This window comes from Primulina tabacum, chromosome 17, assembly GCF_025594145.1.
Source record: "Primulina tabacum isolate GXHZ01 chromosome 17, ASM2559414v2, whole genome shotgun sequence".
NCBI lineage: Eukaryota > Viridiplantae > Streptophyta > Magnoliopsida > Lamiales > Gesneriaceae > Primulina > Primulina tabacum.
This window is the reverse complement of record NC_134566.1, coordinates 15516993-15570463: the sequence shown is the minus strand read 5'-3', so window position 1 is coordinate 15570463 and position 53471 is coordinate 15516993. Positions and strand designations below refer to the sequence as shown.

Sequence of the window (53471 nt, the reverse complement as noted above, 5' to 3'; positions counted from 1 at the left end):
GGAAGACGAAAGGAGATGAGACGGATGGAATAAAAATAAATTATTAATAAATATTAAGTTCATATAAAACTTATTTCTCCCATTTAGAATAGAGATATTTTCAGACTCTATATGTGTCAAAAAAATAAAATAGATGTTAGTAATATTAGCAAATTTTTTAATTGTATAACATTATGATAAATTTATAAGTAAAATCAAAAAAATAATTAATTTGATTGAGTTAAATACAATATTAATTATCATATTAAACTAACATAAAAAATGACTTAAAGAACCCCGTGAATATGACAAAATATAAAATAAATGAAAGGGTAAAAAAAAATCACAAATGAAAGTTAAGTACACTATTAATTAACATATTAAACTAACATAGAAAATTACTTAAAGAACCAAATGAACATGATAAAATATGAATTTTTTAAATGTATAACATTATGATAAATTTATAAGTAAAATCAATTTAAAAATTATTATTTTACAATTTCATTTATTTTACAATTTGTTATGTTAATGAGGTTTTTTAAGTCATTTTCTATATTGATTTAATATGATCATTAATAGTTTATGTTGAGGATCGAAGTTGAGTTTAGAGGGGGGTGAATAAACTCTACTCGTTTTTCCTTTCTTTTGATGAGGTACTAAAATCCTGTTAGAAATAGTAGTTTATCTTGTTGCGTATACCTTCACCTAGATTACAATTATAGGTGCGGAAACAATCTGATGAAGTAAGTGAAAGACAATAATAACAGTAGGCAGTAGTTGTTTATGGAAGTTCGAAGATGAAATCTTCTACGTCTCCCCTTCTCCTGTTTCCAGAAGGTATAACTAAAAGACTTTGGATATTACAGTACAACTCTTGTACACACCCACTTCAGAAGGACTTACACATTTGCCTACTGAAACTCTTAGTTACTCGACTCAAAAAGAACGTGATACAAAAGGTTCTGAAAAGACTCTTTTCAGATTACAAGCTCTTCCTGATAAAGTATAAGTGTTGTAAAAGATTGTGAAGAGTGTAAGAATCAGTAGCACAAGATGATCTTCAAAAGATCAGATATTTGCTATGAAGCGTGTGCTACTTTTCTTTGTGTTGAACTCAAAGTTATCAAGGAATTTCGAGGTTGTCTCGTTGAGTGAAATAGCGTTGATCCTTGAAAAGATATTATGCGTAGAGTTCTCTTTTTCTGTAAGGGTTTGTTCCATGTATATATAAGCGACTGAGTTCAACGTTTATGATCAGAAGATGTCTTCAGATTTCTGATAGAGTCAGCTTTATTACCAAAAAAAGGTTCCTGCAGAAAAGCTATAAAACAATCAGTCCTGTTTTATACTAAACTCGGTAAAGTGAATTAAATGACTCCGTATAGTATTTAATGCTGCAATTAATACTAGTACTTGGTAACTTTAACGGTAACATTTAAAGTAGTCACGTTAGGCAACATCTTCTACTGATTTTGTTTTTCTATCCTTTCTACTGCTTTTGTTTTACTAGACCAGTAGCTTCTGATTTTCTTTTTGTCTACTGTTTTCTTAAAGAGTGCTGCTGGTCTGCTGGTTTTTATTTTCATCGCCACAATTAATTCATGTCTATCAATTTCCCCCTTTGTGGTGATGCCAAAACCTAAACAGTAGGAAAGCGTTAAATAACAGATAATCAGTTAGCAAAAGGATAATATCAATGAAATTAACACAGTAAATTGTCAATCAGTTCCAATGTCCCTGTAAATGACTTCTTCATCTTGAGGATCCTGAAATCTTCTATCTGAAGGTTCAGCTTCTGATTGCCTTAGTTCTGCTTCAGATGGATCTCTTCGTTTTTCTTCCCCCTTTTTGGCATCAGCGGCAATCACATGGGCCATAAGATCATTCATTCTTCCAGACAAGTTTTGAATGCCATTGGTTAACATCTCCAGATACGGAGCTTGAGTAGAGATACGATCATTGAGAGTAGTGAGAGATTGAGTTTGAGAATCAATCTTGGCATCCATTACTTCCATGGAGGTGGAAAATGATCGAATGAGATCATCATTCTCGGTGAGTCGATTTAGTATATCAGTTTGAGCAAGCACGATGTGACTATAATTTCTCGATACAGCTTGTCTGAAAACAATGGTTTCAGCATGCATTTTCTCCACGGATTCCGCCGATTTGTTTGCTCATTCGTTCTCTGAAGATCTGAGTACCACTAAATTCTGATATGCTTTCACAGGACATCCGCTTGACTAAATCAGACAGGTTATTGAGTTCCCTTTGCAGAACGTCAATCTGAAACTCCAAATTGAATGATTCTGATTCAGGTGAGGGGGTTCGCGCAAGCATGCGTTGCCTCATTTCAGCAGCGCGAGTGTTCGTGAGAGTTTGAACAGGATCAGTGACAATCAGTGCAGTAGAGACTTGATTGGTGGTGAGGGAAGTGGTGTCCATCATAGCAGTAGAAGGACCAGGGTCAGCAGAGGTTTCATCTGGAATAGCAGAGACATTTGGTTCGGCAGCAATTATGGTAGGAACAATCTCTTCATCAGGAGCAACCAAGTTGGAGACCAAGTTCTCTTCTAGTTGGAGCAACGGCAGTAGGTGAAGCTGATTGTTCTGCAGTTATGGGTTCAGATTGCTGGTTCAGAAGAACTTTCATTTCAGCTTGATGAGCAGCAGAAAATTTCTCTAGATTTGGCAAAAGAGATACAGCATCTGATTCTGCCATATGTTGTTCTGCGGTTGGAGAGGGTGATTGTGGCAATGAAGTAGCTGGAACTGCTTCCTGAGTAGTAGGGGACGTGGGAACAATTGACTCAATGACTTCTTCAACGGAAGCCAGTTCATGCACAGACAAAAGAGATGATGACTGAAGAGGCCTTGTTGGTGATGCAGGAGTACTGAGAACAGAAGCTTTTGGTGAAGCTGTAGTCCGTTCCTCAACTGTCTGGATCTGTGGAAAGTCTGGAACAAGGCCGACTTGATATTCAATTGGCTCGCCAAAGCTCTTTTCTTGATCAAGAAGTTGCTCACTCATCTGTTTCAATTTGTCAGTTAGAATCAGAATGACGTTTTGATCCTGAACAGCAGTAGGAATTGTAGGATCAAAATTTGATTTAAGAATTTTCAGAACCGATTCCAACTTCTGACATTTCAGCTGTTCGAGGATGTAGCTTCTTCTACGCAAGGCGTCGATTACATTTTCTGTTTTGGCAAGCTGAAAGACCCTCTTCTCAGCGTTCATTATTTTCCCATAGGATCCTTTCTTCTTGAAGTAAGCAAAAGAATGAAAAATTCGGACCTTGTGCCACTCGTCAAAGAAATTCATGTCATCATTGGCAGAGCTTTCTATTTCTGCCAAATGAAGATCAACACCTGTGGTCACAGTTGTTCTGAGTCCAAAAAGTTGTGGTTCTTCAATCATCTTTCCTTTGCCTTTGTCGGTTGATGAAATAGGCAAAATGGGTCGAAATGCAGAAGACCCCCTTGTTGGTTCTCTAATCACTATTCCAGCCATTGGTCTGAAAGTAGAAGCAGTAGATGTTGCTGGAACAGATGCAGCAGCTTGCACTGAAGTAGGAGCAGTGGATCGTGCAGATGGAACCACTTCTGGAAACACCTGTCTGATTGGCACTTTCTCAATTTCAGAAATTGCTGCTGTCTTCTTGATTTTAAGAACAGTCCGTGCTTTCTTTTTGATTGGAGTTGGTATGGATGGTTGAACATCAGCAGCAGACTCTTTTGATACTGTTTTATCAGAATCAGTAGAGACGATCACTCTTTTCCTTTTAATCTTTCATTGAGGTTTCTGAGTCTCAGAAAGAGTCTCTCCAATCTCCTTTTTCAAGGCAACAATTTCAGCCACGGTTGGCTTGGGCCTTAAAGCGAGTACATTCTCAGCATCAATCATTGTTACCGAAACAGCATCCTGTTCACTTGTAAAAGCGAAACCAGCATCCTTGAGCATTTTGCTGATCTGAACAGCAAATCCAGAACTTTTCTTGATGACCATGTCTTTCATGATTCTGAATATGAAATGACTCCAATCCACTTTAGTTCCCTTAGTGATGGCAGCCATCACTTGAACTTTCTCCTTTGTTAGCTTGTCGAACGTGCCAGCTTTGACTAATATAGCCTTCGCCACAATATCAGCCAGAATTTGATATTCCATTTTGAGTAACTTTTTGTAGCAAGAAGGAGACAATTCTTCTCCAGTGGCTGAGAAAGTGCTAAGAGCAATAGACATTTCTAGCTTGGAAATATCAGATAGTTCAGAAGTACCTGAAAGTGGGAGGAGAAAAGTTGCGCCCAATAGTGCGGCATCAATGGAGATGGATGCATCTCCTTGAGAGTGGACGATCTTTCCTTCATGCACAGTTGCCTTAGCGTAGAAATCCAGAAGAGCATTTTTGTATATCACAGCTGGTGCTTCCAAGAAGTTTCGAAGTCCTGATTTCTCAAGGTCTTGAAACATTTTAACAAGATTCTTATCTTTGACATTGAGAACTGAAGCAAAGTTGACTTGATATGCATTAAGAGTGTATGCTCCGGCCATTTCTCTATGATGAAAGGATCAGATAAAATTTGCAGTAGATAGAAGATGATTAAGAGAAAGCAGTAGCTGAGTAGCAACAGTTTTGAAACGGTAAAAGTGAAAAATGAGAAGGTGATATTTTAAAATGAATGTACAGCCATAAAGTAAACATAAGGACACGTGTCAGTATGTTTATGGTTGAATGTTTGAAAAAACTTGCAAAGTTTGTCAGAGACGCGAATGATTTAAAAATTTGAAATAGGCAGGCTGTCCAGACGGTTACTAAAAATAATCAGAAGAAGATTTGTCGTTTTATGATAACGTCTGCTGGAAGTTTCAGAGTGCTGAAATATTTGAGCACTGTGACAAAACCAGCAGACTTGTTGTTTTATCGAAAAGACAAATACTCTATCTGTTTTCTGAAAAAGGTATAAAAATCTTAGTCTGACTAAGATACTGTTCCCCCTCGGTAAATGCAACTAATAAGTGGATATTAAACACCAAACGACTTTTGGCAATCTTTAGTAGCAGTAGCAGTAGCAGCAAGAGCCTTGGTAGGTAGACTTGAGGGCTCTTCTCCACTTCTTACCTCCAGTTCGAACTCGTATGCTTTCAGGTCTGCAAACAAGTCGTGCAGTTCCAACTTGTTTAGATCTTTGGACACTCTCATAGCCATTGTTTTTACATCCCATTCTCTGGGTAAGGCTCTCATCACCTTGAGAGCTATTTCTCTGTTGCTATGCTCTTTACCCAGAGCTGTTAGCTCATTTACCAAGCTACTGAATCTTTCATCGAACTCATTTAGAGTTTCACCAGCTTTCATTTTTAGATTTTCGAACTTCTGCATTGCTACAGACAGTTTGTTTTCTTTCGTTTGCTCATTTCCCTCACATATCTGGATGAGCTTTTCCCAAATATCTTTTGCAGTAGAACACATTTTAATCTTGCTAAAGGTATTCTTGTCGAGAGTTTTATATAATATATCCTTTGCAACATTATCAAGGTTGGCCTTCTTCTTATCTTCGCTGGTCCATTCACTTCTTGATTTTTCAACCATCTGCGGTGCACCCTAAGTAACAGCAAAAGCTGTGTTAGGCTTTAATATTTTCAATGGACCATCTGTGATGACATACCACAAGTCAACATACCACAAGTCATCATCTTGTGCTGCAAGATGAGCTTGCATTCTAATCTTCCAATCATCAAAATCTTCCTTAGAGAACATAGGGATCTTGCTAAAGTGTGCCAACTGTTGTAGTTTTTCACGAACAAGAATAACCTGCTCTGATACCAATTGTTGAGGATCGAAGTTGAGTTTAGAGGGGGGGTGAATAAACTCTACTCGTTTTTCCTTTCTTTTGATGAGGTACTAAAATCCTGTTAGAGATAGTAGTTTATCTTGTTGCGTATACCTTCACCTAGATTACAATTATAGGTGCGGAAACAATCTGATGAAGTAAGTGAAAGACAATAATAACAGTAGGCAGTACTGTTTATGGAAGTTCGAATATGAAATCTTCTACGTCTCCCCTTCTCCTGTTTCCAGAAGGTATAACTAAAAGTCGTTGGATATTACAGTACAACTCTTGTACACACCCACTTCAGAAGGACTTACACCTTTGCCTACTGAAACTCTTAGTTACTCGACTCAAAAAGAACGTGATACAAAAGGTTCTGAAAAGACTCTTTTCAGATTACAAGCTCTTCCTGATAAAGTATAAGTGTTGTAAAAGATTGTGAAGAGTGTAAGAATCAGTAGCACAAGATGATCTTCAAAAGATCAGATATTTGCTATGAAGCGTGTGCTACTTTTCTTTGTGTTGAACTTAAAGTTATCAAGGAATTTCGAGGTTGTCTCGTTGAGTGAAATAGCGTTGATCCTTGAAAAGATATTATGCGTAGAGTTCTCTTTTTCTGTAAGGGTTTGTTCCATGTATATATAAGCGACTGAGTTCAACGTTTATGATCAGAAGATGTCTTCAGATTTCTGATAGAGTCAGCTTTATTACCAAAAAAAGGTTCCTGCAGAAAAGCTATAAAACAATCAGTCCTGTTTTATACTAAACTCGGTAAAGTGAATTAAATGACTTCGTATAGTATTTAATGCTGCAATTAATACTAGTACTTGGTAACTTTAACGGTAACATTTAAAGTAGTCACGTTAGGCAACATCTTCTACTGATTTTGTTTTTCTATCCTTTCTACTGCTTTTGTTTTACTAGACCAGTAGCTTCTGATTTTCTTTTTGTTTACTGTTTTCTTAAAGAGTGCTGCTGGTCTGCTGGTTTTTATTTTCATCGCCACAATTAATTCATGTCTATCAGAAGCATATTATTTAGTAATACTTATTTAGCAGCATATATAAAAAAATTGATCAAATAACTTAAAAACAGTGTTTGAAATCAGTTACATACAAACATTTATCTCAATCACGTATCTCAGTTGACACATAAATAGTCTGAAAATATCTTTATTCTAAATGGGAGAAATAAGTTTTATATAAACTTAATATTTATTAATAATTTATTTTTATTCCATCTGTCTCATCTCCCTATTCAAGATGTCTGGAATTACTGCATATGGATCTATTTGGTCCAATCCCTATCATGAGCTTAGGGGGAATGAAATATACTCGTGTTGTTATTGATGATTTTTCTAGATTCACTTGGGTAATATTTCTCGCAGGAAAAGATCAAACCAGTAGCCTCCTGATCAAGCTTCTGAAAAGGATTCAAAATGAAAAATCTTCTTCCATCATTAAAATCAGAAGTGATCAGGGTACTGAGTTCACTAACAAAAATCTTGAGTTATATTTGGATGAACAGGGGATTCATCATGAATATTCAGCTGTCAGAACACCTCAACAAAACGGAGTAGCTGAGAGGAGAAATAGAACTATAAAAAAAGCAGCTAGAACAATGCTAGCAGATGCAGACATCTCTCAGCGCTTCTGGGCTGAAGCAATTAACACTGCTTGTTACACGCAAAACAGAACTATGGTCAACAAAAGGCACAATCAAACTCCTTATGAAATATGGAAAGGGAATAAACCCAACGTATCTTATTTTCATGTGTTTGGTTGCAAATGTTTTGTACTAAATAATGGCAAAAATCACTTAACTGCATTTGACTCAAAATCAGATGTTGGACTATTTCTTGGTTACTCTGCTGTAAGCAAAGCCTTTAGAATTTTCAACAATAGAACTCTTAATGTTGAAGAGTCGATTCATGTTGTCTTCGATGAAGACAGCAGTGCTCCTGAAATATCTAACACATCATATTTAAGTAACAGGTTAGACAGGATCCACTTGGAATTGGACAGTGAAGATGATGTAGAAGCAAACATCAAGGATCTTCAAAATCCAGAACCAGACATTCCGATAGTGGAACCAGAAGTACAGACATTAGATCTGCCAATACAAGCAGAAGACACTCAAGAACCTACTACTGGTTCCGTCGAGAACAATCTCAACATATCAAATCAGGAAGATATCCTTTTAAATCCTTTTATTTGGAGAAAATCTCATCCTCTATCATTGGTTATTGGTAATCCAGCAGCGCCTTTGAGAACTAGAAGGCAAATGATTAATGAATACATGCATGCTGCTTTTATCTCTCAGGACGAACCAAAGAAAATTGAAGAAGCTCTTCTGGATCCTAATTGGATTGAAGCTATGCAAGAAGAGCTGAATCAATTCAAACGAAAAGAAGTTTGGTTTCTAGTACCTAGACCATCTCACCAAGCTGTCATTGGAACTCGGTGGGTATTCAGAAACAAACTCAATGAAGAAGGCACAGTGATCAGAAATAAAGCAAGACTTGTAGCTCAAGGTTTCAGACAAGAAGAAGGAATAGACTATGATGAGACCTACACACCAGTAGCAAGGCTCAAAGCTATCAGAATAATTTTGGCCTTTGCTGCTTTCAAGAATTTCAAAGTATATCAAATGGATGTGAAGAGTGCTTTTCTGAAAGGTCTTTTACAAGAAGAAGTCTACGTCGAACAACCTCCAGGTTTTATCGATCATTTCTCACCTCACCAAGTATTCAAATTACACAAAGCATTATATGGTCTAAAACAGGCACCTAGAGCGTGGTATGACACCTTATCGCAATTTCTTATTAATCATGACTTTACAATTGGAGCAGTAGACAAAACTCTGTTTACTTTAGTCAAGAATAAGCATATACTTTTAGTACAGATCTATGTTGATGATATTATTTTTGGGTCAACTAACCCCAAATTGTGTGCAAAGTTTGGAAAATTGATGCAGGATAAATTCGAAATGAGCTTGATGGGAGAATTAACATTCTTCTTAGGATTACAGATTAAACAACTTGATACTGGAATTTTTATAAATCAAGCCAAGTACACCAAGGAGCTTCTGAAAAAGTTCGGTATGGAAGCATGCTCTGCTGCTTCTACTCCAATGAGCTCATCTACTAAACTTGATAAAGATGTAGGGGGAATTCCAGTAGAGGTAACTCAGTATCACGGTTTGATTGGTTCACTGTTATACCTTACTGCTAGTAGACCAGATATCATGTTTGTTGTTTGCATTTGTGCTAGATTTCAATCAAACCCTAAACAATCACATTACATTGCTGGTAAAAGGATTTTAAAATATCTTAAGGGTACTCAAAATGTAGGCCTCTGGTATCCCAAGGACTCGTCGTTTAATCTTATTGGATACTTAGATGCTGATTATGCAGGATGTAAACTGGATAGGAAAAGCACAAGTGGTTTTTGTCAATTTCTTGGTGATAGGTTGATATCCTGGTTTAGCAAAAAGCATACTTCCATAGCCACGTCTACTGCAGAAGCTGAATATCTTGCTGCTGGAAGCTGCTGTTCTCAAATACTTTGGATACAACAACAACTCAAAGACTATGGAGTTCAAGCCTCGGAATCACCTATATTTTGTGACAATACCAGTGCAATTGCTATATCACATAATCCAGTACTTCATTCCATAACAAAGCACATTGATATCAGACATCATTTTATCAGAGATCATGTGCAAAAGAAGAACATTCGTCTGGAATACATTCCTACTGATCAACAAGCAGCAGACATTTTCACAAAACCTCTGCCTGAGAATAAGTTTTCTTACTTTTGAAATACACTTGGATTGATCGATTTAACTTGATTATTTATCACCATCTGATATTTTGGCTTAACTTTTTCTCTGTGATTATTCAGTTTTTAATTTTGCAGAAAGTAAAAGCTGAACGATAGAGACAATCAGTAGACATAATATTTCATTAAAGATAATAGAAGCGGGGGCGTACATTTCTCACTTCTGTTTTAACGTAAACTCTCCAGGATGCCAACCAAGTGGTCAGCTCTCCAGTAGAGGTACGTAGAAACTCATCTGAAAAAGCAATCTTTTTCAGAGTCTTTAGCTCTTTTAAGAGCATGAGAAGGTAAACTCCATCATCAGAGACAACGTCTGCACTATCAGCACTATGGAGACATCGATAATACTTCGACATCATTATCAACTCCTTGGTGGAAGATGTTCGCCCACTCTCAAAGGAAGACTTAAGCTCCTGGATTTTAGTCCAAGTAGCAAGTGTCTTCTTCAGCACCTTTTCCTCTATTGCCTTCTTTCTTGCAGCGGTCACCTCCCTCATGAACTCATCAGCCAAATCAGGACTATTATCTCTTGCCATTTCTCTTAAATGATTATCTGGTTTACCCCATGATCATATTTATAGATGAAAACCAGGGACCAAATCTCGAGAAATTCTTGACTACAGTAGATATATGAAACATCCCATATCAAGCTCTCATCGGTTTGGTTACCAAATATTGCACTAACTTAGGGAGAACTTTATTCTGATCTTCTGTGATTTTGTGTCAGAAGAAAAAGGTATTTTGTCTCATTAACAAAACTAGGCTCTCTTTAGTTTTCAGTAGAAGCTATCTTAAGACGACTCACATCCTTCTGAATTTATTCATTTATTCATTTTATTATTCTAACATTAAGTTGTTTGCAGAAAGGAATAAAGGAACATCAAATACTTCAACTGAAACTTTATTAGAAATTTTCCAATACATTAAACAAAGCAAAAGTTACAGAAATCTCAAGACAATTGAAACGTCTTCTGGAATTCTAGACTAATCAAGCTTATGTCTTCAGTAATATCAGCAGCTTGTAGTATTTTTACAAAGTACTTCAGCAGAAGAAGGAAAGTCTTTTTCGAAAAGAATCTAGCAAGCTTGGGTCTTGTTAGCACTAATGTATGATCAGATACTTTACAGGACATCAGCATCATCGATCAACCAGCACTCTCTTATTGCATTAGAAAGCCTCTGGAAAAGATCGATGCTACATCTCAGACTAAATGGAAGCAATAAATCTTTTTGATTGTCGACATTACAACTCCAGGAGTTTGATCCAAGGACCATTACGTAAAGAATGACATCTTCAAACTTCCTTCTGAACATTTTTGCTTCGGCTCCTGGATCAGATTCTAACTCTTCTTTAACTTGAGCTTTCATTTTAGATTATGAATGTTTAACTTTGTTTAAGTTGTGCAAGCATTTACAGTAATCCTCGGAAGAAACAAAGACTCTTGCGACTGTTCATTTTCAACGGTCCAGATTGAGAGATTGCCAAGAGTCGCTTGGTGTTTAATATCCACTTATTAGTTGCATTTACCGAGGGGGAACAGTATCTTAGTCAGACTAAGATTTTTATACCTTTTTCAGAAAACAGATAGAGTATTTGTCTTTTCGATAAAACAACGAGTCTGCTGGTTTTGTCACAGTGCTCAAATATTTCAGCACTCTGAAACTTCCAGCAGACGTTATCATAAAACGACAAATCTTCTTCTGATTATTCTTAGTAACCGTCTGGACAGCCCGCCTATTTCAAATTTTTAAAATCATTCGCGTCTCTGACAAACTCTTCAAGTCTTTTCAAACATTCAACCATAAACATACTGACACGTGTCCTTATGTTTACTTGACGGCTGTACATTCATTTTAAAATATCACCTTCTCACTTTTCACTTTTACCGTTTCAAAACTGTTGTTACTCAGCTACTGCTTTCTCTTAATCATTTTCTATCTACTACAAATTTTATCTGACCCTTTCATCGTACAGAAATGGCCGGAGCATACACTCTTAATGCATATCAAGTCAACTTTGCTTCAGTTCTCAATGTCAAAGATAAGAACCTTGTTAAAATGTTTCAAGTCCTTGAGAAATCAGGACTTCGAAAATTCTTGGAAGCACCAGCTGTGATATACAAAAATGCTCTTCTGGATTTCTACGCTAAGGCAACTGTGCATGAAGGAAAGATCGTTCACTCTCAAGGAGATGCATCCATCTCCATTGATGCCGCACTATTGGGAGCAACCTTCCTCCTCCCACTTTCAGGTACTTCTGAACTATCTGATATTTCCAAGCTAGAAATGTCTATTGCTCTCAGCACTTTCTCAGCCACTGGAGAAGAATTGTCTCCTTCTTGCCACAAAAAGTTACTCAAAATGGAATATCAAATTCTGGCTGATATTGTGGCGAAAGCTATATTAGTCAAAGCTGGCACGTTCGACAAGTTAACAAAGGAGAAAGTTCAAGTGATGGCTGCCATCACTAAGGGAACTAAAGTGGATTGGAGTCATTTCATATTCAGAATCATGGAAGACATGGTCACCAAGAAAAGTTCTGTATTTGCTGTTCAGATCAGCACAATGCTAAAGGATGCTGGTTTCGCTTTTACAAGTGAACAGGATGCTGTTTCGGTAACAATGATTGATGCTGAGAATGCACTCGCTTTGAGGCCCAAGCCAACCGTGGCTGAATTTGTTGCCTTGAAAAAGGAGATTGGAGAGACTCTTTCTGAGGCTCAGAAACCTCAACGAAAGATTAAAAGGAAAAGAGTGATCGTCTCTACTGATTCTGATAAAACAGTACCAGAAGAGTCTGCTGCTGATGTTCAACCATCCCTACCAACTCCAATCAAAAAGAAAGCAGGGACTGTTCTTAAAATCAAGAAGACAGCAGCAATTTTTTGAAATTGAGAAAGTGTCAATCAGACAGGTGTTTCCAGAAGTGGTTCCATCTGCACGATCCACTGCTCCTACTTCAGTGCAAGCTGCTGCATCTGTTCCAGCAACATCTACTGCTTCTACTTTCAGACCCATGTCTGGAATAGTGATTCGAGAACCAACAAGGGGGTCTTCTGCATTTCGACCCATTTTGCCTATTTCATCAACCGATAAAGGCAAAGGAAGGATGATTGAAGAACCACAACTTTTTGGACTCAGAACAACTGTGACCACAGGTGTTGATCTTCATTTGGCAGAAATAGAAAGCTCTGCCAATGATGACATGAATTTCTTTGACGAGTGGCACAAGGTCCGAATTTTTCATTCTTTTGCTTACTTCAAGAAGAAAAGATCCTATGGGAAAATAATGAACGCTGAGAAGAGGGTCTTTCAGCTTGCCAAAACAGAAAATGTAATCGAGGCCTTGCGTAGAAGAAGCTACATCCTCGAACAGCTGAAATGTCAGAAGTTGGAATCGGTTCTGAAAATTCTTTAATCAAATTTTGATCCTACAAATCCTACTGCTGTTCAGGATCAAAACTTCATTCTGATTCTAACTGAAAAATTGAAACAGATGAGTGAGCAATTTCTTGATCAAGAAAAGGGCTTTGGCGAGCCAATTGAATATCAAGTCGGCCTTGTTCCAGACTTTCCACAGATCCAGACAGTTGAGGAACGGACTACAGCTTCACCAAAAGCTTCTGTTCTCAGTACTCCTGCATCACCAACAAGGCCTATTCAGTCATCATCTCTTTTATCTGTGCATGAACTGGCTTCAGTTGAAGAAGTCATTGAGTCAATTGTTCCCACGTCCCCTACTGCTCAGGAAGCAGTTCCAGCTACTTCATTGCCACCATCACCCTCTCCAACCGCAGAACAACATATGGCAGAATCAGATGCTATATCTCTTTTGCCAAATCTAGAGAACTTTTCTGCTGCTCATCAAGCAGAAATGAAAGTTCTTTTGGATCAGCAATCTGAACCCATAACTGCAGAACAATCAGCTTCACCTACTGCCATTGTTCCAACAGAAGAGAACTTGGTCTCCAACTTGGTTGCTCCTGATGAAGAGATTGTTCCCACAATAATTGCTGCCGAACCAACTGTCTCTGTTATTCCAGATGAAAGCTCTGCTGACCCTGGTCCTTCTATTGCTGTGATGGATACCATTTCCCTCAACACCAATCAAGTCTCTACTGCGCTGATTGTCACTGATCCTGTTCAAACTCACACGAACACTCGCGTTGCTGAAATGAGGCAACGCTTGCTTGAGCGAACACCCTCACCTGAATCAGAAACATTCAATTTGGAGTTTCAGATTGACGTTCTGCAAAGGGAACTCAATAACCTGTCTGATTTAGTCAAGCGGATGTCCTGTGAGAGCATATCAGAATTTAGTGGTGCTCAGTTCTTCAGAGAACGAATGAGCAAAGAAATATATAAAACGGCGGAATCCATGGAGAGAATGCATGCTGAAACCATTGTTTTCAGACAAGCTGTATCGAGAAATTATAGTCACATCGTGCTTGCTCAAGCTGATATACTAAATCGACTCACCGAGCATGATGATCTCATTCGATCATTTTCCACCTCCATGGAAGTAATGGATGCCAAGATTGATTCTCAAACTCAATCTCTCACTACTCTCAATGATCGTATCTCTACTCAAGCTCCGTATCTGGAGATGTTAACCAATGGCATTCAAAACTTGTCTGGAAGAATGAATGATCTTATGGCCCATGTGATTGCCGCTGATGCCAAAAAAGGGGAAGAAAAACGAAGACATCCATCTGAAGCAGAACTAAGGCAATCAGAAGCTGAACCTTCAGATAGAAGATTTCAGGATCCTCAAGATGAAGAAGTCATTTACAGGGACATTAGAACTGATTGACAATTTACTGTGTTAATTTCATTGATATTATCCTTTTGCTAACTGATTATCTGTTATTTAACGCTTTCCTACATCACCACAAAGGGGGAAATTGATAGACATGAATTAATTGTGGCGATGAAAATAAAAACCAGCAGACCAGCAGCACTCTTTAAGAAAACTGTAGACAACAAGAAAATCAGAAGCTACTGGTCTAGTAAAACAAAAGCAGTAGAAAGGATAGAAAAACAGAATCAGTAGAAGATGTTGCCTAACGTGACTACTTTAAATGTTACCGTTAAAGTTACCAAGTACTAGTATTAATTGCAGCATTAAATACTATACGAAGTCATTTAATTCACTTTACTGAGTTTAGTATAAAACAGGACTGATTGTTTTATAGTTTTTCTGCAGGAACCTTTTTTGGTTATAAAGCTGACTCTATCAGAAATCTGAAGACATCTTCTGATCATAAACGTTGAACTCAGTCGCTTATATATACATGGAACAAACCCTTACAAAAAAGAACTCTACGCATAATATCTTTTCAAGGATCAACGCTATTTCACTCAACGAGACAACCTCGAAATTCCTTGATAACTTTGAGTTCAACACAAAGAAAAGTAGCACACGCTTCATAGCAAATATCTGATCTTTTGAAGATCATCTTGTGCTACTGATTCTTACACTCTTCACAATCTTTTACAACACTTATACTTTATCAGGAAGAGCTTGTAATCTGAAAAGAGTCTTTTCAGAACTTTTTGTATCACATTCTTTTTGAGTCGAGTAACTAAGAGTTTCAGTAGGCAAAGGTGTAAGTCCTTCTGAAGTGGGTGTGTACAAGAGTTGTACTGTAATATCCAAAGTCTTTTAGTTATACTTTCTGGAAACAGGAGAAGGGGAGACGTAGAAGATTTCATCTTCGAACTTCCATAAACAACTACTGCCTACTGTTATTATTGTCTTTCACTTACTTCATCAGATTGTTTCCGCACCTATAATTGTAATCTAGGTGAAGGTATACGCAACAAGATAAACTACTATCTCTAACATGATTTTAGTACCTCATCAAAACAAAGGAAAAACGAGTAGAGTTTATTCACCCCCCTCCCCCCTCTAAACTCAACTTCGATCCTCAACAGCTTCATTTGATCATTTAGTGTTCTTGTACTGAGATGAGTTTTTTACTCTAGCGTTAACATGTTTTATTGTTATATGTCATTTGTGTTGATTATGTTGTATGGATGTCATATAAAATGTCAATATTTTTAAAAGAATAAAATCGTTTTTTCGAAAATAAAAAAACTCTTCATCCAGAAAAATAATTACATGAAAAACAAAGTGTACACAATTCTCATTCTATTTATAATGGTATGAGAAAAATTCTAAAGTTTTGAGGACACAATAGATCAATTTTGTGATTTTTTAGTAAATTGAGATATTGAGCCAATTGCACTTTATTTCCTATAATATCATCTCGATATATTTCGAGGTGGCTAAGAGGTTGTTTTTGTTTTTTGTTTTAGTCGAAGTGGTTAATCAGCTAATTCATAAAATAGATTCACTTAGCCAAATAATGAAATACAAATATAATTCTACAATATTTCATCAAATTAATTTTTACTATCATAAAATGCTCATGAAATCTAAACAATTGTATTATTAGATGAGATATTGAATAAAACAAAAACTTTTATATATATTTGAATGATATCTCATATGCATAACTTAATTACATTATTCGTGTCTCTTCTAAAAACTTTTAAAATGCAATAATTAATTTTGTATATCGTTCCACAAGATATATAAAAATATTATAAACAAAATGTAAACTCGATAAAAGAAAATTTGTTTTGTTTCAATGGATAATATAATATTATGTTATAGACACAACAAATGAGATTGAAATTATATTATCCTCATGATATGTTGAACGCAATCATTGTTCCAAAACTTCTAAAAAAATGACTAACGAGATGAGTTTCGTGAATTGCGTCAAATTAAACGAGGACACAGTTCTAATATATAGTAATTTGAATAGATTTTCAAGTATTATTTCTCACAATGATTGAGAAATATTGAGAAATAATTGTTAAAGTTTTTTAACCTTATAGCTATATGTTAATAATATTGATACTAAATATATAAAATTGATATTACAAATATCACGATGTTTGAAAAAATTACAACACCATTCATTGGTTATGTTGTTGAAGGATATATAGGTTACTCACAAGTAAAAACATATCACGACTAAATTAAAGAATTTTTTCTTAGGAGTTACAGTTGATGATTGTCATAAACTAAAAAATCATTCAACAAAAAAAAAATAGTCGAAATACAAGATTACCGGATAAAAACAATGTAGAAAACCGAAAAAATGTTGTGATAGGAAAGCAAACTACAAGCATATCAGATCTCAGATGAGGATTCTAAATAAGATAATAAACATTAAAGATTATCATATACTTGTTGAGTATACCAAATGATTATACGCATATTATAAAAACTACGACAAAAAGTTGTTGAGTTGACAAAACCAACATATTGAAAAATGTGCCATGTGGATTAGATAACTTTTTCGATTCATACAACGTCTATGGTCATGATTTTTATTTTTTGTGGTTTGATTTATTTCAATTGATAAATGATACTAGCCATATTTTAATTCATTTAAATATTATCAAAATTTCATTCATATATTTTCAGCAGTTTCGTTGCTCACGTGCAACGCACGTACACTTTTCTAGTATATATATAAACTCTTGTGAAAGAGTTTTATGGGTTAATTTTATTAGAGAAATCTTTTATTTGAGCCACCTATGAATAAAGATTGCTTTTATTGCCAAAAATATTACTTTTAGGTAGGCAGAGTTGATGTGTATCATGAATAAAGATTCGTGAGACCGGATCACAAGACATCTACTTTATATGTATATGTTGGGATATCTATGAAAACAAACTGCTCCACTCCTTAGTTAATCAATTGATCACAACGACTCTATCTGAACAAAAGATTGTAAACAAAAACTAAAAATTGAATAGAAAGAGTGAAAAATAGAGCAAAAATGGCTTGTTGGGCGAGTGAAATGACCACAATTTTGTCATCTTGGAAGAAGTTTGGAGATGGTGAGCAGAGGAAACTCATTGAAACGCACTTTTCTTGATCTTCACCTTTGAATACGGTCCTTCCTATTACATGTTTATATTGTCCTCTACTCCAAGCCTATAACCTTGAATATATTAAAAAAAATTAAATCAAAAAATCAAAACAGATCATTTATTAATAATGATGGCAAAAATAAAATAAATTCTCAGTTTTGATCACCTCGATTTTAATAATGGGATAAAAAAATTCGCTAAAACATTTTAATGAAAAAAATTATAGTTCATTAAAATGAAAAATAACAATTTTTGTCGGGTACGTTTATCTTGTTTCAGATTTGGTCATCCTTGTTACCAAATATAAATTATGGTCTCGTTTCTTTAAAATTTTGATAATTTTAATCATTTTTCGTCGTGAGTATCAAGGTAACACTGCACGTATGAAAATCATATTAGTATAAAATCAACATCCCGTTAGAAAAAAGATACACATGTCGCACTCATTGCTATTCTAAATAAACTTACACAAAATAAGTATAAATATAATATCGTTTTTATGTAGCAATAAGTCGCCGGATTAGACTCAGTAACTCGTGGGAAGAGGGATATAATATTAATTGCCCCTATAATACACTAATTGCATTTTTTTCCTAATATAATTAATCCAATCTCTATAATAAAAGTATTTATAAATATCAATATGTCTAATTTTTTCAATTTTCTAAAATGCTATTCTTGTTAATACTTTTAGCAATACAATGTATTAAATTTTGATATTAAAAATATGAGTAGGTCTATTGTGAGACCGGTCAATCCTATCGATACTCACAATAAAAAGTAATACTCTTAACATAAAAAGTAATACATTTTCATGAATGACCCAAATAAGAGATCTATCTCACAAAATATGACTCATGAGACCGTCTTACACAAGTTTTTGCGTAAAAATATTAAGTACTACTCTAACATATTAATTTAATTTAGATATGCATAAAGCATGCGCAATACTATAACACGTATAAATGAATTACAAGTTTCAATCCAACATTTTTATTTTTTATTTTATCTATAAGATGTTTTTCTCAAAAAAATTTTATAAACAGCAATAAAAATTCCCAATTTTTTCCATATTATAGCCAGAAACGAAGTCAGAAAAATGAAGTTAGTAGGCAAAAAAATATATTAAAATTCTTAGGGGAGTTCAAATTTTAAGGAGAGGAAAGCGAAGTAATATAATTATATTTAACACTCTATTCTATAAAAATAAAAAATAACGGGAGATCGCACCGCTCTGGATATAGCAAAAAAACTAAAATACATGGATAAATGAAAAAAAAACTAAAAAACATGGATAAATAAATAAAAAAAAGTGTACCTGTAATTTGTCACCAACGGTGATTACAAAGAAATCTTTATTTGGGCTGAAGGAGACCCATCCTTTCTTGGAATATACATGAAAATCAGTGGATCCATTGCATAAGTGCAAACACAATGCATTAGGCGATTCCGATCCCGTTATCGACATTCTTATCACATCGTATCTCAACGACTGCTCCGACTCCTCACACGAGCCCGTTTTCCGGCTGTGTTTATGTATGTAACAACCCTTTTTGGGGATTGTTTCTTGCTCATTTTTATGGCAAATGTTTTTTAAAGTGTTATGTCGAAGAAATCGTAGGATTTTGGTAGCTACCTCTTCAATTTGGCCCGACAAATTTTCCATATGTTTCCTGTAAAAGACGAGCAAGTCTCTTTTAAGACCATTTTGTAGGTCTATATACGTGAGACGAATCAAGTCGACCCATGTCAGTCCTATAAGTTAATATTTTTTTGCATAAAAATTTATATTTTTTATGAATTGAATTGAATCGAAGATATGTCTCATAAAATTAATCTGTAAGACAATCTCACTAAAGTTGTTCATTCTGTCACAAATAATATATGACCATAAATAATATTTCAATGATATATTTCATATATATTGTATGCATCAATAAAAAATAATAATTATCATTTGCCTATTTATGGTAAAAATAAATAATATTAAATGTACCTGAAATTTGAATCTTTGTTAGGCCAGATTCCCTCCATTTCCGAGCTCAACGTCTCCTCTCCTCACTACAAACCCATCAAACGACGATGGAAACGATAGCAGTAAAATTTCCGTAGACAGTTCGTTTGGAATAACGAGTTATAGGCCCACTAGCTTCTCGATGAGCCCAATCATCTTTACAATGTTCATTGGACTGAGGTCCGTTCTCTAATGTCATGAGCTTTTTGATAGTAGCATGCCATAGTGGATGTTGTTGGGATATTATAAGTTTCAGAGTTTGACAAATTAATCAAGAAGAGAACTGAAGAATCTAACTGATCGAACAGTCGTGTAATCGTAACTGAAGACATCGTTCTAGTTAAACTGAAAAAATCTTATCAACTAAAGTATTCGTAACTGATAGGACATCAGTTACAACTGATAATGCCCAGCTGAACTGATTGGCTGATCAATTGATTTCTAATCAGTTGGCCACATTATCAATTGAAGTATCAGCAGTGTGGTAACTCGGACGCTAATCATCTTCTTAATCATCTTTGGGATTTAATTATCAATTAAGATAAACAGGGTCTAAAAATTTTTCTTTTTAAAATATAAGTGCGGAACGTAATGGAATTTAACTAATATACATCTCAGTATAAAAGTACAATAATGTACAACAATTATTCAAACTAGTCTAAGGTTCAACTACTAATTTCCAGTATTAAACCAAGTCTACATCCAAGTCCGGAATCACCACTCTAATCTCGATCTCTCATCATCCTCTTGACCCTGCTCCTGCCCCACCTGTTGTCATGCACACATACAAACAAGACAACAGCCGGATACTCCGGTGAGAATAAATCCCAGTATAAATAATGTATACATGCAGTTAACTGAATTAACATAAAAGCATGAGTTATATCTTATCACATGTAGTATAATCAAACAACATGTATCAATACCAATCTGTAAATCATATCTGAATCGTAATCTACGAAACATAAATCAATACAAATCTGTAAATCAAGTTCTAGTCTCGATATCTAAGACTCGACTCATCTCTCATTCTAATCTAGAGATCCTGATCTAATTTAGACTTGGGTATGCTGTATCGAATGTCTACAATAGACGTCGATCTACATCTAAGCTCATCGATACACCGTAAGTCTAGAGTCTACGCGGTTCTGACAAAGACTCGGCGGTTCTGCCCTAGCTAGGCTGATCTGCCCTAGACTCAAACTCTGGCTCTGCTATAATTCACTAGACTAAACATATCAATCTGATAATCTGCAAATATCAATGCAATAAAGTAAAGTATGTGATTTTGGGAAACTCAAGTCAAACCTAACTCGAGTTGTGCAATCCCGAATCAACATTTATTTATACATTTATCTTCTCGGTCCGACGACGACGAAGTATTGAAGTCAACTCTGTCCATATCCAATCTGATAATGACAATCGAATAGATACAATATCAGTACATGACTCAGTTCAAAACCTGTTCTGATTAATACTCAAATCAAAACATAATCGGATCAATGCCACTCGACATATGATACTACAATACCATCTCAACCAATACCGAGTCTGATCAATATTAATCCACTGATGTTTCGACGGCATACCAATACAGTCTCGATAACCCCGTCAGTCCCAACATCACAGATATAATACCAGAACACATAATCACTATCGATATAACTCATAATTTCAACGATAATATAAATCTGATATCGAATCTCAATTAATCAATTCCAAAAATCATAACAATTACATAACCAGTCTGTTCTTTAATCTGACTTCGATTATACGATGTCCACTGTATCAGAAACACCATATATGATTCCTATTCAATTCTGATAACATCATAATTTCAAACGACATCAAAACGTAACAAAACTTACGCCCAATTGTAGCTGTCGTCGCTAGGAACTCGGTGCTGTACTTAGATTCAAAATCAGAAGGACGGATCACTCGTAAATCTCAAATCTCACGTCGAAGGAAAATTTCACTCTTTCTCCCTCGAAGCTTGCTCGATTGCTGAATGAAGAATCACTTCATTTATATATATATATATATATATCATCCACGTTGCATATAGATACCAAATGTCAATTTTTCGTGATGCATGCCTGGCGCATATGCGCGCCCAAGTCCCGCGCATATGCGCCGAACGTTCTGTCCGAACTTACAGCAAGTCGCGCATATGCGCGACGTCCTTCCGCGCATGTGCGCGACATTCTCTAAACTCGAGTCTTACCGATACACCTCCTCGCGCATATGCGCGCCCTATCTCGCGCATATGCGCAAGGTCCTCTGCCTTCGCCATGAGCTGCTCGCGCATATGCGCGTCTTTCTTCGCGCATGTGCGCGCAAGGTTCTGTCTACCTCGCGCATGTGCGCCCATCACGTCGCGCATGTGCGCGAGGACTCTTTCTTGCTTCTCATTTTGATTTTCTTTCGTCTTTCCCGGTCTGATCCATTCCGTTTATAATCATATCAATTATCACCAATAGATTATAACAATTATTGCCAAATCCTTTTAGATTAACCGGATAAATTTCTCGGGCCTTACAAGCAGACTGACTGACAAGTCGTACCAAAGCAGAACCGTTGAATCAGAATAGAACAGTCTGAACTAAAGTATCAGTTGCATGATGGATGAAATCGAGGCTAACTATGGCCTTGATGCTAGTCAGTTGTCATATTTTACTCCTACATCACTCTGAAAAATATTTACCTCTCATTTTTAATTGAAACACACCAAAATCTACAAAACCTCCTTCACATTTTCGAACTTGTGTTAACAAAAAAATTTATGAGAAATATTATGTTCATTTTTTGAGGGAACTTTCAAGCCAAAATTCTTTATGAATTTAATCTACATAGTTGAAAATATACCAACCCACATTTTTGACATATCCAAAATTCAGTCAAATCCAGTGTTCATTTTTCATATAATGCATGTGCAAGAAAACTGCTCAGATTTTAGAATAGAATACAATAATTACTATTTTTCATCCAGAATCTACTTCAAACAATATCCAGACCCGATCTCCACTATTCATAGTTTAGTTCAATCCGGTGGGAACATGTTGGACAAATTAGAGCTCGATCCAAGGCTTTTCACAACAAAAAATCCCTCAAAGCGAAGGTGAAGAATAGGACCGGCTAACAAGTAAACGAGAGACGTAAATGAACAAAGTTGACATCTTCGAGCTAAGCAAGCAAATAAACTACTTCTCTATGTTGCGAAGTGAGCTAGCTAAAATCACTTATTTTGGCTTTTTTTACCCCTTCGTTGCAAACATTTATGCAAGTTTACTACATGACAATTATGGACACACCAACATTGCATTATATTGCATGTTTACTTTTAGTAGACAATTCTTTACTTCACATGCCGTCCACATTGTTGTCGTTTTACACTCATCAATTTTGTGGCTATTATCTTGTTTTGTTTGTGAGGTCATATTATAGTTCTTAACTATATGATTATCCTTTAATCTTTATAAAAATGCTCATGCCTTAAAAATTTAGATTAACAACCAACACACATGCATTACGTGAACATAATATTTATAAGACAAGTGTTGTCATGTAATTTTAAAATAAATAATTATAAAAAATGTTTCTTATTAATATGGATAATTGGATCTATTATATCTATATATTTGTATGTGTACCTATAAATATTAGTAAAATAGTTCTAATATTTCTCGAAACTCATTCTTCTCTACAAAAACTTGTGTAATACGGTCTCACATGTCATATTTGTGAGACATATATCTTATTTGAGTTATCCATGAAAAAAGTATTACTTTTTATACTAAAAATATTATTTTTTATTGTGAATATCGGTTGAGTTGACCCTTAATCCGTGAGACGGTATCACGTATGCCCACTTTTATTGAATTTGTACAATTTGGTCAATATTGGATTAAAAATAATATCAAGATCTTCGGCCGATCCAACGAATTTAGATAAGCTGTTTGGGACCCACAATGTGCAGCTTGTCATTTCCCATCTTACCATCTCTGCTCCTTTTCTCTCTGGTTCTCTCTGTAGACGAGGATCGTGGATATTTTGCTTTCCAATCTATCACCGATCGAATACGAGGAGGAATAAATCTGAAAGATGAGATAGATAATTAGCATACACTCGGCCAAGCGGGGATTCAAGTTGGGAATTAATGCTGGGAGCTCTATTGCCTTGAACACGGCATTCATCCTGATTGGATGATGCCCAGGTTCTTTTCTTTTTTGCTTTTTACATTTGGGTCTTTCGCGATTTACATAATTTCGTGTTGAGTCGTGATTTTTGATGTTTTATTCCGGAAAGGCAAACGTTCACCTTTTTTTTTTATCTTGTTCTTCGACCATATGATTTCCCTTCTTTTGTATGATTTGATATGAGTGGTCTCTCGTTGAGTCTGAAGTGGGCTGGAAAAGGGATGAATTTAACTTATTTATCCTCTGTCCCCAAGTGAAAATCAACCACAAAGCTAGCTAACCATTTTTCTGACATTTTTGTTTTATTTGCTATCAAATGTTTTTCAAGTTAAAATTTTTTGAAATAAATTATTTGTGGATTTGCAGCGACGCTTTTGTTGGTGTGGCACGTGATACTTTCAACACCTTCTTCAGCTAGACTAGCTCCGGAAAGCATCCCCCAAGAGCAATTTTTGTTGATCTTGAACCCACAGTTATGGATGAAGTTTGGACAGGGACTTATCGCCAGCTCTTCCACCCAGAACAGCTCATCTCCGGAATAGAAGATGCAGCCAACAACTGTACTCGGGGCCATCATACAGGTAAAGTAGCAATAGCGTTGTTATTTGCATAGCTAATAATTCCTGTTTTCACTGACATATCAACGATGACGTCTTTCTCACATGATTGATAGCTTTAGTTTAGGTAATTTATACGTATCTAATATCCAGGCTTAATATGGTGAATTTGATTGGCAATACACAATTTAACTACAAGCCAGTGCTAATGTGATTTTGTAATAATGGTGTATTTGCAGTAGGAAAAGAGGTGATTGTTCTTTGTCTGGCTAGAGTGAGGAAGTTGGCTGAACTGCAAAGGTTTGCAAGGTTTTTTTTTTTATTTTTAATGCCGTAGGTGGTGGTACTGGTTCAGGATTGGGTTCTCTGCTCTTGGAACGTTTTTCAGCGGACTATGGAAAGAAGTCAAAGCTTGGATTCACTGTTTACCCATCACCTCAGATGCCTTGAAGCAGTTCTTGATTCATTTCATCTGGGGTTCCTTCAGTGGACTTCTCTTCTTGAAATTATGTATAGAGCAATATCTCACTTCTCTAGAGATAATTTTTTTTATTCGTTAGCTTTTACAATCTGAACTCCTTGTATCGGTATTACCGTATCATCACGCTTTAAGTCCGATAACTCTGAGCATGGACTTTCAGACAGATGAATAAAATTGTAAATTCGGGTTTCATTCCAATTGCAGGTCTACATTGCTGTTGTGGAGCCTTACAACAGTGTTCTCTCAACACATTCCCTTTTTTAGCATACAGATGTGGTTGTGCTCCTGGACAATGAAGCCATTTATGATATATGCCGAAGGTCATCAGACATAGAAAGGCCTACACATACCAATTTGAACCAATTGATTTCCCAAATCATGTAATCCTTGACTACTACTTTACGATTTGATGGTGACGTTAATGTTGATATTACTGAGTTCCAGACCACCCTTGTGCTAAATCCTCGGATCCATTTCATGCTATCATCTTATGATCCCGTTATCTCCTCTGAGAAAGCATATCATGAACAGCTTTCGGTCCCTGGGATCATGAATGCAGTTTTTGAGCCATCGAGTATGATGGCAAAATGTGATCAAGACACAGGAAATACATGGCATGTTGCTTGATGTACCATGGAGATGTTTTTCCCAATGATGTCAAAGCTGCTATTGCTGCCATTAAAACCAAACATACTGTTCAGTTTGTTGACTGGTAAGTAAATTTCTTGTAGCTTTTGGACAATGGTAGCTGATGATGGCACTTAATTATCAATTTGCGTTTGTTGAACCGTCTCACTTCTAAATTTATGATGTTGCAATGTCCACGAATGATTACAATATGAGTTGTTACATAAGATTACCCGTTCTGAAATCGGTTGGCCCGAGGACTCAACAGGTACCCAACTGGCTTTAAGTGTGGAATCAGCCTGGAGGTGATCTTGTTAAAGTGCAACGAGTAGTGTGCATGATCAGCGACAACACAGCGGTCGCCGAAGTTTTTTCACGCATTGACTACAAATTTGATCTCCTGTATGCCAAAAGGGCATTTGTTCATTGGTATGCAGGTGAAGGAATGAAGGAGGGGCAGTTCAACGAAGCCCGTGAAGATTTAGCTGCTCTCGAAAAAGACTATGAAGAAGTCGGTGCCGAAGGTGCAGATGACGAAGAGGAAGGCGAAGAATAGTAACAATGATGCATTGACATCTTTGAGGTACAAGTTTGTTGAATTAGTAAGGTTGGTTACTCTCCCACCATTTGTGTAATTATATCTATGAATATCATGTTGTGTATTGCTGTTTACCAACTTCTGTGTGAAAATTTCATGGAACTTTAAAAAATATTTGATGTATGGTTACTTGGTGCTGGAACATCATATTCTATGGTTAAATGCAATCTAAATTCATAGAACAAGGAAGTAAACAGGGTTCGGCTACTGATCCAGCTGAACTTTTAAAAATTGTACAAACTTAGCTTTTAACAAATCGAAAATTTTTATGAACTAGCCAAATTACTAAAAGTTTATAAAATGATTGATTCCAAATTTAACGAAACCAAACTAGCCAAACTGAAATAGCCTAAATAGTCAAGATAAACTGAATTAACGAATCAAATTTGTATAAAACGTAGTATTTCTGAGTGCGGCTGTCATTATAGTTTCGGCTTTTGGGGAAAAAAATAGCCAAGAAGAAATAAATTTTGCTGAATCAACCATTCTGAATTGCTTAATCAATTTTGTTTGACAGGTTTAGTTGAAGATTTGTGCACTAAGAAAGTAGGCATAAATTGAAGGAACTAGCTTTAGGGCTGCGGAAATTTTGATGTAATTGAGTTTTACTCCAAAATGAATGATATCGCAATTTTCCTGCTATGATTATTGTTGTTTGGTTAGTATGATAGAGAATACGACTGCTCAATAAATATTAACATAAAGGTAATGGTATAATAATGTGTAAAGGACGAGACTTTAGTTGATTACAGATGTTTGTTTCATTCCTTGTTTGACTCATTTTCTATGAATAATTTGAGTTATAAATCATCTTATTATTCATATATATTGATTTGTGATCCTTATTTCTTACATCTTTCATCTCATCCCATTTCATGAGCCAAATGGTAAGTTATTTTTCAAATTGTTATCCCATCATAACAACCAACTGATGCTCGCTATATGAGCAGACATAGTTTAAAAATACCACTTTACCGCACTAATAATCAAGTGCTTTATCTCCAAATGTGAAAGAAAGATTTCTCATTTATCACAGATGATGATTTTGCTACCACCAAGTTAGGTGAAAACAGATCCTGGCACAAAATGTAGCCGAACTAGGTAAAGTCCTAGAAACCACAGAGGTATCGGAAAACTTTGCACAAAAAGAAACAGAGAGAAGAACCACATTGTTGTTTGACACATATAAAAAGATATACCAGTCGTCACCAGGGCGAAGCTATCTCATACTTCTAGACTCCCAAGTTCATGATACAAACCGTGGTTATTCCTGATGAAGAAAATGATTAAAAAACAATTAGTGTCAATGATCTCACACACCAAATATATCTGCAATAAAGTAGACAAGTACACTTAAAACTAACTCACCAGTATGTGTCTTCTAGACAAAAAGGAGTAGATGCTAGTGATCACGTTAGCAGAGGCATTGTTAGACCATTATAGTTGGATATTTATCCCAAATGTAGGAAATGTGAAATGAAAAGGCATTACCTTCCAAGTATAGGTTATTTTGTTTTGTTGGTGTAGACGTGATGGATGTACAGTTGCTGCTTAAAGCAGTGATGGATGCATCATCACCTGTTAGAGGAGACAAGTCCTCAAAATATCCGTATGGAGCAGGATTGCAAGCCAGATTGCCATCATAACCAGCTTCTCCAGTGATAACACTTTCAGTTTTAGTCATCATGGCATCTCGGTTTTGAGGATCGACTAAGTTTTGAGGACTTCCAAAGTTTACATCATAACCGGACATAGAAACATTTTCTTGAAAATACCCTGGGTTTGACGGTCCAGCACCAAAAGATATGGGATATTGTGGAGCAGCAGGATTGGAAACATAACCGGTTCTTAGAGTCGGTGATGACAGGATTGATGGTCCAAACTCGGGTCGCTGCTGCATATTCACTGTTCTCAAAGGTACTATGTTTTGTGGAGCAGCAGAGGGTACATCATCAAAGCGTACAGAATGCATTTTGATATTTTGTCCATCACAAAACGGCGTATTAACAAATCCTTTTGGAGATGGCTGGATTGACGATACAAAGTTGTGACACACATGTGGTTTCTGCATATCCTCAGCTTTCAATGGAGGTGCACTTGGGGATTCTTGCTGCCCTATACACCGAGTAATGCTTAAAACAGGAGATATTATTCATTATATATATATATATATTTGTGTGTGTGTGTGTGTGGAGTTACTTACTGAATAGATTTACATATTTTAGCCATATTATATTATGTGCATCCGCAATATAATCCTCAAATAGATAAATATTTTTTGGTTAATATTAATAGATTCTTTATATAATTGGAAAACATGATAAAAGATATCTTTCCAAGATATGTTTGAAAATAACACATTTTTGTCATGATATTATTAAATAACTTGCAATCAATTGAATTTAAACAATCACAGGGCAAAAGTACTTTCATCACATCATTTCACTCTCTCTTTATTTTCTATACAAGATATAATAGTCCTTTTGCTGACTTTAATATAATCTTTCAAGTGTTAACATCAAAGGGACGTCTCTAAATATAGTATTAATATATTGTATCGATACTTATAATAGAACTAGTAAATAAAAGATTTACATGGAAAATGGAAAAGTTTGGAGGTATATAAATAGAAAAGTATCTTACTATTTAAAGCGGGAGATGGATCGGATGTGTGCATCGTGGATAACCTTCTCACATCCATCCAGCTCGCCTGTTTTGCAAGAAACATGTTGAATTTCCTCATTTGTTTTATCAGCACCAATCTACCATAATAAGCCCGGAAAAATTCTTCGTTTTCTTTCTCAAGCCGGCTCCAAACTGCAGCAACACAAACCATAAATCAAATCAAATCAAACAAATAAAAATGAACTAGTGAATAATGAGAATTTTCATCTAAGTTTGACAATATCAGAATGTATATCAATAATATTTCATCTCCAGTACAATTTCACTATTTAAAGTTTTTGGGAAGCTACATGTAGGCTAGATGAGATTAATTCTTATCGAAAAATATCATCTAGGACGTATAGAACATCGTCATGACCTCATGGGCCGAAATATGATTTATTTGATTCCAATATCTCAATTTAATTAAGTTCAAATTGCAGAAAAACGATCAGAGAAGCTACTTATTTCGGTTATATGCGGATGGATCTTGTGATGAAACTCGAGAGCAAGCTTGCACTCTGATTTGTTCATGCTACGCTGGATACACCCCTCTATAAGATTCTGCACCTGAAATTAGTACATACATGCAAGGACGAATCAAATGTTAGTATAACTCTTGACATTCGAACAAAATTTCATTTTCTTGAACAAGGAATATAGATATGATCTTTCAGAAGTTAAAAAAGAGATATGATTTTTATATAACCATTAATTATGTAGTATATTACAACCAGAAGAAAATATATATACACACTCTCCGAAACCTTATACTTACTTGTTTTATCGATCGAATCAAGTCGGCATCAGACATCTTTCCTAAATTCAACCAGAATTCAAGTATCTAAGTATCCACCCAAAGAAAATAATTAACAGTTGCAAAAAGTATCGCAGCAGAAATATTCAAGAACCACATGTATATATATATATATAACAACGCTTTTCAATCAAGAATTCCATATCGATCCGAATTAATACCTAAAAAAAGAAAACGAGAACGAACAAAGAAGATAATCCGTCATGAACATGTAATGCACACGTAAAAATATATTCAAAAAAAGAAAAGAAAAAGACAGCGACAAATGAAAGAACGGGAACTCATAAACATATTTATCTTGCCGAATCTGTCAAAACCTTTTATTTCTGAAAGTTAGGGTTCAATAGATGGGGAAAAAAGAGTTCTTTTGACAAATTTGTATATATCTGTACTATTATAAATCTGGTGTAAAGAATTTCGGACACAATCTTTTGTTTCTCAAATTGCTCTTGCACAAACATATTTTCTCAAAATTGCCACAGCTTATTTTCAATATTGCCTCTTTCAAATTACATTATTACCCCTCACTAATTTCTATCAATTATTATTAAATTAAACATGAAATTACACATTTAATAAAATAAAATAATTTTTTTTATATAAATTATGATTATAATTTTACACACAAAATATGCATATGTGCATAATTTGCTAGATATCGAGATATAGTTTAACGGAGTTTGAATTTAGTATGAATCTATTTGAATTTGGATGGAAGAATTAAATTTTGGAGGGATTCTAAGTACAGTTCGTGTTTATATATTCTTAAATAATTAATTAATAAAATTAAAAACTAATAATTTCGGTCTATTTATAAATTCAATTATAGATTATAAATTTAATGAATAATATTATTATGTTCACATATCCAAATTGTGAGTTAATATTAAAAATCGATTGGACTACCACTGGTGTATCTTTGCATGTATTTATAACTAAAAAAAATCTTTCTTATATTTTAAAAATTTAGATTTATATTTTGATTTAATTATAGAAATTAAAATTGTTATTATTGAAATCGCTCTGCATGAGTACAAAATGGCTAAATAAAAAAAGTATTAAATATTACTTGTCTGCAAATGGATAAATTTAGTGGTATAAATAGACTTCAAACTTTATTTGTAAATCATCCCATGTTTTTAAAGTTATAAATGTAAAGTCGAAACTGAAACGTCTGCTATTCGTTTCGCTTAAAAAGTACTAGAAATTTTTTTTTCTAACTTCTCACAATTCGGCCGTTTGGAAAATGACTGTTTTATCCATAGACGTAACATTTTTCGTTTTTGACATTTTCTTAATTTCGTCGACTCTAGACCATCCCAAATAATTATTTAAGCTTACCTGAATTTTCACGTATTTTTATTTGAATTAAATCGATGACTTTTAAATTAATATTTAAATATAACATATTAATGCATTTTAATCCCGAATTAAACCAGACCTTAATATAAAATTTCCAAATTAAAAACTTAGAATTTTAATAATTATTTGAGTTTAAATCTAATTTTTCATAATTTTATTACGCTTAAAACTAGGCGTTTCAATTAATTCTTTAATTAACGTTTCGTGTGGGGATTAAATCACTGATAAATCCAAAACTCATTATTTTGATCTCAAATTTTAAACATAACATTTTTATCATTTATTCAACCCTTGGAAGCCATGAACCACACCCGTGGACCCATGGTTCCAATTTTAGTTCCTTAATTTTCGTTTTTGACCCTTAACCGATCAACCCGAGCCATCTCCCGATTTACTCGAGCCACGCCCGAGCCACCTCGAGCCAAACCCTAGTTAACCCACCTAGGAAACCTACTGATCAAGCCCAGCCCGAAAACCAGCCCTGGCCCGCTCAAAAACCTTCTGGACCTGACCCCCAAACCTGCGCACAAGGAGATTCTCGCCCCAAAGACTCCTAGTGGCACAAGGACTCTCCCAGCCGAGCCACCACCGAGCCCACCTGACCTTAACCATCCCTGGACCACGCCCAGACCCAGCCCAGACCAGCCCACGCCCTAGAACCCAAGCTGCGAACCCCTCGAACCAAGGACATTAATCTGCGCGTACACCTTGCTGCCATCCTCACGTTTTTCATGAGCCAGGACCCAAACGGGCCACCTCCTGAGCCCAGCCCTTCCTACCCTCACTGGACCTTCCTAAGGCACCCTCTAGACCACCTAGCCCGCGCCCCTACCGAGCCGCAGCCCCCTTGCACAGCAGCTGATCGGGAGTTGCTTGGGGAGAGCCCTAGCTTTCGTGGACTCCTCCCCAGCCTGAACCACGAGTCCTAGCCATGCTAGGACTCTTCCTAGGACCACGACCCTTAGGACCCAAACCCCAGACCTGGTCGAGACCCAAGCCCCCGTGCAACACAACCGAACCCTTGCATCTTGCACAACCAACACAAACTCACGCTCTCTCTTTTTCTTTTCCACGGTGGTTCCAGCTTGTTTCTATTTCGTTTGCAGCGTTTTTTGTGTGTTCTAAGACCCCTAAACTTGTGTAAAACTTTCCCCTTAACATCCTAATTCATGGCTGCCCCTTTAGATACATATAAAACATGTTTTTGGCACAAAAATCAAGCTTTAAAAATACCATTTGATGCATAAACGAAAATATAACAAAGTGTCCCTTGTTTTTCATGCAAAACATGTTTAAAAAAATTACTATGATATGATGGATGATTGAAAGAAAGAATATCACGTACTTTTGCGTATTTAACGCACGAATAATCGTTGCCGATTGAAGAACTACGACGAGGAGGGCATTGGCTTGATTATCCTTTGAAAGCTTCGAAATTTCCTTTCAAAATTACTGTGTTTGCCGTATATTTGTGATGGAGAGAATTTGTGATTCAACAGGAGAGTGGGCGTGGGGTTGTAGGGTAGGTTATGGGGTGAGTTTTGAATATTATATTAATAACTAAACAAGCTTAGGCCCATTAGTCGAGTTAATTAGGCCCATCAGTGTTTAATTGAAATATAAAAATTATTTTATTTAATAAAGTTTGTGAATTTATTACCCGGATTGCCAAAACGTTCGCGTTTTCGTTTTAAAATCCAACACTGATAAAAATTACGTCCCGACATATAAAATCACCTCGAAACCCCATATTTCAAAAATAAGAAAAAGCACAACCCTTAATTTAAATAATTAAAAATAATTAGTTAATAAAAACATTTTCTATTTTTCAGCCCCCGGTCTCAGTTCTTCGACGTAACTCGAATAACCTTTAAAAATATATTTTAATGCAACCATGTAGAAAAGTATATTTTAAACATGTCAATATACACAACATATATAATCCATGAAATTAAAACATTTAATTGAAATACACAAGGAATTTAATAACTTGCGCATGTGGTTCACGTGGACCTTAAATTTTCGAGACGTTATAAAAACAATACAATATTTTAAATTAAATTAATTTTTAATAATATATACGCTTTTTATTCTCAAAATAATATTCATACTTTTGTAATTTAAATTTTATTTATGATAATTTATACATTTCTATGGTCTTAAGTTTCGAAAATTACGTTTTATATTCACTTAAATTAAATATAAATATTTACACATATTCATCCCTTTTTCCCCTCATTGAACTCGAACAATAATAGAAATTTTAATTTAAATAATGTATAGTTTAAGTTCTATAGAATTGAAATTATGATCCAATATAGAGATCGCATATTATAAAAAAAGATGTTCCAAAATAAAGATATGTCCCCTTGAATTGAAGATAAATTACAACCTAAATAGCCTAAGACCAAGAAAAATTAAAATTTATACAATTATATATAGAATTTGTCATCTAGAGGACATCATCTTTTATTTTTCAAATTGCCCTTACACCAAAAATTTTCTCAAAATTGCCACAACTTCTTTTCAATATTACCCTTCTCAAATCGCAGTATGACTCACTCATAGATTTCTGTCAGTTAATATTAAATTAAACATGAAACTAAGCATTTAATAAAATTAAAAAAATCTTATATGAATTAGGATTATAATTTTACACACACAACGTTTGTGCATAATTTACTAGTATATATAGTAGCTAAGTTTCTGAGTCAAGAGAGAGAAGAATCTCATTATATTCTTATTGAGCGAGAATCAAACTTCAGAGATCACAACTCACACGTCACAAAAAATTTAGAATTTTATTGTTTTTTAAATTGTCATACGTCAATAAATTAGAATTTCAATTTTTAATTTTATTTCTTCATCCATTTTTTTCATGTAAAATAAGAATAAATATTTTAGGCAGTATATTTATTTATATTTTAAAAATCTTTTCATTGTTACAACACAAAAATTGTTGTAAGACGTTCTCACGAGTTAATTTTTTGAGAAAAATATGCTATTTGGGTCACTCACGAAAAAATATTAATTTTTATATCAAAAATATTAATTTTTAGTGTAAATATGAGCAATCTTTTGTTTTCCAAATTGCCTTAACACCAACATTTTTTTTCAAAATTGCCACAACTTATTTTCAATATTACCCTTCTCAAATTGCTCTAAAACTCCCTCACTGTTTTCTATCACTTATTATTAAATTACACATGAAATTAAGCATTTAATGAATAAAAAAAATCTTACATAAATTATTATTATATTTTACACACACAACGTTTGTGCATAATTTACTAGTATATATAATAGCTAAGTGTTTGAGTTGAGAAAGAATCTCACTATATTCTTGTTGAGCGAGAATCAAGCTTCAGAAATCAAAGCTCACACGTCACAAAAAAATAGAATTTTATATATTTTTTTTAATTGTCATACATCAATAAATTAATCTCAATTTTTAAAATTTATTTCATTATCCAATTTTTTCATGTAACATAAGAATAAATATTTTAGGGGGTGTATTTATTTATATTCACTACAACAAAATATGCATTCAACCACACTCAAAAGACAACAGTTTTTTTTTGCTTTTTTGACCCCAAAAACACGCTAAAAGACAACGATTTTCTAAAAACCATTGTAAAAATTGCGAGGGTTTTACTAAACCGTCGCAATTTTTATTTGTGACGTTTAACAATAACCGTCGACTTTGCGACGATTTTTAAACCGTCGCTATGTTAAAATATCGACGGTTTTATGAAAACCGTCGCAAATTTTAAAATAACGACGGTTTAAACTAACACCATCGCCAATAGCAACGATCGTTTACTAACCGTCGCTATTAGCGACGGTTTCTGATTAAATCGTTGCTATTGCCGGTGATTTAGTATATATCCGTCGCTGGTAGTGACGGTTTTACCAAAAATCGTTGCCAATTTTTCTATTAATAATCGCATTTTCGGTCCATTTTCTCCACACCTTCCCCATCTACCATACATTTTCCTATCTTTTACGATTTCAGTTTCGATTTATGTAAGTTTTTTCGCTTCAGTTCTTTTTAAATTTCTAAGTGTTAGTTATGATTATGAATTTTATTAGCTTAAAAAGATATCAAGTTTTTTTTGTTAGATTTATTAAATTAAAAAAGTATTTTTTTTATTTTACTTAAAACATTAGATTTAGTGACAGTTTACAAGAAAACCGTCGCTAAGTGGTTTAGACATAATCCGTCGCTAATTAGCGACGGTTTGTACTGTCGCTAATTTCAAAAATCGTCGCTAATTTGTAGAATACACTTTCAACAACACTGCCAATGACAACGGAAAAAATACGTTGTCGTTTAGCATTTTTCTTGTAGTGATTTTCAAAATGTATTCATTGTTATAACATAAAATCTTTTGTAAGACGGTTTCACGAATAAATTTTGTGAGACAGATCTTCTATTTGGGTCACCCACGAAAAATTATTACTTTTTATTGTAAATATGAGCACTCTTTTGTTTCCCAAATTGCCATTACATCAATATTTTTTCTCAAAATTTTCACAATGTATTTTCAATATCACCCTTTTCAAATTGCATTATGACTCCCTCACTAATTTCTATAATTTATTATTAAATTAAACATGAAATTAAGCATTTAATAAAAAAATCTTATATAAATTATGATTATAATTTTACTTATTAAATTAAACATGAAATTAAGCATTTAATAAAAAAATCTTATATAAATTATGATTATAATTTTTACATGCACAACATTTGTGCATAATTTACTAGTATATATAATAGCCAAATATTTGAGTTGAGAGTGAGATGAATCTCACTATATTCTTGTTGAGCGAGAACCAAGCTTCAAAAATCACAACTCATACGTCACAAAAAATTAGAATTTTTTTTTTTAATTTTCATACGTCAATAAATTTTCAATTTTTAATTTTATTTCTTCATCTATTTTTTCATATAACATAAGAATAAATATTTTAAACGGCGGATTAACTTATGATATCATCGGTTAAGGTAGTTGAAGTGCTTAGAAATGGGGGTTGAATAAACACTTCGGACTTTTGTATTCTTTTCAAAAGTGTGAATAAGTTCTTTGAGGAACTGATTCTAAAATCTTGTTTGTCGATATAAATCAGTCAACTGATAATAGTGCGAAATAAGATTGAAATATAGATAGAATACTTAGGGTTGATATAGTGTAAAACTGAAATGGTAACTGAAACGAACACACATATTTTTATGGATGTTTGGAGACTTCAAATGCTCCTACGTCACCCCCTTCTATCACGAGGATAGGATTTCACTAAAGGACTTGATATATTACAACAGATTGTAATAATCCACTTCAGATGGTCTTACACACTGCCAAACTGAAACTCTTAGTTTAACAACACTTATACAGTGATTAACTGAAAAGCTCTTAATTGGTATCCTGAATACTACGAATAAATACAATGGATGTAGAGCTTGAGTGTGCTATCTGTAAAATGCTAAAATACTTGAGAGATGTATCGCAACTGATTGAAGATTGTAGCTTGATTGTTTCATGTGTTTTCACTCACTTCCAATAACCTACTACAACTGATTCAATCAGCTATATATAATCTTCAATCTCAACGGTCGTATTGAATGTATTAAATGACAAATATCCGTTGAATCGTCGTCTAGTTACTTTATCTGACAGTATTATGAGGTATTCATATTGTTCTGTTCTGATTCATCTATTATGCTTCGATACGACCTATCAGTCTGTCTGCTGATACTTAAATTGATGATGTGGCCAACTGATCATCCGATTAGTTCAGCTGGATATTATCAGTTCTAACTGATGTCATGTCAGTTACGAATTCTTCATTTGATAATGTTTTTGCAGTTCAACTCAAATGAAGTCTTCAGTTATGATTAATCGATTGTTCGATCAGTTAGATTCTTCAGTTCTCTTATGGATTAATTTGTAAAACTCTGAAACCTATAATATTCCAAAAATTTCCCCCTTTTCGGTGTTTGACAATACTTAGATTTCTTGAAGTGATGATAGTGAATAAAACTAATTGTAGATAAAATAATATACAAATTCGTACATATTTAGGAATAATGATTTAATTGATTTCGAAAGAGATAAGTACAGATTCGTACAAACATTTCGAAAACAGAAAATAAGATAATCACTCTTCAGACTAATCAAATGACTTAGGACACTTAGATTATTTCGTGGACTTTTTGTCAGTTGGTCCTTTATCAGTTGGTTTGTCTGGTTCAGTTTTCTTCTTGATGCTTGCTCCTGCTGCCTCTGTCTTCTGTTTTTCCCTTTTTTGTCAACACGTGCCACTCTTGTGAAGAGGACGAATGTTGAACTAACTTGACCTGTGACGTCCCGAAAATTTGAAAGTCCATGTAGACCACATGTAAGAAAATTATTAAATCGCTAAAATAGTTTATTTAAATGATTTTTTTTAAAAAAGTTTATATGTTTATTTTAAGCAAATTAAAATGTCTTCTCGAGTTTTACTAAACAACGAGTGGATATGAGGGGTTGTACCTGTTTGGGTGGCAGTGATTCAAGATGTTAGACCATGAGCACGGGGATGGACACACCTTACTACTGATGTTGTCTTATATCACCTTAAATACTAGTTTATCATTTATTTTCCGTCACCAGTGATCTCAGCAGAGATCAGTCTTACACATTAAGATCAATTGTCCAACTTTTACATCTCATCCAGCCAATCATATTATACTGTGTAACGTCAATAACTTAACACACGAGAGTTTTTCAAGAGGGCACTCATCCTAATATTTCTTTTACTTATGCACACTTAAGCCAACAATTGAAAATGTTAATTTTTTGTAATTGGCACTAAGAATTTTTTGTTTGAAAATAATAATTAAATGGATTATTGCATATCACAAAGAACACAACACGTAAATACAGAAATAGAAGTATGCTTATTCCAAATAATATGTGCTATCAACTTAATGCACAAAATATGACGTGCTAAAAAACGTGAAGTATATTAAACACAACGTGAAGTATACCTACCTATTAGGTTTCATTCATTTTTTTATTTTTCACCAACGAGTAAATTAAACACGTGAAGTATATTGTACACTTAATATAAAAGATAAATGATATTGAAATATTTGTGGTATAATCCACGAATAAGGCTAAAAAACTAAATAATAATTTAAATAGTATTTGTCTTGCCATTTTGACACACAAGAAAATTAGAAACGAAGAATTGTTAGATGTCTCGCATCGTCTAAATTAAGTTTTTGAGAATTCTATATATGGATTTGGACAATCAAACATTCGAACTAGCTTTTGGGATTAAATTATATACAAGTCTCAACATCTATATCTATATATATATATAAAAGCAGAGTTTTTGCCAAAAATAGTAAGTTCCCGCCAAAATGAAAATTTTAAAAAAAGAAAGATATAAATATAATGAATCTCGAAATAGGTGTACTGCAATAAATGATAACTTCAATTATTATTTGCATTGATTAAATCAATTCTTTTATTAATTCAAATTTGAATTTTATTATTTTTATATCAATTTAAATGTAATTTATAAATTATATGTTTTTTTTCTTTATTTAAAAAATATATATATATATATCTATATTAAAGCAGATTTTTTGCCAAAAATAGTAAGTTTCCGCCAAAATGACAATTCTAAAAAAAGAAAGATATAAATATAATGAATCTCGAAATAAGTGTACTGCAATAAATGATAACTTCAATTATTGTTTGCATTGATTAAATCAATTCTTTTATTAATTCAAATTTGAATTTTATTATTTTTATATCAATTTAAATGTAATTTATAAATTATATGTTTTTTTTCTTTATTTAAATATAAATATAAATATATATATATTTATATAAATATAAATATATATATAAAGCAGAGTTGTCCGCTATATTTAGTAAGTTCCCGTCAATTTTTTTACTAAATATGGAAATAAAAAAATTTATTTCCTAATATATTGAATAATATTACAATTTTCAATTGAAAATAACAATAAAATGAGTTGTCTTTTCAAAATTTCTTTTCGAAGTTCCTACGCCTATTTGATAACACTATTTAAAATATTTGATAATTGATCAAAGTATGAAAATTAATAAAATTGTAGTAATACATATCAAATTCTTTTTAAAATCTAAGTTTTAAAATTTAATTTCTTGAAAATATAAATTTCACTTAAAATTTCAAATTTAAATCTAAATATCTTGAAAAAATAAATAGCATTCAAAAATTTGAAATCGGTTTCATCACATTATTTAATATCTTGGTTCTATCATACGATTCATATCAACGAGGTTGTGCTGAATATAATTTGAATTCAAAAATATATATAAGGTGAGTTTTTGCCTAAAGTACTAAGTTCCCGTCAAAATGATAATTCTCAAAAAAGAAAGATATATCGTTAATCTCGAAATAGGTGAACTGCAATAAATGATTGAAATTTTTTAATTTTATGCGATTTTTATTAATATGTTTGTAATAAAGAATTATACATTTTCTTTAAAAAAAATTCAAATATGAATATTGAAGAAATTTGAAAATATAAACTTCAATTATTACTTTAATTGATTATATCAGTTCTTTTATTAGTTTAAATTTGAATTTCATTCATTTTTATATCAATTTAAATGTAATATATGAATTATGTGTTTTTAATATTCTTTATTCAAATTGAAACTGAACTCAATTGAAAACATAAACAGTTTTAAATAATTCAAAAATACATTTAGCGCTTAAACTCTGATTAGTTCGTTGATGCGATCTATCAGCATATAGAAACAACAGAAATTCAAGTGTAAAATGTTTTTTTTATTATCAAAATTTTATTATTATTTTTTCTATGCATTTTATTTTTTGATTTAAGGATATTATTTATATTTATTTTATTTATATGATTCACACGCACATACACACACACACACACACATATATATACACAAAATTTTTTGTCAAAAATAATATGTTATAAAAAAATTATCATTATTAATGTATTCACATATCACATTAATATTTGAAATAAATAAGAAATAAATACGTGATTAAATGTGACTTGTTTTCAACTCATTTTTTACAATTCAAATTTAAATTTGATGTTTTTTGAAATTATAAAATATATTTAAGTATATGTATTGATTATATTATTCTATTTAATTTCACTTGTGATTTTAAGTTGTGTGTTACTTTTATAGAATTTATGTTTATTATTCTCTATCATACTAAATAAAATATAAAAGCTTTTATATAATATTATGTTTTTCATTTTTTTTAAAAGAATGTCTGTAAATTGTTGTTATTATTGTTATGTATCTTAATAGAATTTTAAAAAAGGTATTTTAATAGAAATTTAATATAAATATTGTTAACATGTCCAAAAAATAAATATTTTTTAATCAAAATTTATTCATATAATAAATGACAAAAATTTGAATTTATAAAAAATGTTTATTTATTCGTTAAAATTTTGATAAACAAAATAATATAAGATTTTTTAAATTTTTTTCTATTCTTTTTATTTATAGTCTATTTAAACAAGATAATAAGTCAATTTAACGACAAAATATTGTTATCATCATTTGAACGTTATTTCAAATGATATTAATATTTTGATATAATAATTTTTGATAATTATATTTAAAATTTAAATATATTCATTATATTATATCAATAATTTTAAATAATTATTCAAACACTGATACTTACTAATTTTTATCATTAATTACATAAAATAACATTCCGTGCATCGCACGGGTGAAATACTAATTAACATGATATCAGAGTCCAGACCCACCTTTATGTGTTAGATAGCTCTATTGGTTATCCGATAATATCTTGCAAACTTCATGCTTCAGTTGTTCATTCCTGAGCATAAGATGAGTGTGCTAGATGTCCCACATCATCTGGATTAAGTTAGCAAGAATTGTATATATGAAATTAGACAATCATCTTTCTTGAGCTTGCTTTTGAGGTTTAGTTTAATTCAAGACTCAATCTTTAACATGAAAACTGAATGAAATATCTTTCAATTTTTTTAGAAATTTTTTCCAATTTTTCAGGGATTATCTTGATTCTATTTAAAAAATTTCTAAATTAATTAGGAATGATTAAAACAAATTTAGAAGAACTTATTTTCATTATTTCAGTAGCCCGTAATTATAATCGTTTTATGGCCTGATAATCTGAAATGATCGTCTTTCGGACCTCTCATCAGGACCAGTTACATTTAAAGTGTCGTGTTTCCCTTGAGTTTTGTTCATTCCTAAAATCTATATAAAATACCAAATCGGATATTGAAAACACTCTCAATTCATGAATTCTTCCTGAATTCAAGTTTCTCCCATCTCCCTGCAAACCAAACACACCAAAAACCCCATCAAATTTTCAATAAAAAGGTGTAAAAAAATTCATAAAATGGATGAAACTATGCAAATTTTAAGCTCGCGTGGCTTATTTCACGTTGAGAAAAGGCATATCAAAGGGGAGATACTGTCCCATCTCAACTTCATGATGATGCGTGGCAAGATCGCCGGGAAGTTAGAAGCCATACACAATCTCATCTTTCACCACCACTCCTCCGCCGCCTCCAGCCGCGGTTCCCACCACAGCCACCTCTTCTTCCCAGGCAAAATAAACGGACACGATCAATCCAGCTTCGGTAACAAGCGCAAACACTTAAAGGCAACCACGCCTACGCCACCACCCATTGACTCAGATGAAAAGACCGACATGAATGCGGCGGATTCACCGCCGCTACCTGGGTTCGGGCCGAGTCCTCCGGTGAGGCAGCTGAGGATAACAGACTCCCCATATCCAGTAAGGGATTTTGAAGAAGATAATCACGTGGATGAGGCTGCTGATGAATTTATTAACAAATTTTATAAGGATTTGAAGAGACAAAATGCACGGGCTTATTTTGGTCATTAGTTTCGATCAGCTATAGATAATAACTAAGCTAAAACTAAGTAAATAAATAAATTAGGAGGTGTTAAAATGATATATACGCGTGTGTGTGTCTATATATATATATATATATTTGTTGTCCAAAATTCATGTTAAGTTAGAGAAAATTCATGTTAAGTTGAGAAAAACTATATGCAAATAAATCAACAATGATTAGATATGCAATCGCAAGAACTAGAACATAGTATAATATCATGCCATCAAGATTACCCTGAGACAATGTTTGGTGTGAATGATGAAATATTAGTTGATTACATATAAATATATAAATATTTTTGTTTGATCTCATGTTTGATTTAAGTTCTATAAATGACTAGAGTTATAAATCATTATTTAATTAATATATATTGATTTATCATCTTTATATCATACATAATTTATCATCTTACCACATCAGTCTTGCCTATCTAAATATCCATGTTTTTTTGTGCAAGAATTTTATAGTTTAATTTTATTATGTTAGTTTGGGAGTTTGGTGAAAATTTATCCATTTTGTTGGCACGTGATTGGTTAAAGAGACAACTTCGTGTTTTAAGCTGAACCGTCTTTTGGAAAACAATATTTAAATTTATAAATCACCATGTTTAAATTTTGTGAACTGTTTGGATTAGAGTAGAGGATAAGATACGAGTCCACAAAGGGATGGCAATGGGGCGGGGCGGGGGCGGGTTTGCCATCCCCATCCCCGTCCCCGAATTCCATCTCCACCCCCATACCCCCGATCCCTGCTTTTTCGGGTTCGGAGAATCCCCAAACCCGAAACTTCGGGGATCAATTTCCCATCCCTGCCCACATTCCTGTTTCAAAAATATTAATATGGCAAGATGACGACATATTTGAATATTTTCTCAAACCAAAACTTATTATTATCTATTATTATTAGTGATAATATTAATATTAATATTAATATCAATATTAATAAATAATATTATTATTAATATTTTAAAAAATAATATTATTATATTATTAATACTAATAATATTAATATTTTATTATTGATATTATTTTCGGGACGAGTTCGGGGATGAGGATACTAATCCCATACCCGCCCCGAACTACATCGGGGATTTAAAAAATCCCCTACCCGAACCCGAAAAAATCGGGGATCCCCATCCCCGTTTCGGGTTTCCCTGCGGGGCCCCAAACCAGTGAGAAAAGTTGTCATCCCTAAGCCCACATCAGCATATGCACACTTAGAGTTTTGTGGAGGATAATGTATTAATTATTTTCGTATTCTTTTCTCATCTAATGTTATATTTAAGTTTTATAATAATTAAAATCATACATTGTTCTATTATCCATATTTTTCTTAACTAGTACCTATATCTTTCAATTTATTGTCACGAATTATATATCACGATTATCATATTTTATGAACCAAGTGCTACCTTGTATTATATTTTCGCATATTGTTTATATGCAGGGGTAGTAGGCATTGGGTCGAGTATCACCAGGTTCGGGTTTGTAAGGTCAGGTACCCGAAGCACTAGTCAGGTAGTTATTTTCACTACTTGAACCAAACCAAAATTTCAGATACCCGAAATGATTCAGGTCATTCATATAACATATTGTTTATCGCGAAAATTTGTCTAGGCGTGCCAAATATGAGATCGTGACAAATGTGAAATCTGACTTTTAAACCAAATGATGTGAGCTCCTAAGGAAAACTAAAATTATAGAAATTGGAAATACATGTACTATAATGAACGATTTTTTTTCTTTGAGTTGTTGATTAATAAGTTTTCTGTAGGATTCATTTCTGATCTTCCTATCAGTTTTGTTCCCTTATTCCGAGCGGTTTGATCATCTTCCACGATCATCAATCATGGATCGTGAGTCAACTTCCTCAATTATGCATGTTAATGTGGCATTCTCGAACTAACTGAAGCTCTGATGGACTCCGACATAATTTGGGTTTTCACATCCTATGAGTTTTTGCTGTTGTTGGGCTTTTTTCCATAGAATTTGGGTCCAAAAAATGCCTCCCCTAAGCTTATCTTGAATGATCTTTTTTGTAGGATTACTGTAGCTAAACCAGTATTACGATGAAAACGAATAATCCTTGACATAACTGATGACTGAGACAACCCAAAATACAGAGAATATGATGAATTTAATTGGGAAGTATAATCTTGGAGGAATTCAAATACTCAACAAACTCTGGATGTCCTAAGCCTTAGAGCACCACCAATGAAGCAAAAGGATAAAATCTAAACGTGGACATACATGTTCCAAGGAGCCAAAGGTGTACACATGGAATGTTATGTACATCAAGATTATTTTCAATGACTTGATATTTGAGTGGTTTATTTTATTGAAACATAATTGTGCACTGTTATTTTGTGCCAACTATATGACTTCACCAGTCATCCTCTGTAAATTTATTTCCCTTTGATGAGAAAAGCAGACCAAGAATCAACTTTTATTTATCTTGTTTCTTCGAAGTGATTCACTTGAGTTGTGATGGTTGTGAGCGGCTGAAAGGCTTGATTTTATTTCGGAATGAGCTTGTTGTTTGTTGTATTCTTATCTATGATGTGCTTGAGATTGCAGGATGTAACATTTCTTGGGAAAACTGTCAATTTTTTTTTTTATAAAAAATGATTAAATATCCTGTTTTTCGATATTGAACGTAACCATTGATAAAATCACAATATGTTGTGAAAACAAACAACATAATTTTCCTAAAGAAAAACATTCACATAACACTGTGTAATAATATTTTCAGATGTTTCGTATCTCACATCAACCAACATTTCTTCTATTACGATTTTGGTCAATAAAACCAACAAATCAAAAATACATTCCCCCAAGGTATGGTAACAAAAGAAAGTCCCATGAGCAACAATCCTTGTTTATGTACAAATGCTCTACCATTATATGTAAGTAAATTTTGTAGGGAATGACTCACAAACCTACTGTCCACTTCATCAGAAATTTCCAGAATCTCTTGATATGCATCAACTGTTCGTAAAAACAAAATTTTCATTAACAAAAGTTGATACACAACCTACTTCGTACAATATTGACCAAATCAAAAGCATCCCACATCTTTCTGCACTGAGGAATTCAAACTTTGTGAACCATCCGACTCTTGTATCTCCACTCAACTGCTTGGATAGTAATGTTTTAAGTATTTGTTGTTAATGCATCTTCTGTGTGGCTCTCCCATTAGCATCACTCAAACTACTCATATAAAACAATGTTAAGTCGATAAATCAGATGATATAATTATTGATTTTGTGCTTCAGTAATATCAATTAATTTGAGAGTGCAATCTTATTTTTTTAGTGGAGTACAATAAGATTAATAAATTATTTTGATTAATCATGAGTTGATTGGATCAAATTAATTTATTGGAGCATAATTTAATTGAATCCGACCAGGTCCCTTTGGTGGCTCTAATATAAACTCGGATAAATTATATGAGTTATAATTTATGTTATATGTGGGATAAATTTATCTGAAATATTATATTACATGGAAGTTTATCATCCAATCTTCTAGATATGGTATAATATATTCTGTCCATTTAAATTTATATTTTAAAAGATATTGTCATTATCTTTTATGTTACAAGATATTACAAATATATATTATATATATGTGATATTGTAACAAGTGACCACACACAATCTTACGTTTAGAGTTTGAGAGAACACCGGAGAAGGCTTGGAGATTTGGAGCGTAGATCTAGTGCAGAGAAAGATCAAGAACACGCTTCAAGGGTAATCTCTAATTTCTGTGTGTTGTAATTAATCAATTCGTGTTAAATACGTAGAACAATCGATCCTGTGAAGAAGAGATGATCGAAATCACAAGAAATTAATTTTTGTGATTCGATCTTCTCGATCTCGGCTAACATATGGTATCAGAGCCACGGGTTTTGATGTTGTTTTGCATATTTCGAATTAATTAATTATTTATGCATGTTTTAGTTTAAAGCGGTGTTAGATTTATGTGATTGTGGTATGAATGGATTGATTGATTTATTTTTTGAACAGTTTATGGCCATAGTTTTTTTTGGTGAAATTGTATTTCGTATTTTCGAGTCTGTAACCAAGGGGGTGGATTACGACTCCATGTTTTCCCTTGTTTATTTTCGTGCATTTTTTATTGTATTTTTCGGATTTGGGCTTTTATGTTTCTGTTTAAAGAACTGGAGGGCCAGATGCAATTTCAATTAAAACCATAAGGACCAAAAGGAAATTTCGTCCAAAGGAATCCAGGGACCAGAGTGCGTCTTCTTCAAAACATCAGGGACTGTTCTGCAAATTCCGAAAACCACCATGAAAAAGCAAATCTAGATCGCACAATCGAAAGCACGCGGCCGCGAGGATGAGGAATGTATGTGAAGGTGGTTTGCGGTCCTTCTCATGCGTTGTTCTTCACGGTGGAGCGGGCGCGAAAGGGATGCGAAAATTACCATTTTTTATGCGCTGGATCTGGAAAAATCGGGCATCTATTTTCGATTTCGAAATGGATATGGTGTCTCGGTGGTTTTCCAGTGACTGGCGCGGTGGAGATCTTCACGTCCGCAGGTTTCCGACGATTCAAGCGGCGGCGGCGGTGGCGGCAACTTTTTTCTGTAGGGTTGCAGAAGATGGATCGCGGGTTCGGGTCATGGGCTTTCGGGTCGGATCCGGAAAATTTTTCATGGGCCAAACTAGGTTGCTGGATTAATAACTTGGACTGGACACATTTTTTAAAAAATTGAAGAATTGGGCCAAATTGGGATCAATTAGATCTTTAATTTTTTTGTGTGTCTAGGTTGGGCCATAAATTTGTTCTTGCTTAATTATTGCTTATGTTGCTTCTCTTACAAAATTAATTGTCATTCATGCATCATGCTATGTAGATTGCATAAACACCGCTTTAGATACCTTATTGTCATGCATAAAATTTTATTTATTTTCTATTCTAATTTTTAGTTTAGAGAATAAATATTATGATTAATAATTGAACTATTTTAAGAGTTAAAATAGTCATGATTTTATTAATCGGATAAAACCCAAAATTAATTTAAATACTAAGTGTGAGAGGGTATATTTTAAATAAGCCCACGGTCTCCCTTATTAGTCAATTAGTAAGAATATATGTATGCCTCATGCCAATTTTATTGGTCTCCCTATAGGAGGGCTACATTGTTTTGGTTACTTGATTGGACCCATTATTATAATTATTTTATAGTAAAATTAATTGTGATCACCCTATAGGTGACATAATTAATTTGGTACTTGGTAAATAATTAATTTAAGGGTATACACTTAAGTCAATGATATTGTGATAATTTCCTATAGAATATTCTTACAATATCTTTTGATGGCCAAAATCAAGCAATACTAAATTGATATTGCATGAGTTGCTAGATATGTTGAATTTAGTGAGAGGGTCTCAGCCTAGCTATAACTAACATTTTTTTCCTAAAGAAAAAATTGTGTATTTTTGAGTTTTAGGTAAATTGCTGTGTTGTAGTAGTTTTTTGGGATCTACAAATGCATTTCATGCGTAACACATAATTATATTTATTGCATTGCTCATTTAAATTTATTTTAATTTCGAAAAATGACTGAAAATTCACTTTCTATGATATTAACCAACAACCAATTAGTCGGAGAAAATTACATTGATTGGAAATGTAATTTGTTGATTGTCTTAACTGCGGAGAAACACAAACATGTGCTCAATGAACCTTGTCCATTGGTGCCTACGGCGGAATCCACAGCAGCTCAAAGGCATGCTTATGATAAGTGGATAAGTTCTGATGAGATGGCCCGTTGCTACATTTTGGGATCCATCTCAAATGTGCTGCAACATAAACATCAGAACATGGACACTGCTACAAAAATCATGGAAAGCCTCCAAGAAATGTTTGAGCATCAAGGACGTCTAGGCACGACAAGCAGCCATTAGAACCATTATGAACATGCGCATGAAACCTGGGACGCCCGTGAGAGATCATATGCTTGCATTGATCGCTCAGTTTAACGTGGCTGAGGTGTTAGGGGCTGAAATCAAATCAGAGACTCAGGTTAACATGGCACTTGAGACTCTCCCTGAGATGTTCTCACAGTTTAAAGTTAGCTATAACATGAATAAGCTAAATATGTCCTTGACTGAGCTGATGAAGGAACTCCAAAATGCTGAAAGTGTTCTTAAGACTAAAACTGGTGATGCATTTGTTGTTGCTTCTGCTGGGCCATCTTATTCCAAGCCGAAAGGTAAAAATAGGAATAAAAAGAAGAAGCCCAACAAGAAGGGTCCACAACAAAATGAAAAGAAGGTCAAGATAGATGGCAAACCTAAGGAAAAATGTTTCCATTGTGGAGAAAAAGGTCATTGGAAGAGAAACTGCCAAGAGTATCTAACTTCCAAAAAGCAAGCTAGTGGTGAGTTATCTTTTATTGAGTCTTGTTTAGTGGTTGATTCTACTGATACTTGGATTGTAGATTCTGGAGCCACTAATCATATTTGCAATACTTTGCAGGGGTTCCAAGTAACCAGAAGCCTCAATGAAGGGGAACATACTCTAAGAGTTGGCACAGGAGCTGTGGTGTCTGCAAAAGCTGTTGGAATTGTTTATCTTTATTTTTCGAATAATAAACATTTGGTTTTAAGACATTGTTATTATGTTCCGGAGATTGCTAGAAATTTGATTTCTGTTGCTTTATTGTTTAGACAAGGATATTATGTCCATTTTTCACAAATGATGGTTGATATTACCTTGAATAAAGCCCTTATTTGAAAAGGACATTTGAATAACGATTTGTACGTCTTAAAACATGATGACAGCTCTTTGCATCACATTGAATCCAACAAACGAATTAAATTGTCTCCCACTAATAAAACTTATTTGTGGCACTTGAGACTTGGTCATATCAACCTTAATAGAATTCAACGGTTGGTAAATGATGGTCCTTTAACTAATTTAAAGGTGGAATCCGTGCATGTATGTGAATCATGTTTGGAAGGTAAGATGACTAAGAGATCTTTTAAATCTAAAGGACATAGAGCCAATGAAGTTTTGGAATTAGTGCACTGATGTATGTAGACCAATTAGTGTACAAGCTAGAGGTGGATTTGAGTATTTCAGCACCTTCACTGATGATTACTCTAGATACGGTTATGTTTACCTAATGTCCCACAAATCTGAATCTTTTGAAAAGTTCAAGGAATTCAGAAATGAAGTGGAAAAACAATTAGGTAAGAGCATAAAAACACTTCGATCAGACAGAGGTGGCGAGTATCTATCCAATGACTTTAGAACATACTTATCAGATAATGGGATCATATCCCAATTGAGTGCACCAGCTACACCTCAGCAGAATGGTGTCTCTGAAAGGAGAAATAGGACTTTGTTGGACATGGTTAGGTCCATGCAAAGTTTCTCTAAGCTCAGTACATATTTTTGGGGATATGCTATCCAAACTGCAATATACTTATTGAACATGGTTCCTTCTAAGACTGTCTCTAAGACACCTCTTGAATTGTGGAATGGGCGCGTGCCTAATCTAAGACATATTCGGATATGGGGATGTCATGCTTATGTGCTAAAGAGAAAGATGGATAAAATGGAACCTAGATCAGAATTATGCATGTTTGTCGGATATTCTAAGGGAACAAGAGGATATTACTTACATAGTCCTCAAGACAAGAAGATATTTGTAAGTACAAATGCAACCTTCTTAGAGGACAAGCACATAGAAGAGAGTGAATCAAAGAGTAAGGTTCTTTTGGAAGAGATTGCTAAATCATCTACTCCAGATATCCGCACTGAACCTACTCAGTTTGAATTCACATTTCTACCACCATTAACAACAGGTTTCCAAACAAATGAAGTGGTAGAAGACATTGGTTCCAATGATTGGTCACCCCATCATATCCAAATGGAGAATGAAGGAAATGGTCAAGAAGAGAACTTAAGACAACGACAATCAATTTCAATCAACCAAGAACCTCCACAACTTAGACGTAGTGGGTGGGTCATTCGACAACCTTCTAGATACTTGCTCTATGAAGAAGCGTTTGATGCGGTTTCCATTGAACAAGAGGAGGATCCCATCACGTACAAAGAAGCTATGGAGGATGTTGATGCTGACCAATGTAGGAGTGCCATGGAATCAGAAATGAGATCCATGTACACTAACTCCGTTTGGGTTCTTGTAGACATTCCTGAAGGGGTGAAACCTATAGGGTGTAAGTGGGTCTACAAGAGAAAGAGAAGAATAGACGGAAAAATGGAGACATTTAAGGCTAGATTGGTAGCCAAAGGTTTTAGCCAACGAGAAGGGATCGATTACGATGAAACGTTCTCACCTGTGGCTATGATAAAGTTTATTCGGATCCTCTTATCCATTGCAGCTCATTTTAATTATGAGGTGTGGCAAATGGATGTCAAGACAGCATTTCTTAATGAAAATCTTGACGAAACCATTTAAATGGTACAACCAGATGGTTTTATTCACAACGGTCAAGAGCATAAAGTATGCAAACTGAAAAAGTCTATTTATGGACTTAAGCAGGCGTCTAGGTCTTGGAACATCATATTTGATCAATCTGTGAAAGATTATGGTTTCGATCAAAATCTTGATGAGCCTTGTGTCTATAAGAAAATTTTGGATGACAAGGTGATTTTTCTTGTGCTATATGTGGATGACATCCTACTTATTGGGAATAATGTAGGGGTGATGACATATGCCAAAAATTGGTTGTTTCAACAGTTTGACATGAAAGACTTGGGAGAAGCAAGTTATGTTCTAGGTATCCAAATCCTTCGGGATAGGAAGAACAAACGGATTGCTTTATCTCAATCTTCATATGCTGATAAAATATTGGTGAGGTATGCAATACAAAATTCCAAGAAAGGTCAAACACCTTTTAGACGTGGAATTCACTTATCAAATGACCACAATCCCAAGAATCCAAGTGAAGTGGAATACATGAACAGAGTTCCCTATGCTTCGGCTGTAGGAAGTCTTATGTATGCTATGCTATGCACTCGACCATATATTTGTTATGATGTTGGGATTGTTAGTAGATATCAGTCAAACCCAGGACCGGAGCACTGGATTGTTGTAAAGAATATTCTCAAGTATCTTCGCAGAACTAGAGGGTATATGTTGGTTTATTCGGCTTCAGAGTTGGCATCTGTGGGTTATACTGATTTTGATTTTCAAGCTGATAGAGATTCTCGTAAATCCACATCAGGATCTGTGTTCACATTGGGTGGTGGTGCCGTTGTTTGAAGGAGTATCAAGCAATCATGTATTGCTGATTCCACAATGGAAGCGGAGTATGTAGCGGCTTGTGAAGCAGCAAAAGAAGCCGTTTGGCTGAAAAAGTTTTTGCTAAGCCTTGAGGTTGTTCCTGTTGCATCAAATGCCATTACTTTATATTGTGATAACAGTGGTGCAGTGGCAAATGCAAAAGAACCAAGAAACCATCAGTGTGGAAAACACATTGAACGAAAATATCACCTAGTGAGGGATATTGTTCAACGAGGAGACGTGATAGTGTGCAAGATAGCATCTGTTGAAAATCTTGCTGATCCTTTCACCAAAAGCTTACCTGCTAGAGCTTTTGAGGAACATATTCAAAATATGGGTGTACTAGACATGACTCATTTACTCTAGGGCAAGTGGGAGGATAAAATAATGTTCGATAGTATGATGCCCATTGAGTACTTTTGTTATATGTTGATGACATTTTGAAATTAGAATAATGTTCATTTATTTGTTTAAATAAATTTATTTTGAGCAATTCATATGTCCATTGGATTGTTGTATTATTATAAATTGAGTGTTTAAGTCGTTAAACACAGAAAAATTCAATTTGTAATTCAATCCAAAGTTTTATTGTCCACGATCGGTAAATAAATTAGGACAAATTATTTTGATAAGATCGTCTAAATTTTATTGAAGCCTATCTTTGGTTTGGTAATAAAATTAGGGATACATTTTGTTGTATTGGACTGGACCACGTGAGATTTGAATTTGATTTGACCATACTAATTCAAAATCACTAGATTGTCGTACATAACACCTTAATCCTGAGCGGATAATGAACTTTGATTACTAACTTGAAGTTCTTTGATACATCAATGAGTAAGACCAAACTATTGGTCAATATCTTGATGTTTTGGGAATCAAAGTGAAATAACAAAGAACATATGTTCGTAATATGGAATCTGTCACCTAGTCAATAGGTATGATCATAAACTCACAAGTTTTTCTAGAAGACAGTGAAATCTGAGCTCAGTAATTCAACATTCTTGTTGAGTTAATTATGTGATGTGATCACATGGGACTATCAAAGAGAAGATGAGGGTTGAGAAGCTATGAATATCTAATATGGGTTATATGGTCATGATACCCTGTTTTAGATGTTCTAATTGATCGACATGGGTGATATGTTGGGTCGATAAATCGGAGGATATAATTATTGATTTTGTGCTTCAGTAATATCAATTAATTTGAGAGTGCAATCTTATTCTTTTAGTGGAGTAGAATAAGATTAATAAATTATTTTGATTAATCATGAGTTGATTGGATCAAATTAATTTATTGGAGCTTAATTTAATTGCATCTGACCAGGTCCCTTTGGTGGCTCTAATATAAACTCGGATAAATTATATGAGTTATAATTTATGGTATATGTGGGATAAATTTATCTGGAATATTATATTACATGGAAGTTTATCATCTAATTTTCTAGATATGGTATAATATATTCTGTCCATTTAAATTTATATTTTAAAAGATATTGTCATTATCTTTTATGTTACAAGATATTACAAATATATATTATATATATGTGATATTGTAACAAGTGACCACACACAATCCTACGTTTAGAGTTTGAGGGAACACCGGAGAAGGCTTGGAGATTTGGAGTGTAGATCTAGTGCAGAGAAAGATCAAAAACACGCTTCAAGGGTAATCTCTAATTTCTGTGTGTTGTAATTAATCAATTCGTGTTAAATACGTAGAACAATCGATCATGTGAAGAAGAGATGATCGAAATCACAAGAAATTAATTTTTGTGATTCGATCTTCTCGATCTTGGCTAACAAACACAACATCGAAACAAATGAGCCGGCAAAAATAGTGTCTTAATAGCCTATTTTTCAGCAATAATCTAGTACTAAAAATCAACTCACTTACAATTTAATATAAATAATGCACTTTCCCAAAAATTTCAATTTAATTGGACTTTAAATACATCTTAACATCTCCACAACACAGATAACACATCAAATCAAAATATAGATACATCTTGAACTAACTAATAAACCATAGTTTTTATTTGGTCATAAAAAAATTAAATTGAAGATTGATGATGGCTCGAAAGACTACTTTTCAAAATTGTATCCATCAACTTTTACAAAGATTGCCACTAAAATTTAAAATATCTTAAACACATAGAAGATTATGATCCTCTATACGAGTATTAGCCGTAGAAAAATTCCTCCGATTGCAAATCCATTAATTACTTTTTATCATCCGATTTCCTTCATAAACCAGCTCTACACCATTAGTATCCCATAACTCTTGACATTGAACTTCA

General features: G+C 33.9%; 4 protein-coding genes, 1 long non-coding RNA gene and 1 pseudogene across 6 annotated transcripts; 4 read left to right on the top strand and 2 right to left on the bottom strand.

Annotated features, from left to right (window-relative positions):
• Window positions 1-8454: 8454 nt before the first annotated feature.
• Window positions 8455-9627, top strand: LOC142530538 (secreted RxLR effector protein 161-like). Its single transcript, XM_075636372.1, has 2 exons — window positions 8455-8521; window positions 8972-9627. The coding sequence occupies exons 1-2, from the start codon at window positions 8455-8457 to the stop codon at window positions 9625-9627; spliced, it is 723 nt and encodes a 240-aa protein (XP_075492487.1).
• Window positions 9628-17317: 7690 nt separating this feature from the next.
• Window positions 17318-19282, bottom strand: LOC142531787 (uncharacterized). Its single transcript, XM_075638045.1, has 2 exons — window positions 18923-19282; window positions 17318-17668 (listed from the first exon to the last, which is right to left on the bottom strand). The coding sequence occupies exons 1-2, from the start codon at window positions 19268-19270 to the stop codon at window positions 17444-17446; spliced, it is 573 nt and encodes a 190-aa protein (XP_075494160.1). The 5' UTR covers window positions 19271-19282; the 3' UTR covers window positions 17318-17443.
• A 4294-nt stretch (window positions 19283-23576) lies between these two features.
• LOC142530323 (tubulin alpha-3 chain-like) lies at window positions 23577-28321 on the top strand (annotated as a pseudogene).
• A 256-nt stretch (window positions 28322-28577) lies between these two features.
• LOC142531874 (uncharacterized) lies at window positions 28578-32423 on the bottom strand. 2 transcript variants are annotated; one of them, XR_012816393.1, is made up of 4 exons: window positions 32266-32423; window positions 29520-29585; window positions 29206-29311; window positions 28578-28894 (listed from the first exon to the last, which is right to left on the bottom strand). It is a non-coding gene; the product is annotated as an uncharacterized LOC142531874 (long non-coding RNA). The 2 variants fall into 2 exon arrangements; XR_012816392.1 differs by having other exon boundaries at window positions 29520-29560.
• An 8934-nt stretch (window positions 32424-41357) lies between these two features.
• Window positions 41358-41870, top strand: LOC142530537 (uncharacterized). The gene has a single exon (XM_075636371.1). It carries the CDS (start codon window positions 41358-41360, stop codon window positions 41868-41870), a length of 513 nt encoding a protein of 170 aa, XP_075492486.1.
• A 5933-nt stretch (window positions 41871-47803) lies between these two features.
• On the top strand, window positions 47804-48644 carry LOC142530281 (uncharacterized). Its single transcript, XM_075636036.1, has 2 exons — window positions 47804-48295; window positions 48394-48644. Exons 1-2 carry the CDS (start codon window positions 47827-47829, stop codon window positions 48420-48422), a joined length of 498 nt encoding a protein of 165 aa, XP_075492151.1. The 5' UTR covers window positions 47804-47826; the 3' UTR covers window positions 48423-48644.
• The last annotated feature ends 4827 nt before the right edge of the window (window positions 48645-53471 follow it).

Bases quoted from the DNA above. Each gene is read 5' to 3' on its own strand.
- LOC142530538 (XM_075636372.1), top strand. From the start codon at position 8,455: ATGGATGTGAAGAGTGCTTTTCTGAAAGGTCTTTTACAAGAAGAAGTC. The intron at 8,522-8,971 runs GTTTTATCGATC...ATAAAGATGTAG, and splicing joins CTACGTCGAACAACCTCCAG to GGGGAATTCCAGTAGAGGTA.
- LOC142531787 (XM_075638045.1), bottom strand. From the start codon at position 19,270: ATGGAAAATTTGTCGGGCCAAATTGAAGAGGTAGCTACCAAAATCCTA. The intron at 17,669-18,922 runs GTACACTTTTTT...TCAAGGTTATAG, and splicing joins CCGTTGGTGACAAATTACAG to GCTTGGAGTAGAGGACAATA.
- LOC142530537 (XM_075636371.1), top strand. From the start codon at position 41,358: ATGGATGAAACTATGCAAATTTTAAGCTCGCGTGGCTTATTTCACGTT.
- LOC142530281 (XM_075636036.1), top strand. From the start codon at position 47,827: ATGAACATGCGCATGAAACCTGGGACGCCCGTGAGAGATCATATGCTT. The intron at 48,296-48,393 runs GTGAGTTATCTT...AATACTTTGCAG, and splicing joins TTCCAAAAAGCAAGCTAGTG to GGGTTCCAAGTAACCAGAAG.